General features: G+C 36.8%; 2 long non-coding RNA genes and 2 pseudogenes across 12 annotated transcripts; all 4 read right to left on the bottom strand.

The window, feature by feature from the left end:
• Nucleotides 1-9,010: 9,010 nt before the first annotated feature.
• Nucleotides 9,011-9,968, bottom strand: LOC145138958 (heat shock cognate 70 kDa protein-like; annotated as a pseudogene).
• Nucleotides 9,969-12,481: 2,513 nt separating this feature from the next.
• LOC145138767 (uncharacterized) lies at nt 12,482-13,883 on the bottom strand. 2 transcript variants are annotated; one of them, XR_013721714.1, is made up of 3 exons: nt 13,473-13,825; nt 13,021-13,397; nt 12,482-12,682 (listed from the first exon to the last, which is right to left on the bottom strand). It is a non-coding gene; the product is annotated as an uncharacterized LOC145138767 (long non-coding RNA). The 2 variants fall into 2 exon arrangements; XR_013721713.1 differs by lacking the exon at nt 12,482-12,682 and having other exon boundaries at nt 12,937-13,397; nt 13,473-13,883.
• A 2,527-nt stretch (nt 13,884-16,410) lies between these two features.
• On the bottom strand, nt 16,411-20,393 carry LOC145140763 (uncharacterized). Of its 4 annotated transcripts, none has more exons than XR_013722271.1 (4): nt 20,214-20,393; nt 18,231-18,846; nt 17,620-17,878; nt 16,411-16,579 (listed from the first exon to the last, which is right to left on the bottom strand). It is a non-coding gene; the product is annotated as an uncharacterized LOC145140763 (long non-coding RNA). The 4 variants fall into 4 exon arrangements; XR_013722270.1 differs by having other exon boundaries at nt 17,620-18,335; nt 18,697-18,846; XR_013722269.1 differs by having other exon boundaries at nt 17,620-18,846.
• Nucleotides 20,394-65,084: 44,691 nt separating this feature from the next.
• On the bottom strand, nt 65,085-68,111 carry LOC145137054 (U3 small nucleolar RNA-associated protein 18 homolog pseudogene; annotated as a pseudogene). 6 transcript variants are annotated; one of them, XR_013720841.1, is made up of 3 exons: nt 67,907-68,111; nt 67,512-67,781; nt 65,085-66,908 (listed from the first exon to the last, which is right to left on the bottom strand). The product of XR_013720841.1 is annotated as a U3 small nucleolar RNA-associated protein 18 homolog pseudogene, transcript variant X2 (transcript). The 6 variants fall into 6 exon arrangements; XR_013720840.1 differs by having other exon boundaries at nt 67,911-68,111; XR_013720842.1 differs by having other exon boundaries at nt 67,512-67,769; nt 67,911-68,111.
• Nucleotides 68,112-72,089: the final 3,978 nt, after the last annotated feature.

Raw genomic sequence — 72,089 nt, 5'->3', positions numbered from 1 at the left:
ATCATTCAATAGAATACAGATCCGATCGCAAGACGGATACCACCAAGAAGTGAGAGTAGATGCCACCAATCATTCCACCCGGCCAAACACCTCTGGCCCTTATCGCTCATCAGAAGACGGATGCCACCATTCCACCCTGCCAAACAGCCCGCCAAACACCTCCGGCCCTGATTACTCAACAGAAGATGTATTCCAGATGATGCTGGAAAATGAACCCCCGAATCAGCCGGGACATGAAGGTAGATGATGCCGGAAAATGACCCCCCGAATCACAGGAGACAAGATAGACATGTTAATGTAAATAACATTGTTCTTGGAAAACGCAAAGCTAAAATGTGCTCGACAAAAATTATGCGTAGGAAGGGGTGATTAGTACCTTGGGCGAGTTACAACAACAGGTGCAGCTCATGGCAGGTCTAATATCATACAAACAATGGGAGTGGTATATGATTTAGAGTTTTTCTAAAAATAAATTATAATCTCTTTCTTTTATTACATATAATAACGTTTCTTGAATGGTGATGTGGAATTAATTTAGGACTGTTTGGGAAATAAAGTAAAGGACATTGGTGGACATGGTTGTTGATCGTGGATGATACACTGACCAAAGTCAAAGCTTGAACATACATATGGCTCAACCAAACTTTGGCAAGCTTACTTTCCTTCATTTTCATGCATAGTCAAAGATTTTCCTTTTTTTTACTTATACTTTTTTTTATTATTCAAAGTATAATATAATATGTGTTGACATTGATGTTTGACTTTGACTTTTGACACAGGGGCTGAAAACAGGAATGTATTATCTAGGTCACATGCTGCAACTGATGCGATTAAGTTCATCTTTTTACAAGTTGTTCTCTAACTCATAAGCTTTTTACAAGTTAATTAGATATGAACTACTATATAGACTATAGTTCATATTTATGTCATTGTTTGTTTTTGTAGGGGTTCTGTGTTTTGTCCCCTTCTATACTAGTAAGGTTATGTTAAAAGGGGTTCTAGGTTTTGTCCCCTTCTATTCTTGTAGGGGTTCTGGTTTTTCTCTCCTTTTGAACTAGTAAGGGTTTTCTACTACTAAATCGATTGTTGGTGTTGTTTATGTTGATTGTAGATTTAATCTCGAATTTGTGTGGATGGTGAGTGATTGTTAATTTGTGATCTTATAGATCTCTTCTAATTTTGTTCTTTTTGATGTAATGGTTTAAGCACTTAATTTGGACAACTATAAATGTGTGTTTCATTTTGTTTTTATATTGACTAAATGATTTAATGGGATTACCCAAAAAGACACTAACCCGTTACCTATTTGTCTCTTTTTTCATCCCAACTCCTCTTACTTCAAATATTTGATGAATATTGCAAAATTTGTTTTTGGGATGTAAGGGTAATATGCTCATATAGACTCTTTTAGAAGGCTTATTTGATTTAGACCTAATGTACACAACAAGACCTAATGGGGAAAAGATAAATAGCTTCCACAATGTAGACTTGACTTAATAATATAGTTTAGCTACGAATTAAAATGGTGATACATGTGTTGACTATGACTGATTTTTCCTGATAATTCGAAAGCTATTAAAACCAATAGTTATGCTGAATACCATTGAGAACTAGCCAAATCCTCTAAGTATGTTGTTTGAGGCATGTTAGAAAATGGGCAAGTCTGTTGACATTAAGCACTAGAGAAAAGGTTAGAACATGCATCATTGCATTTGAGTAAAAAATGTTGTAATAATTTATTTGTATTGCCATCAGCGTTTTGGAGGTGACAAGTCATAGGCCTTTGTCCTTTAGAGGTGACAACTCTAGTAGGGCTTCTGTTTTTTTTGTCCCATTTTAAGGTTTATATATATATATATATATATATATATATATATATATATATATATATATATATATAGATCTGATGTATATATGATGTATATATGAGCTTGAGAACCTATTTTGTCCCCTTCTATGACGAGGGTAGGGAGAGACGAGGGTATACTATAACCTCATCTCTCCTTACCACCTTCACATGTGGTGGACTTAGTAAAATTTCAAAATCACGGTGGTAGGGAGAGACGAGGGATACTAGAATGGGTTCTAGATTTGTCCCCTTCTATTCTAGAAGTGGACATACCAGAGAACCCCTACTAGTATAAAAGGAAAAAAAAAACAGAATGCCTACTAGAATAGAAAGGGACAACTCATAGAACCCCTTCTAATACCGAACCCCTACTAGAATAGAAAGGAAAAAAATTGTAGAACCCCTTCTAGTAGGGGTTCCATACTAGAAGGGGTTCTAGTAGTTGTCCCCTTCTACTTTAGTAGGGTTCTTTTTTTTGTCCCCTTTTAAGGTTAAAATATATATTTAAAAATAGATATGATGTATATATGAGCTTGAGAACCTATTTTTCCCCTTTTGTGACAGGGGTAGGGAGAGACGAGGGTGTACTATACCCTTATGTCTCCTTACCACCTTCACACGTGGTGAACTTAGTAAAATTTCAAAATCACGATGATAGGGAGAGACGAGGGATACTAGAAAGGGTTCTAGGAATTTTCCCTTTCTATTCTAGTAGGGGTTCGGTACTAGAAGGAGTTCTATGAGTTGTCCCTTTCTATTCTAGTAGGTGTTCTGTCTTTTTCCCCTTTTATACTAGTAGGGGTTCTCTGGTATGTCCACTTCTAGACTAGTAGGGGTCTGTACTATGTCCCCTTCTACACTAGTGGGTGCTCATATGGAAAATGTACAATCTATAAAAAAACACCAAAAAGTTCAGCCGGATTAACGCGATACTCACCCGTTAAACAACCTCGTGAAGGAGAGTAAACCAATACTCGATTAGTAGCCTAATCATAATCGATTAGCAGCCCGATCACATAAAAAACCCCTAAAAGTACCGTTGAATTAACCCGATACCCGATTAGCGAAAATCAATGAGAATGTGGAGCTGATTATAAAATACACTCCGAAAAGTACCATCAGATTAACCCAATACCCGATTAGCTGATTTTGTCGAGGTTTTTTTAAGGAGAGTAAACTGATACTCTATTGTCCCCTTCTATTCTAGTAGCCGTTCTGTTTTTTCCCCTTTTATACTAGTAGGGTTCTCTGGTATGTCCACTTCTAGACTAGTAGGGGTTCTGTGTTATGTCCCCTTCTACACTTGTAAGGGTTTTATGTTTTGTCCCATTCTATTACTAATAAGGTTATGTTAGAAGGGGTTCTAGGTTTTGTCCCCTTCTATTCTATTCTTGTAGGGGTTCTGGTTTTTCTCCCCTTTTGAACTAGTAATGGTTTTCTACTGCTAAATCGATTGTTGGTGTCGTTTATATTAGCCCTATAAATATTATTTCAAAACCGTCTTACATACAAGCAAAGCATGAAAGCAAAATGACATAGCTTCGTGCATGCCAACCAAAGTCTTTAAAAACAAAGTAGACACCACCATAATTCAACATCAATCCAAAAACAGTAAAAAAAACAAAAATAAGTATTTAAATCTCATCAATATATGAAAACCTACAATAAACATTTGTTCTTAATGGACATTTTAAGATTGAAAACCTCCACAAATCCTTAATTACATAAAGATTTACCATCCATTCAACACACCGTCAATCGTAGAGAGCCTTCTCTCTAGATTAAATTGTAGAAAAACCATGGCAGTCATTTCATTCCCCAAGAGAAATTCCTCAACAACCTTAATGTCCTTGATGTGCAAATGCTTTTCTGTTGTCAACTCAAGAAGAGCATCACTTACTTTGGCCTTCAAATCTGGATCAAAATGTGGTTGATTAATACTTGCATGACTACGTCCACTTGCACCAGAAGAGCTACTAAGCCTAGTAGACATAGTAGTAGACTTTCTATGGGAAATTCCACTATGCTTGAATGACGGTTTACTAAACATTGTGGAAATTTTATTCCTTACTACCATTGGTTCCGTCATCAATGTTGAACTTTGAATTTGTTCCAACTTCTTAGAATTTTTCTGCAAACCACAAATTATATATGAGCTTAATGAATATCCTGCAAAATAGCTACTCAAATTCTAAAATCACTAGTTTCCGGTCAAAAACCAATCAACAACACGATCTGCTTAGAAATCAACTAACATTTATATCATAAAAACTATTCCAAGTCAAACTGAAATTCCAAAACCACAAAAACTTTATGGCATATTAAGCCCTAAAAGCAACAATCTTACTCACATTTAGGATTCATGAAATCAATTTTAGGGAATAATCACTTAAAAAGAAAAACATCTTAAAATATGAAGAAAAAAAAGTTAATATCACCTTAATATTCATGTGCAATTTCTCAAGGGATTGTCCAAATTCCATGCACCAAGTTGGTGCAGTTTCTTATGTTATTTCTAAGTTAAGGTTGTGCTCCCTTACAAGTTGGAAGCTGAAGATATTAGGGTTAGGTTATGAGATAATGGGTTTAAATAGGGTCCAGGACCCTAAAATAGGGTTTTGATCTGACTGGAGTATGCCCAACGTACTCCGAAGAACATTCGCGACCATCCTGGTCAGTATGCCCAACGTACTCCAAGGTACGCCCAGCGTACTACCTTCTTCACTAGTACGCCCCGCGTACTCTTTGTGTACACCCCGCGTACTCAGCTAAGCCTGAAAACCACGAAACTTCTGAAGGCCATAACTTCTTTGTTATAAACCCGATTCCGACGATCCTTATATCCACGGAAAGGTGACGAGAATCCCTACACTTCTATTAACGCATACCTTCCTTATGACCTTCCGAACAAAAGTCAATTTTCCACAAAAGCCCAAACTGCCACTTTACCAAAATACCCATAGGCCTCAAAACACGAACCGAACACCCGGATCACTTCTAATACATCACCCGTACCCAAATGGGCCTAGCTCTTACCTTCTCAAAAGCCCTAATTTTGATGATGACTGATCTTCGGGCCACAACCTCAGACTAGGAATTGATTCGGAACATAGCGTTACATAATTATTCTCTAAAATCTGCAATTTTCTTTTTTTAATTTATGTTAATTAACAAAAATACATTTATAATGAAATTAGATAGTATTTTTTGATTATCTTTAATTCAATAATATGTATTAATCATTTTCTTAAAATAACTAAAATGATTGGTCCACAATCAACCTTACATCCACACAATAGATAGTTAGAATACAATAACCTGAGCCTATATATATATATATATATATATATATATATATATATATATATATATATATATATATATACACACACACACACACACACGTAATATTTTCAATTTTACAAGACATTTAAAAACTTAATCCAGTTTCTTTTTTTATCTTTTTTTAAAGTTTTTGACTAATTTCAAATTTTTACAGATTTGTTCGAAATCTTTTTTATAAATTTCTACCACCTCTTTTACTAACTTTTTTTTGAACTTCTATAAAAATTAGTTATATAAGTTTTTCGTAGCACCTGGTTCATGTAATCCTTTTTTTATTAAGGCTTTAAGTTAAAAGAGTTGTTTTCAAGGCCACGACCTGGGGATGTAGTCTCGACGACGTGGCAAAGGCCATGGAAATCGCACATCATTAGTGGGTGTCACGGCGTGGCAGTATAGTGGTCACGACGTGGCAAGTTGTTTAATGAAAATTCCTAATTTCGGGGTTTGTGCCCCTATTTAAGAGATGTAATGGTTGTGGTTGCCCACCCTCAACCTCTATCACTCTCCCTCAGCCTCCAAAGCGAACCCTAGCCTCCATTGTTAACTTTTGAGCTTTTGTGGTGTTTGGTGGTGTCTTGAAGAAGAAGAAGGTGTCCCTTGAAACTTTGTTTCAACAAGCAACTCTCCTCATCCTCTTTGTGCATGTTTTATGCACTCTTGTAAGTCCTCAAGTTCCAAGCTTTATGACTCCATGTTCTTAGTTCTAGGTTTTCTTGTTTTATTCTTCATGATTAGTCTAGTAGGAATGTTTGGGTTCCATAAAGCTTCAAACTTTATGGATCTATAGAGTCCCTTTATGGTTTAGAGTGATGGGTCTGAATTTTGATAGAGTCTTGAATTCTTGCATGAGATCTTGGCCCCATTTTGCACCATTTTGACCTAGGTTGAGCTCAATACATGCATTATATATGCATGTCTATAAAGCTATGACTTTTATGATCTTTGGGGAGTATGGAAGCATTCTGGAAAGTTTAGATTAATGGAGAAAACAATTAAGGGCTTAATGGATTAAGTTGGTCTAGACAGTTTCCACGACGTGGAGAATTAGTCGCCACATTGTGACGATTGGCAGAATCTCGACTATTTTGTCCTATTATCCTCACGACGTGACATAAGCTCATCCATGTCGTGGCGACTGGTTAGAGTTGACCATTGACTTTGACCAATTTTGACTTTAGGTCAACTTTAGGGTTTGGGATGTAGTTTGAGGAATTGCCATTGTTTAGGGTAAGACGGAGGCATGATCGTACACATCCTCCTATGGTTTGATGTTTTGAGAGATTAACTTAATACTCTGATTTTTTTGGATATGATTTGAAAACATTGGTTGTTTATCTTTGGCTTCTAGTGGAAATGTTTTTATAAAAATGAAATTTTTTATCATAGTTTTTGGGATGTTACAAGTTGATATCAGAGCCCTAGTTTGAGAGAATTGGATGAAAATTCGTGTGATCCCAAACTCAAACTATGGAACTGCAAAATATTTTTCATAATTAAATCTAAAATAATCAAAATAGAGGATTGATTTTTACAATCAGCCGGAGCCAAGAAAAGTTATTCCCCAAGATACCACACTTGTTTTGTGTATTGATGATATGTTAGATATGCATGTTAGTTTGTAAGTTATGGATATTCAAGACAGGGCCGACCCATGGGTATGAGCAAGCTGGACGACCGCCCCGGGCCCCCAAATGCCAAAGGGCCCCCATTTTATCTTTGTTATTGGGTTATATTAATGACAACCCATTAAATTTAAGACTTATGGACTAGTTTTGGCCCAATGTTGTAAAGAGTATAGGCGGCAAACCAAAATGAAGAAGCGGGGGAGTTAGGAGTAGCAAATGACATGCCGTGTTTCCGACATCCTATGCGGCCTCTTCAATTTTCGATTCCATGGCCATGGAAAATCCAAACGACACCATCTCTCCCGAAGCTAAAGCCCTTACGTTTAATTCTCTTTCTTCTATTTCTAGCTGAAGATAATCGATTCTTCTCCTCTTTTCTGATTTTCTGAATTCGCCCAAGTCCAAAGACAAATAGGCAATACTCGATTCTTTCTCTTCTTATTTATGATTTCATTTTTCTGAAATACCAGCAATTGGAAGTTACCTGCTGTCGTTTTATTTCTGAATCAGATGTTTTTTAGTTGAGACTCGAGATTAAGTGCATCAGTTGGATTAATTTCTTTCTGAATCGTATTCAGTTGGAAGTTTGAAGTAGAACAATCTTTCACAATCGTCTGTGTTACGGTCTGAGTCGAATTTCTGAATCTATGAACTTGTTTTGTTAAGAATCTGCAAAATCGATCTTTAATTTTGATTTTGTATGAATCATTGTCCATTGAAATAGATTTTACTGATTTCAAATTTGTATGAATCATTGCTTAATTCGAATTTTCTGAATTTTAATGATGAATTTGTTTAACTCGATTTCTCTTTTTTCTAATCTAAACTTCAAATAATCAGATTTCTCATTTCTTATTTGAGCTCAGAGGATTATTAACATCCAGGATAGTAGTTGAGCATGTATTCTCTTTTCACTTTTTGTTAATCAATTTTTTTTTATTTTGATTAATTCGAATTTTCTAAATTTTAAAGATGATTTAGTTTAATTTGACTTCTCTATTTTCTAAACTTCAGATTTCTCATTTCTGTTTTGGTCTCGGAGGATATAAATGACAAGAGAACAGCTGACTAAGCAGATAGTATCTATTCACTTTTTTTGTTGATTTGTAAATCTATGTGATTGTTGATTTGTTAGAAAATATGTTTGGAAGTGAAAAAATGAACAATTTAATGAAGCTAAAAAGAATCTAAGAATAAGTTTGTAAAAAAATTAAATTCTTCTAATTTACAAGATAATGCCACACATGAAACTGTAATAAATGAGGTAGATAATATCTTTATTTTTTTTGTTATGTTTATGTATTAGGCTTCCGAGGATGACCTTTTTATTTGTTGTTTGTATTAATAATTACTTGGTTGTTTGGCATTAGCAGTCTGTTTCGAAGCTTTTTTTTCCATATGTTGGTTTTTCTTAATTAATAAAATTTTCAAAGTTTTCTGAGGTGCTGCGCCCCCTTTACCAAAAAAAATAAAAAATTATAAGGGCTCAATATTTTTATTTTGCTCCGGCCTCACATTGTCTAGGACCGGCCCTGATTCAAGAATTACATGATAGAACTGTTTGATTTATGACGTTTGATAGCTTAATTAAGAAAATTTCCTAAAAGTATAATGTTTAATCGGTCGGAAATTAGATACTTCTTTCACTTATTCACATTTTTAATTCCTCTTCAAAACAATTTACGAATGTGTAATTGAAACAAGGCTAGTAAACTTTTATTTATCTTAGTGGTTTGGTTTTTTTAATCTTTCATTGCAATTAAACTCTCCCAAAATCTTAGAGAGAATCAATCAACAACGGCATGTCGACACGTGTATCTCAGAGTCACTTCATCAACATAAAGCGTGGCTGTAGTGTTTAAACACTTTATGTCTCAATATCAACTAATGTGTCACTACATAAATATATGTTAATTTAAAAAAAATAACCTATGTATGAAAGTCAGAATATATCACTAAACAAGTACTTAACCCTAACAGTCTCGTCATGGGCGAGGGTAGATAAAACAAGCAAAAAATATTCATGTTTCACTAAACCAACAGGTCATGAAGCTTAATTGACAATAAAAATAGATTGAAAGCAAGTCCACCTGGTTACTAGCATATAATCTTTTGCAAAATGCAAACCATATTTTAAAATTTAAACACACGTGCTTCTTTTCCACTAATTAAGGGTAAGGGGATAAGAACTTCAGGTCTTAACGATTGTAATGGTTTTTCTCTTACCTGTGGATGTTTCCTCTGCAGAGACGTGAAGGATTCCATTAACATCTATAGTGAAACAAACATCTATTTGGGAAGTCTGATTGGGACCTAGAGTAAGGCCATAAAGGTTGAACTCCCCAAGTAATATGTTGTCCTTAACTTGGGTGCTCTCACCCTGATACACCCCAATACGTGCTGATGTTATATTGACTTGTGAACGACGATATATTTTTGTGATGGACGTGTTCCTCGGAATAATAAAACTCATTGCGTTTTTTCTATAGGGGGGTGTATCAATTGCTATTCCTAGTGAGAGAGGAGTGACATCCAGCAACACCGTATCATGCTCCTGTTTCACATCATCATCATAATTCCCACTTAACTTTGCAGCCAAGATTGCAGCACCAAATGCAACAGCCTCATCCCCATTCATGCTCTTGCAAAGTGCATGTCTTCCCATTAAAATATTCCTCCAACATTTGTTGCACCTTCGGAATCCTACTTGATCCACCAACCACCACCACCTCATCCACTTCTGTCTTTAGCATTTTCCCATCACTCAAACAGTCACCCACCAGCTGAATGCACTTGTCGAACAAAGTTGAATTCAGTTCCTCGAATTTCGCTCGGCTGATTTTAGTGGAGAAGTCAATGCCTTTATATAAGCAATCAATCTCGATTGAAGCTAAAGTTGTTGAGGTCAAATCCCTCTTTGCTTTTTCACAAGCAACTTTCAACCTGGCCAAGGCTCTAGGATTTCCGTTCATGCCATCCACCTTGTGTTTTTTATTAAATTCCATCATGCAGTGATTAACAAGTGCCCTATCAAAATCCTCACCACCTAGATGAGTGTCTCCCCCAACAGCTTTCACATCAATCACACCTGTTTTACCAACTTTCAAAAGAGACACATCAAAATCAAACACCAATACGTTCTTCTCCATATATATATATATATATATATATATATATATATATATATATATATATATATATATATATATATATATATATATATATATATATATATATATATATATAAGCCCCACCGAACCTGCTCCCAATCAGACGCTTAACATCTGGAAATTTAGATATACTTTCCTTAATATTTCAAATACTTTAAGCAACATGATTTTTATAGGAAAACAAAAAAACGGGAAATTTTGATTAAAAAAAAAAAAAAAGACTTGCCAAACACAGTGTTGGTAGGGTTCCTAGCGATTTGGTTTTTTGCACCCTCGCCTACCAACAACTCTGTATCAGTGAAGGCTATGAAAGAGGGAGTGGTCTTGTTTCCTTGTTCATTCGGAATTATCTCCACCCGGTTGTTTTGGTTAACCCAGACACCTACACATGAGTAGGTCGTTCCAAGATCAATGCCAATGGCTGCTCCTTTTACTCTTTCAGACATGTTTCCAACCACTAATGAAATTTTCTGCATGCATGGGCAAACTCAAAACATTATATATATATATATATATATATATATATATATATATATATATATATATATATATATATATATATATATACACACACACTAGCAGGATACCCGCGCGATGCAGCGGTAGAAAATAGATTTTTTAACGATTAGTTTTCTTTCGGTATGGTGTTTCGGGAATAGTTTCTTTGCTGCAAGTAGTCTACTTTTAGCAGGCGACGTATAATTCTTTTCGAGAAATAGTTTATTTTCGAAGATTAGTTTCCTTTTATGAAATGTGTCTCGACTTGTTGTATAGGTCGGTATAATAATCTAAAAACCAAAACAACACTTATTTAAATGAACCATTCTTAAAATAGGTGATGCGGTTGCTAATTTTTGTGAACCGAATAAATATGGTTCGGTTTCGGATATTATTTGGAAAACAAACCATTGTCCAAGGGACTGCACCTCCACAGATGCTATCAAAAATGATTTTTCTCACTCTCCACTGCTATTTTGGAGTAGCCTAATTTGTAACAAAGCATCAGACTCTGGCTTCTGCAAATGTGTTGGTACCTGGGCCATAAAAGGTAGAAAAAGCAACCAAAGCGGAGCCCTTATAGTCCCTAATAATGCCACCACCTGCTGCCATGCCATTCCTTGAAGAACCATCTATGTTCAACTTCAAAATACCAAAAGGAGGAGGAGCCCTTTTGATCCATTTTCCTTTAGGAATCTTTAGACCATTAACTAAACTGAACCATTTAAATATTCATCATTTCTTACCCTCGCGATGCGGCAGCGCCATATAGTTTCATTCGACACGGTTTTTCGATATACAAAAAGAAGTACATTAAAAAATACATAATAGTAAGCAAAAACATAATTCCATTCAAATATGTATATGAATAATGTTTGTATGCAAGTATATTTTATATATCACGTCATATTCTAAAAGAGAAAGTTGTCAAAGTTCTGCTATTCCATCAAAATGTATTATTTTGATCATCATGAATTCATGCGATCTCGAAAAAGTGCCAAAAAGAACATATTAATTTAAGGAATTGGTCATTAAACATGTAAATGAATACAAAAATGGAAATGTACTTTCATTTATTTTTTATTATATAATCTTACTTCAAAAGTATAATGTTATAATTGTATGTGTGGTGTCATTTCAGTTAATAGCAATTGCGATTCTTTAGGTTGACTATTATAAAAATACCCCAATTGTGATTCTTTAGGTTGACTATTACAAAAATACCCCTGGTTAAATAACAGATGAATTTATAAATAACATCTCACTTTTGAATTTTTTGACGTTTTTGGATATAACTTTCAAAGTAAAATGGTTTAATACGAAAATAATTAAAATAAGTTTCCAAAAAAGAAATAAATTTAACATGCTATATTGGGCAAAGAAATGAAAGTAAATTGCCATTTAATGTATTTAATGCACTTGATCACTCAATAATGTTTAAAAATTTTCGTAACAATATACAATTGAAAGTAGATGTTAAATAATGACTGTCATAACATTCATATATGTCAGTAGAATGCTACAAAATAAATAAATGACATTTAAATGAAAGAAAATTCCATAAAAATGACATTAAAAAGAAGTAAATTACTATAAATGTTATAGAGGTGATTTTGCTTCTTCGATCCGATCTAAAAGAAATAAATGACTATAAAAGGTGAGCAAATTGCAATAAATGATGTTAAAATGAATATAAGATGCAATATATGACATTAAAATAGGCGACAAATCTGAAAATATAATGGAAAACTACTTTTTGAAAGTATAATGCTATAAAACTGTTATTTTAGATTTTGTTATAAACCTGAAGACCTTACTTTGTAGTAATAGACGATAAAAATTACAAAATCATTGTTCAAAAGTATATTGATATTAAAATTGTAATTTTTGAGTCATATGCAAATTATACTACATCGTAGCTAAATATATTAGATTACACCATATTGTAGTCAAATATAAATCTTAATGCTAGATTAAGATCTTGATATAGCAAATTAAAAAAATCAGAATATATTATTGCAAAAGGTAAAAAAACTATTACAAATTCGACCATGTACACTTTTTTGAAGTTCTAGTCGCTCAATAGCATCTTTAGTTAGACTTGATCGCTAATTCTTGACTCTATCTTTACAAGTTTGAGCTTTTTAGCTTTGATTCAACAAATCTTTCCCAAACATTAAAAATATTCAGGATGCCTGCAAAACCATCAAAAACAAATATGCCTTGTGAGAATAAAGTATGCGAAATGGATAAAGTGATCTTCAAGTGAAGTTCCAAACCAAATCACTTATTTGAAACAACTTCCTTTTATTTTTTTATAACTTTCAAAAATACTGATAATATTGTTTAATGAATTGTTCTTCATGAAAATATTTTCAAAGATAATATTAGGATAAAAAATAATTTTCTTTTAGCACATAAAGATGGGAAATCTTCAAACAAACAAAAGGAACTTCCAATGTAAATTATTCCTTAAAAAACCTAATCATAAAATTACAATGTCCTGCTTAGCATTCTCAAATAAAGTTTGTACATATTGCTTTCTCTTAAAAATGAAATCCTTCCAACAATGTCGCAAGTCAACCACAACATGTTATCAATATTTGTTCATTTGCCTCTTACGCCATCTTCTAGATGTATCTGACAAGAAAGAAATGTTAATAGGCATGTCAATGGTGACAATAAAACAAATAACAAACAAAATCGGAAACGTTGCACCTCCATAATAATGTATCTAGTAAAAAAGATTTCAAATAAAAGTATAACAAAAATATTTGACAGTTGATAGAAAAGGAAATGGAAGATTGAGAGGTAAGAGTTGAAAACTTAACTTTATATGAGACATTTTGTCAAACATCTGGGGTGCGTGTTCCACTGACCCATAAGAAAAATTGATAGATTGTATGAAACCTGGAAAAAGAAATACCAAATCTAAGGTTTGTATACCTAGAAAATAACCAAAGGCAAAAAACTCGATGAACATACTTGAGAAATACAACAAATCCCAGAATAAAATGATGTAGAGGGAGGTCGGTAGATCATGGTAACGCAATAATGGCCCTGTCGTGCGATGGTGGTCCTATAAATCAATGATGTTCTGTTGGAGGTATGGTGGTGGCGATGGTGATCGAAGTAGGATATAGATCGAGAGACGGAAAATTGAAGGGGATAAAAGCATAGGAGGCGGGCATGGATTCTTTTAAACTTACGCCTTGTTGAGTTTTTTTGTAAATTCATTAAGGGAAAGGGAAGAAAAATTTTGACGGAAAGAAAGGGAGGTGAAGGAAAATATTCATTATTCCGTGTTCCCGAGTTCGAAGGAAATGAAAAGAAATGAAAGGAAAATTTTAAGTTTTTGTGTTCCCGAGTTAGGAGGAAAAAGAAAATAAAACTAAAAATTTTCCTTCCCCTCACTTTCTTCCCAAATCCGTCCAATTTGGGAGGAAAATTTGGAAGGAAAATATGACTCTAAAATCCTTCCCCTCCCCTCACTTTCCTTCCATTAATGAAACTCGGAAACACGATTTTCCTTCGACACCCCTCACTTTCCCTCCGTATCCTCCCATTTCTCTCCTTAAGTGGAACTCGGGAACAAGGCGTTAAGGAAAATGAAGGGTCGGGACACATTGGACTGGAGAACCCAAAGACATACATCAGAGAAGCAAACAATGTATCAAGGTGATTCTTTCGACAACAAATAAGAAGGACCATACATTGCCAAAGTTTCTCAAAGCATTAAAGAGTTGTACAACAGCAGTTTGTGGTCGAAGAGGTACATAACAAAGGTAACATCAAAGGTGGGTGTCGATTTTTAAAAAAATCGTTGAGGGCGCTGGTGGTTTTATGTTTATGATTAGGGTTGAGAGGAATACACGGATAAACTATGAGAGAAAAAAGTGGCGGCCGATGAAAATCGAAATTGAGCTTAGGGTTTTATGGAGTGGCTTTGCTTCATTTTGATTAGTCAGTTCACATAGATCATCATTTTATACCATTAGATGTATTTTATGTAAAATTAAAGATCAAGATTCAAGCTCCTTAGTTTTAAGACTTTGGTCTTAAAACTTTTAAACTTCCTATTATATATACTTTATAAAGTAATATATATATATATATATATATATATATATATATATATATATATACACACACACTAGCCGTTTACCCGCGCCAAACGACGGGTGCGAATAGTTTTTCAGAAATTAGTTTCTAGAGATGATTAGTTTTTTTGGGCAAATAGTTTACTACATCTAAATAATTATCAATAAGAGTTATGCTAGTAGAAACGAAATAAATAAGAATTAAAAATGAAAAGTTGGGAATCTTTACAAATATACATCAATAGATGATTGTGTGTGCTTATTAATCGTGCAACACTTTTTTATACACCACTTTTGATATATAGACTTCCCTGTCTTTGAATCTTTACAAATATACATCAACAGATGATTGTGCGTGCATTATTGACCGAATTAGATTTCAAAGCATACTATATATATATATATATATATATATATATATATATATATATATATATATATATAGTAGACGTTTACCCGCGCCAAGCGACGTGTGCAAATAGTTTATCAAAAATTGCTTTCTACACCCACTTACCTTACACCTGTAATCTATATAGTCTAATCTCTCGGCGCTTTTATTTCGGTGAATATTTTCATCTCAGTGATTACAGTTTGCGTGGGGGATTATGTGAACAATTTATATGCAATATCGTGATCCCCATGCAATACAGTGAACATACTCATGTGTTGGCTACCAAATCATTTTCTTGTTTCTTTTAGGATTGAAAAACCGAACCGAGAGAATTTTTTATGTATGTATTTTTAATTATTGGTTTTTTGTTAATCAATTTGATAAAACTAAAAACTATAAATGTTTGGAGATGAAATCAACAAAATACTGAATGAAGACATAATCATGTGGGAATGAAAAACGGATACTTTGTTGAAGTGAGTCTCCGAAAAAATCTAAGGTCAAATCTATAAAAACCAATATAACTTGGTTTAACTATTTTGGTTGTGTTTTTTTTTTTTTTGTGACAATGGCTACAATATGATTTTCAATTGCATTGAAGCATTCATTTGATGATACATGTCATGTTGAATAAAAAATACAACCATTCGTGGTTTTCTTTCAGCAACATTGCAATTAAGCGACGATGAATAATTTCTTTTTATTATGGGGAACAACATATCTATCTATCGATTTTGTGTTTGTTGGATACATGTTTAAATTTGTTGGTTACATTGTGTCAAATAAATTCTTTGGTCATAATTTGAAAATCTTAGTCTATATGGTATTTTTATCTCTCTTCGTTACCAACAAGTAAATTTAAAAATAAAATAAAATATTAAAATAATAAAATAAAAACTTTTTTCTAATGTACAAGAATTTTTCATTTTTATAAGAATTCAATTAAAAAGGTACACCACAATAAAAAAATTTGTTTTATAAAAAAAGGAAGGTAAAATATATTAAATATGGTTAAATTAAACAAAAGATAATATTTGCACATTTGACAATAAAAAATCGGTACTTTACTAATTAATCAAAAATAGCTACCCATTTTATTATTATTAAGTTTCAAATCCATTTATTTATCAATTGTTAATGTTTCAAAATATTTTCAATAACGGATATCCAATTTGCCACATCTTGATTTAATGTCTTTAAGGATTTTGAATGAGTTGATAAATGATAGCTTTAATGCGGGATGTGTTTTGATTTAATAGCTTTATAGATCTTAAATGACTTGATAATTGATGACTTTAATGAGGGATGCATTTTAACTCATCTGATACAATTAATCTATATGGTTTATAGGTGGGATTCATATGGTTTTATGTCGAGAAAAAATACAAATTAAAGAAGCCATGAATACTTTTACTCCCAAAAGCAACCCTTCAAAACTTGCGTTAAAATGAGACAGAAACTCGAAAAACTATGACATAATTAAAGCATAAGACCCATGAACTTTATCCACATATTAATTACAGCTTCAATGTTTACCATTTCTATCAGTTAAACTTCTACATAGCTTGAATAGCAAGGTCTCCAACTCCATCTTCAACTGTCTGTGAATAAAAAAAGTCAATAATAGTCCATAACATTGCTTATTGGCTTATGACCAAGAATAACCAAAGCATAAAAAGTAAAAAAAAAATCCAAAAGAAATGCAGCAATGTAAAGAAATGATCAAAACATAACCATAATAACATGAACACATGAAAACATAACCAAGTAACGAAATGATCAAAAGTGTTTCTTTTCTGTTACAACATTCAACTTTCAAAAACCTCCCTATTTATAACATTGTACTTTCATTTCTCATCAGCATTATTAAATAAACAAAAGTATAATGCTATAAATAGATATGTTTTTGAAAGTACAATGTTTTAATAGAACAATGAAATTGGTATCTAAACAATTAATCAAAAGTATGTCAAGTATTTCCAGCATTTAGCCCTTAAAGGTTTTTAAATGGCATGAAATAAAGAAATGACCATAGCACTAAAAAAATTAGTTAGCAACTTAGAAGTTTATTTTTCTTATAATAGCATTGTACTTTTACTGATTTCTTTGTTATAACATCTTTGTCTAACTTCTTTTTATTAGAGCATTACACTTTAAAAATGTATCTAAGTATAGTAATGTATAATTGAATATATTTTGTAGAGTATAATGCCCTACTGAAAAATGTATTGCAAATACAATGTTATATTTAGTTTTAATTCGTCAAAATATATTGCACTAATAAGAAAAAATAATGAAATGAAATTACAATTATGTGATAAAAAGAATGAAAGTAGGATGTTATAGGTTTAAGAGAACATACAGTAAGCCCTTCACAGTATGTTAACTCAAATAAGTTAATAAAAAAGATCCAATTGGGTATTTTTAGATGATTATGGAAATGAGTATTTACTCACTATGCCAAGGTCAAATGATGCTAATATTGAATTTCATCTATTGAACCTTATCAACTTGAAAGAACAATGATCCTTCTTTTTTCCACAAAACAGAAAACATACTTTCCCTTAATATATTATGGTATTCATAAAGTTAAAAATCGACAATATCACCAATTTGGCGTGGTTTCAGAAACATAATTCACCTTTGTAGTTTGGTGCCTTCGAGGAGGAAGAGCGCATGCGGATGTGTATGGTCACTATTTTGAAGTGGGTTTCAATGTTATGTTAACATGTTTGACTCCTCAATGACAGGGGTAATTTTGTCGTTTTGCTTTGGGTTCTCTTCATCCTTATCGGCAGTAGTAGGGATTAGAGAAACAACCTCTTTAGATGCCTTCTTGGAATTATGGCAACTTTTATACCAGGTTCAACTCCTTAGAAACAACTTCTAACCAAGTCTACCTATATTCAATCCCAAAACCCACATCATAATGTCTTAGTGTACAAAATAAAATAGCCAAGACTAAAAACTCATAAGGAAGAACCATAACTACCATTTTCTTGATCAACATCACTGAAACCAAATAACTCTTGACATTTGTTAAAAAAATATATGAACAGAAAATGAAACTTCTAATTATGCTCTGTTCATGTCCATTTGATCTACCATATAAAGGTAGATGTTCTTATGTTCTTTCATAATCTTTTGTTGTTAGCAAAGATACATGAGGAAACATGAAAATACATCTAACAAAGTTAGAATCAGTTTAATCTTCAAACATCATAACAAAACAACATAAAGGAATCCAATTACCTTTTTACCCTTGGGTAATATGATCCATATATTTTGGAATTGGGATGGTATTTGAGCTACACCTACCTTTGCCTCTGATATGTCTTATTGTTGGCTGCCCGGAGCCTGAATAGACATCCATAATTTTGGTTTTAGACTCATTTGCAACTCCGACGCAATATTAACTTGAAATTTTGACTACAACAACATAAGATTATATTAAATATCTATCTCCCATTTTACACAGACACACATACATAGGCATACATCATAACTTCACCATTTTCTAGATCTAAAGATACATGATTCTTACAGATCTGAAGATTGAGGAGGTGTCGAGAATGACCAGATAATGTGTGTTTCTTTTGGCTTTAAGAAATATATATATGATATATCTGTTAGGTTGCCAAAAATTTTGATTTAAAGAGGAATAAAAAGAGGGGGTTAAATAAGAAAAACAAAATGAATAAGAAGATAAGAGTCTTACCTTGGTCATAGATGTTCATGTAGGGAAGGAGAAACAAAAACGTTGTTGTGAAGAGATGGTGATGGTGGCGGTGGTGATATCATATGCATCCTTCTTATCGTCTTTAGCCCTCTTCAAGCTACCGAATTTAGCATTAGGAATGAAAATCATCTATTAAACACGCACACACATAGAGTTAATAGACACAAATAATCAAATACAGATACACAAAGAACACATAGACAAAACAATTTAGGAGGTACTTTCGGTAGTTTCAAGGAAAAAGGAGAAAACAAAAATAAATAATGAAGTAAAAATGATATTGACTAAATTTTTTGAGCAGAAATGAAAAAAATGAAATCGATTTTGCAGAATTCAAATTCTGTAATCGATTTGAAAGGGAAGAAAGCAGAAAATCATTTTTTTTTTGCAGAAAATAAAGTTATTTTTGTAGGAAAAAAAACCAGAAGCAAACCTAAAGTGAGCATATTTTGGTGAGAACAAAATCAGATAATGGGAAGCGTCGGGGGGAGCGTGCGCTGGATGTGCAGGGCAGGTAGTGGGCAACGACGTGGCTAGAGGACGGAGTCGGGGTCAATTTCTCAGCGTCTGAAGGTCTCCGGGTGGAGCAATGGTGAATGTCGTCGGTAGAGGTGGTGTTGGTAAGAGGAGTGGTTGTTTATGGCGGTGTGCGGATAAGGAGAGTAGATTCTTGTATATTGTTGCCTTCGAAGAAAAGGTGTCTCATATAGGGTCTTTGAGAGATGAGAGGCTATGAAACGTTGGACGAAGGTGAAGGATTACACGGTCAACTTTGACCGATTCTATTTACATATTACTCGCGGTTAGGTTGAGATATTTAAATGTTGTGTTATCTTTTTTATAACAGGAAAGATAAGACTCACGTTTTGAATGTTTCAATATTGGAGTGTGAGATTTATTGTGCATTAAAGATTTGTATTTTCTGCATTATATTTTAAAAAAATTAGATTAAAATATTATTTTAATCATGTTTGTTGTACTTTTAGTTTAAATACTTGAACGTCTTAAAAACTATTTTTAAAAATAGTAAGGTTTGTATAATAATATAGTAAGATAATATATATATATATATATATATATATATATATAAAATGTGGCTTTTTATATATATATATATATATATATATATATATATATATAAAATGTGGCTTTAAATTAGATTTTCTAATAACAAATTTATTCATGTCAAGTCTATGTGCACATAGATAGCCTAGTAAACTATGAACGATAACCAGCTAGTATGCATATGCATATTTATAGAAAAACAATTATCATGTATATAAATGGATTAAAAAAACCCTCATAAATAAGATTACTAAACAATTAACAAAGTATTAAACGATTATACCATATAAACATATAAACAGTTAAGTGTAAGATCAACAGGTTATGTCCACCATTTGTCCTCAACTATATATTTGTTCCTCGGGGGACGGAGAAAAGATAGGCCACTAGGCGAATGATGTGAGGAGAGAAGCGAGATTGCGAGAACTAACCGTCGGCAGATGAGGCGGAGAGTAGCTAAGGGCGGTGAGGGAGTCAAAGACGGGCGACGACAATAGTCCCGGCGAATACTACTTCCCTCGCTTCTCTGATTTTACTTTGGAGATTTAAACCCTATTCGTTTCTTCTTCTTTTTCTTCTTTTTTGGATTTTTCTGCAATTTTTTACTTTCCACCCAAAAGTTTCTACCGCCTCAGCATTCTGCTTTTTCTTCGCAATTTAAAGAAAAAAACTAGACAAATTTGCAAAAGTGGTCCCTGTGGTTATCAAAATTATGTGGTTTCGGTCCAAAACAATTTGATGGTGAATAAGTGGTTTATTTTCGGATACGGTGTGTGGTTTTGGTCCTTATGATTGGGATTTTTGTATGGTTTTGATCCACACCCAACCTAAAATGACTAATATGCCCCTTTAGTAATTCTTTTTCAATTTCTTTTGTTATTTTTTTAAGACATTTTAATTAAAATAATCAAAAAATAAAATTTTACCCACCATCCCCTTCTCTATTTGCGTATCTCTCCCAAAAAGAAGATCCCACCCATCGCTGAAACCATCAGAAACACCCTTGGAGCTTTAGTCGTTGCCGCTACTTCATCACCCACCATCATCGATCAACACAACCACAAGAAAAATTAGAGCACATCTATTTCAATTCGTCTCCTCCATCTGGGATCAAAGAGATCCAACAGCAGTGCCCATGGCTAGTGATTTTCTCCAAGAACACAAGAACACAAGGCATACACGATTTCAGATTCCATTTATGGGGTGATTTTATCTCCGTTTGATTCAGCGCCATCGTATACTTCTTTGAATCCATTAACCCTAAACCCAGAAATGATATGAGCGCATATATATGAAAATCGATTTGTAGAAATAGATTGTTCTTGAAAGCCCATAAGCTTTTTTCAGAGGGTTGTCGCAATGATGATGTTGTTTCTGGATAGAACAGGTGGTGATGTTCTTACCTTTCATCTTCTCCGGCTCTGGCGGATCTGAAAACCCTAGTTCCAACAAAAGATTAAAGATGATGGCGCTCCAGATCTGTAAAAGAGCGATGTCGAGGATGGGAAAAATGGTGATGTGTTCTTTCGTCGGTGACAAAGCAGAGGGGAAGAGGTGTATTTTTATAGGTGGCCAACAACGATGGAGAGAGGAGGCGGCATCTGGTGGAGAGGAAGACTTTTTAGGTGGTGGAGAACGATGGCGAGGTTAAGCGAAGTGTTGGCGTGTCCGTTCGTCGGTGACGGTGCAGAGAAGGGATGGTCAGTCGATTTTGTTTTGCCCAGATGTTCCGTTCTAGATATGTTCCGTTGGTGGAGCGAGAGAGGTTAGCCCAGGAGTACTTGGATTTGAGGTGGGGGACTGAGTCTGTGACGAAGACCACCAAGATGTTTACGGAGAGAGCCATGTTTTTCCCTGAGTTTGCTACTTCTGAGCAAGCTCATATGACCTGGTACTTGAGCATACTCAAGATGGACATCCGCCAGTTCGTATCTACTCAGCCCTATGGATCGCTCCTTGACTTGCAGGAGGCCGCGAGGCAGTGTGAGATTGAGATTGAGCTCTAGACTAAGGAGCAGAGGCAGGCCCCGGCACAATCGTAGCCTGCGCCGAAGCGATTCAAGGTCGCTGATGTTAGATCTGGGAGTCAGAGGGGCCACACTTATGGTAAGTGCAACAAGGTGCATGAGGGTTCTTGTGGACCTGCTTCTGGATGCCACAAGTGTGGCAAGGAGGGCCGCTATGCGAGGGATTGTTACCAGTCGACCCCAGTACCGAGTACCAGGATTTGCTACCACTATGATCAGGTTGGTCATATGAAGGTCAACTGTCCATTGCTCGTCGCCAAGCTGGCACAGGCCCCAGTGCCAGCCACTATTATGATCACCGATGGGCGTCCGAGGAGGGTGGAACCCCCGAGGACTCGAGCCGTGCTTTTCAGCTCAGTACCTAGGAGGCCAGAGCAACGTCGGACGTTGTGACCAATATGTTTCTATTTGTTATTTTGTTGATTATATTTTATGGTATGCTTATGCCATGCTTCTGATAGGTACGCTCTTAATGAACTCTTTGCCTGCTCTTGTGTTATTTGACTCGGGTGCGAGTCAGTCTTTTGTGTCTCGATCTTTCAGTAGGGATTTTGGTATGCCCCTTAGTGAGTTGGAGTGTCTGCTGCGAGTTTCTATCGCCAACGAACACGGGTTTTCTACATCCAGTGTGTATCGGGGTTGTGTATTGGAGATCTTCGGGGTGCCTTATCTGATTGATTTGATCCCTATCCCCATGGGGGATGTGTGCGTGATAGTGGGTATGGACTGGCTGAGCATGTTTGGTGTCATGATCGATTGCGAGGGCCAGCGAGTAGTAGTTCGAACCCCAAGTGCGGGAGAACTGGTTATCTATGGAGAGGGTACCAGGGTTGGTTCAGGGTTTTGTTCGACAGCTAGGGCTCGAGTGTGCGGGTTATTTGGCTTATGTGTTTGATACTCGAGTAGGGGATCAGACCTCAGTTTCTGATGTGCCAGTTGTCAGGGAGTTTGCTGATGTTTTCCCAGAGTTACCGGGTGTGCCTTCCGAGAGGCAGGTTGAGTTTAGGATTGATCTAGTGCCAGGTACGGCTCCGATTTCCAAGGCGTCGTACCGTTTGACACCTCCTGCGATGCAAGAGTTGTCCTCTCAGCTTCAGGAGCTGTTAGGAAAACAATCCATCAGACCGAACAGTTCTTCGTGGGGAGCGCTGATACTGTTCGTCAAGAAGAAGGATGGTTCACACCGGGTGTGCATTGATTACCGGGAGTTGAAAAAGTTAACGGTGAAGAACTGTTATCCCCTTCTGCAGATTGATGTCCTCTTTGATCAGTTGCAGGGTGCATATTGGCTCTCCAAGGTCGATCTGAGATCTGGGTATCATCAAGTGAGATTGAGAGAGGAGGACGTGGAAAAGACCACGTTTCAGACTCGTTATGTGTGACAACCGTCAAATTTCGCTCAAGTCAAAGTCAAACAAAGTCAACAAGTCAAACCGGTCAACTCCATTAACCCTTGTATGTTAGGGTTTACATTATACAATTCGCTATTTCAATGAGAAAACATCATTTGAAAAATTCATGTGTTTGATTTTCCTTAGCCTTAACAGTGCTAAACAACAAACCAAAGCGATAAAACACTATTGCACAATCATCGGGATTGTGTAAGACACTAAATCATGGCTTAACGGGGTTTATGGACCTTTCGTTGCGAAGCCGGACACTAAAAAAAATCACAAACGAAACCTCTCACAATCTCTTTCACTCAACCTCTCTCTATTAAAATCTCTCCCAAATCTCTCCCGAATCTCTCCCAAATCTCTCTCAAAAGTTCCTTTAATTTTTTTGTAATCATTCGGGCCATCCCGACCCTTAACTGGGTCAAAAACCACTTGAAACGGGGTAAAAACGGGTAAAATAGGTTTAAGGACCCAAAACTGAAGCTTCAGGACCGAAGTCCCTGTCATAAAGGAAGACGACACACATTTGTCTGTCGTAACCTTACGACTCGCGTGTTGATGACACGCAATGAGTATCAAGGAAGCCCCTGTCATAAAAGAAGACGACATGCATGTTTGCGTGTCATAATTTTTCCGGTTTTTCAACTACGACTTCGTTTTAACTCCGTTTTTCATTATTTTAACGTGAGATTTTCACCCAAAACTTTATTTTATAAACTAAGGCCCCACAATATATAAATCTCCAGGGTTTTTATAAAAATGTATTAAAAGAATTGGTGGTTGGACTAATTATTGAGGGAATATTTGCTTTTCCTTATTTTATGACAAAAGCAAGCCACCACCACCTCACTCTATGATCATCCACTCTTTCCCACTACTCCTTGTCACCTTAGTGGACCTTTACACCCAATCTCCAGCTCTTCCCATGTTCTAAGAGCTGGAGGATTGATCCTCTCTCCTCATTCTCCATAAAGTTCTTTCATTCTACACTTAGCAACCAAATGACACTCTCCAAAATTCTCTCATCTTTTCTCTCAATTTCAAGAACTTCAAGGCTTTCTCCAGGGATTTCTTCCTTCAATTAGTAAGTATCTTCATCATTCACATAATTATTAAACTCCATTCTACTCAAATCATTGATATCTTACACAAATTCCATCTTATTCGGTGTTAGATTCTCCAATCATCAAGACATCTTCTTAGTGTTCTTGGGTTGAACACTTCCTCTATCTCACTTTCATCTACTGAAATCACATAAGGTGAGTTCATACCCCTACATTTACATGTTTTTCTTAAGTTTTAAGGGGGGAATACAAGTAAAATCATCAAGAACACAATTAAACTTTTTCTAACAGATTACATCAGAAAAGATGGACGTTAATCACGGACTGTTTTGGTCAACTTAAATATTTTAGTTTTCAAAACTGTTCCAGGTGCAAGTAGGTAAAACTCTTAGCTTTAAAATGGCTACTTGCACATCTCCATATGATTTTTCTACAATTTATGGTGATTTTTACAAAACTGCCTGTCATTTCAGAGGCAAACCCGGACCAGTCTGTGATTATGAACATTTTCACCTCTGTTAGAGATCACTAAAAATCATGGTAAAATTTACGAACAAACTAGACTCATATTCCAAACTCTCAAAATTTGCGGATTTGGATTTAGAGCTTTGATGATTTGTTTATAAATTTTCTAAGAACAGTAACAGAAACTGTTTTTCAACGAAAAGTTGCTGTTAATTTCATTTCACCTTGTAACATGTTGAGCAAGGTGTATATCTTTATGTGATTATATGTTATTGCAATATATGACATTTTATCTTAATATTTAGACACACATCAGTTTACAAATGGATTTGGTCATATAAAATATAAAAAATAACAAGTGATTATAATCAAAGTACAATCGATACATTCAAACATTTAATAAACTATTTTGAATATATAGTTTGCATACATTACCATGTACTACCCTTGGTTGATAAACTATAATAGGTATAGTTTATGATACATTACATAACAAATACATTTAAAAAGGGTACATTTATACAAAGGATATTTTCATTAAGCAAAGTACGGCCATACGGTACCAAGTTTTCATAACACGTAATTCCGTTAATGACTTTGTGAGACATTTACTTCAAATTACCATTAAGTCCTGTATTGTAACCAGAGTCTCCTTGAGGGAGAGCGTGATACTTGTGTATAGATCTATATTGGGTTTGACAAACCCACACCTAAGCTGCATGCAACAGCTAGACCGGCAGGTCTGGGGTGACAAATGTCATAACATTTCCGACGCCTGAAGAACGTCGTTTCAGGCCAACTAGGTCATAGCATGGTTATAATAACTCACATAAAGTATTAATAAACATTGGAATTTACGGGAACTTCATTAAAATTTAACGAGTTTATGTCGATTTAAACTTGCATTGTTTTACTATAAATATGACAAATTATTTGTACATTTCGGTCTTTGGGTTTTAAGACTACATTTACACATTAAGGAAAATATTGGATTTTCTAACACAATTACTACTTTCACAAACGAAAGGCTTTTAATAATACCAAACAAAAGCTTATGAACTCACCAACCTTTGTGTTGACACTTTTTCAAACAACTTGTATTCTCAGGAAATCATTAAACAGGTAATCAAGTGCTTTTGAGGATGGGACGCTAAGGCGTCTACTATTTCATATTTTGTCAACATATTGTAATTGATTCGTAAACATGTAATTCATACAATGATGTAACTTTTTCAATTATATATATGTTGGTTGTGTTTGCTTGAATTACTATTACAATTGTTGTTATGATACTATACATGAAGTCCTCCACCCCCGGACGCTTCCGCCATCCTTGGTTTGGGGGTATGACAGATTGGTATCAGAGCACAGTTTATAGTGAATTAAGTATATCAAACCACATAAGATATACAAACTATAAACACAATTGGGACTAATAGTCTCTGATTTGTGCATTTTTCAAATAAATATACTTTTAGAAAATAAATGATTTTTTATTAAAAGTATAAATACATGCATACATGCTCATATAGTGTCATAACTAGAAGAACATAAAATAAAAGAAGAGGAGTTGTACATTATGGGTATGCCTTGGTATATGTAAATCAAGTCTGGGAAGGATATAGCCTGATCAACTATATCTGTCCGAGGAGTGACTTGCATATACTGGGGGATAGTCATAATGGGCAACAAATCTATCAACCTAACTACACCCTACAGAGAATACTTTAAGAATCAAATCTAAACAGCTAAAAATACTATAGGAGTATTTGGTGATACTATAACCAACTTATGTGAAAACTAAAGACCTCTATTAGTAGGCCTATGATAACTGAGTGCATACGCCAAGGTTATACATAATTAAAGATATTATAGACTCAGAATCTATGACTATTGCTCTACTTCTTGTTCCTTGTTTGGTTGTGGACTTAGAGTAGAGTCATTTATTTGAAAGTCTATTCTATCTCAAATTATGTATAACTGATATGCACTACGTGATTATAGACGTAACTAATAAGGATCACCCCTATAAGTAATTATAGGATTAGGCGTCTATTAATTATCTCTTCTACCCCTATTCTCGCAGGAGCAACATGATGTGTAAATTTTAACGCCCGTACAAAACCTACTTCTACCCACTACCATAACTCCATCTCCAAGACGTTAACAGAAACACCAAGAATAGTTCACTAAAGTGCGAAAATATACATGTGTATATAAATGGTAAGGATATTTACTAAAAGGTTTATCAATGAAATAGGCATGCATTTTATTTCATTGAATCTCACTACTTGGTATTACAAACAATTTACAACTGGTAACTCTAAGATTCTTTAGGTGTACCTCGAAGTTATGTGTAATTAAGGAATGATTGACCTAGAAATGGTGAGTCCGCCTTAGGACCTGTTCCTTGTTTGGTTGTGGACTTAGGGTAGACTCATTAGGATCAACAGTCTAATAAAATTTTAATTACACATAACTGGGGGCATGTCAAGAGAATCTTAGGAGTGGATCAGACATGGAACAAATCACAAGATTATAATCAAGTTATTCATACTAAATTCATAAGTCTATTTATATAGACCTCTGGTATAGAGTCGTCGGCGTAGTCGTGTCGGCAATCTAAAATATGGCTAAATACATAATACAAACTATAATACCCAAATTATACAAAATTTTCTGCATTAAAAATCAATAGACAAATACATAAAATGAAACTAAAAAAAAAAAAAAAGAGTATCAAACTATCAAGAGAAAAACACATACAATGTAGATTAAAATCCACTAATGATAACAAAATGGCTAAAAGAAAAGGTAAGGACTAAGGATTGTTAAGTCCTCTCTTCTTATAAATAGCTTTGAAGCAAGCTAGCCTAAGCTTCTTTGTTCTTTCTGTCAGTTCCATACCTGGCAATTTCTCCATCATCTTCTTGTGCCCTGCTAACGTCTCTACCTCCTCCTTTAATCCCAACTCCTAGTTTTTTTAGGTAGATGCAATATATTTTTCGTGTGAGTTCATAAAATTTACAATGAGTTAAGTTTATGTAAATATAAATCAGAAATCGTAGTAAAACAATTGATTCGATGTGGCATATGCCTAGGGCCTATGTTTATGTTATAAAGAAACTAATAATTAAAATTTTAGAAAATACCAAAACTACTTTGGTTACCAAGTGCATGCATACATGCATGAGTAATGTATAGAAGGTTATTATCGTAGTTTACCTTGGCATTTTGAATGAGGGATTGAAGGCTCTTAAGTTTTCTATGAGGCCATTTGTTTATGTTTAGCTCTCTGCATCTTTTCTTCAACAATGTTAACCCTATCCCTAGTTCCTTTGCTGCCATGATTATCGGCATCTCAAAGTACTTCGCTATCTCTTCAAACTCCAATGGTCTCAATCTATTTGCCACCTTCCGGCCACCGTGATCAGTGGTGGCAGCACTAGAACTACCTGTAGCCTCACCACCGGATTTACAGTCTTCACTGAAACTAACCAATGGTAAATTACCATCCTCCCAACAATCCCATAAGCTTATGTCTTCAAGGGGATCAAGATCATGAAACTCATTTCTAGAAATGATGTTTTGATCTTTGTTAAGTACTGTGGAAACATTCTGATCGAGCACTTCATGCGATTTTTCCGACAACTCGAAATCCTGATGGTTGAGCAGGTCACCACTGCAAAAATCAAACCATGTTTTGATCAATATAAACAAAATCACTTTTCTGTGCGAAAGATGGTGTAATGAGTGACATTTATATATACCTGAACAGATCCTGATGATCAAAGTACTGAAACCGATCGAGGTCATCTATGGGGTTTTGATGATCTGCAGGCGGATCCATTTGTGAGGGAGAAGTTAAAGAGTCGCAGTAAGAATGTGCTGATTTATATAAGGGAAGTGGGAGAAGTAACGAATAACAAATAAAGAGGAAATGAATGGTCTTTGAGCCTTAACCTTCTTCTGTGATGATTTATATAAGGTAAGTGGGAGGAGTAATAAATAAAAAATAAAGAGGAAATGAATGGTCTTTGAGCCGTAACCTTCTTCTTCAATTCACACACATATACGTATATGTTGCTGCAAATTAGGACTTTTGTGCCTCATGCATTTAATGCATCACATGCCTACTGCATATTCTTGACTTTGAAGCTACGTACCAGTTTCGAATTTCCCCAGTAGCACACTTTTCATTAGAAAGTACTCCAAGTCTTCTCACATGCAAATTATGACTTGAGTGTCGCTATAGGTAACTAATAAAACTTTATTTTTTTTAACCCCTTAAATATCAGTACAAGCATCTAACATCGACATTTAAATTCTAAATTTCTTTTTATTACTAAAACTAGCATCTATTCAAGTCTATAAACCATGAATCTTGGGAACACGGCAAAACCCAAATAAGTCTTATCATCTATGTAAAAAAACTCAGGGTTTTTACCAGTGAATCTATCAGTAGCAGAGCTTGAACAATTAACTTGGGGGAGGGGGGCCGAAAATATTATAAACTGAAATTAACAAAAAAAAAATATCAAAATCAAAATTTGAACAATAACCAATAACTCATTTAACAATAACCAAATCTATAAGTTCATAACTTGTAAATCAAATTGGAAAATCGCCAAATCACAAATGACAGCCAAATTAAAAAGAAACTCAGTAAGACAGTAGTAACGCATAAATAGGCAACGGATTGACTGAAAACAGCAGCAGTGCAATACGCCAACACCAACAATCAACAATCTTACAATCAGAAAGGAAAGAACAGCTGAACAGGATATGGGTCTCGGGATTACATACCTGATTTATGTGAAGTGTGAATAGGGATTTGGGCATTAGGCGATGGCGATTGGCGAGAGTGAGACCAGGCGACTGACTTAGCGAGACAGCGAGAAACGAACAGCAGGCGAGATAGGCAGCGAATTGGGCAAATAGGGATGAATCGATTTTGATTTCTTGATATCGGGCTTGGTAACACTTGCCTATAACCCAAGTGGGGTAACAAAGTGGATGTTCATTTGAGTTGGCCCAGTAGGAAATGTGGGCCTAAAGAGCCGAGGCATGTTATATATCCACTGTCGAGAGAGAAGAGTTTTTGCAGCTCTGTGAAGCCAGCCTGACGCATTGCCTCTTTCTCTAAGACCCAAGCCTAAGCTCAAGCCACATGAATCAACTCTCGACTTGGATCGGGCAAGAGTATTGGACCATTCTGATTAGGAATCGGGAGGGGCCAAAGCCCAAGTTTGAAGATAGCAGGCTTATAACAATTTTATTTTGAACTACAATTCCTACTCCTGGCCCCAATAATACTACGCCCCTGGAATCTATGATGGCTAGTGTAAACGTTATGGTCATATATCATTAAGATTCTATGGACTTAGAATGTGTGATTCCGCCTCATTCCCTGTTCCTTGTTTGGTTGTGGGCTTAAGGCGGGGTCACCCATCCAAAATGCCCTTGCAATCTTAATGATATACGACTAGTTTACGCCAATCGACTATAAAAGAACTAGTAGGACTTATAATGCAAATTTCGTCAAAATTTGTTGAAACATTCGTAATGATGGAACTCGCTAACTACGTTATAAAATATTCATAGTGGTAATACCAAGGATAAAACAGGGAGTATAAAAGCACACATAGAATACTCTATCATCCTAAAACAATAAACTCCTTTTAAATTGACTCAGCTCAAGTTACAATAAGAAATTTCCAAGGTCGTCATGTGACATCAGGCAGGTTGTTCCTCGCCATAATCAATTTCTTGTACTACGAGAAGTTTTCCACATCTTTTTCCAAACTCTTGAAGTCCCAGTCAAAATGCAAATTTCGGGACGAAATTCCCTCTAACGGGGGGATGATGTGACAACCGTCAAATTTCGCTCAAGTCAAAGTCAAACAAAGTCAACAAGTCAAACCGGTCAACTCCATTAACCCTTGTATGTTAGGGTTTACATTATACAATTCGCTATTTCAATGAGAAAACATCATTTGAAAAATTCATGTGTTTGATTTTCCTTAGCCTTAACAGTGCTAAACAACAAACCAAAGCGATAAAACACTATTGCACAATCATCGGGATTGTGTAAGACACTAAATCATGGCTTAACGGGGTTTATGGACCTTTCGTTGCGAAGCCGGACACTAAAAAAAATCACAAACGAAACCTCTCACAATCTCTTTCACTCAACCTCTCTCTATTAAAATCTCTCCCAAATCTCTCCCGAATCTCTCCCAAATCTCTCTCAAAAGTTCCTTTAATTTTTTTGTAATCATTCGGGCCATCCCGACCCTTAACTGGGTCAAAAACCACTTGAAACGGGGTAAAAACGGGTAAAATAGGTTTAAGGACCCAAAACTGAAGCTTCAGGACCGAAGTCCCTGTCATAAAGGAAGACGACACACATTTGTCTGTCGTAACCTTACGACTCGCGTGTTGATGACACGCAATGAGTATCAAGGAAGCCCCTGTCATAAAAGAAGACGACATGCATATTTGGGTGTCATAATTTTTCCGGTTTTTCAACTACGACTTCGTTTTAACTCCGTTTTTCATTATTTTAACGTGGGATTTTCACCAAAAACTTTATTTTATAAACTAAGGCCCCAAAATATATAAATCTCCAGGGTTTTTATAAAAATGTATTAAAAGAATTGGTGGTTGGACTAATTATTGAGGGAATATTTGCTTTTCCTTATTTTATGACAAAAGCAAGCCACCACCACCTCACTCTATGATCATCCACTCTTTCCCACTACTCCTTGTCACCTTAGTGGACCTTTACACCCAATCTCCAGCTCTTCCCATGTTCTTAGAGCTGGAGGATTGATCCTCTCTCCTCATTCTCCATAAAGTTCTTTCATTCTACACTTAGCAACCAAAGGACACTCTCCAAAATTCTCTCATCTTTTCTCTCAATTTCAAGAACTTCAAGGCTTTCTCCAGGGATTTCTTCCTTCAATTAGTAAGTATCTTCATCATTCACATAATTATTAAACTCCATTCTACTCAAATCATTGATATCTTACACAAATTCCATCTTATTCGGTGTTGGATTCTCCAATCATCAAGACATCTTCTTAGTGTTCTTGGGTTGAACACTTCCTCTATCTCACTTTCATCTACTGAAATCACATAAGGTGAGTTCATACCCCTACATTTACATGTTTTTCTTAAGTTTTAAGGGGGGAATACAAGTAAAATCATCAAGAACACAATTAAACTTTTTCTAACAGATTACATCAGAAAAGATGGACGTTAATCACGGACTGTTTTGGTCAACTTAAATATTTTAGTTTTCAAAACTGTTCCAGGTGCAAGTAGCTAAAACTCTTAGCTTTAAAATGGCTACTTGCACATCTCCATATGATTTTTCTACAATTTATGGTGATTTTTACAAAACTGCCTGTCATTTCAGAGGCAAACCCGGACCAGTTTGTGATTATGAACATTTTCACCTCTGTTAGAGATCACTAAAAATCATGGTAAAATTTACGAACAAACTAGACTCATATTCCAAACTCTCAAAATTTGCGGATTTGGATTTAGAGCTTTGATGATTTTTTTATAAATTTTCTAAGAACAGTAACAGAAACTGTTTTTCAACGAAAAGTTGCTGTTAATTTCATTTCACCTTGTAACATGTTGAGCAATGTGTATATCTTTATGTGATTATATGTTATTGCAATATATGACATTTTATCTTAATATTTAGACACACATCAGTTTACAAATGGATTTGGTCATATAAAATATAAAGAATAACAAGTGATTATAATCAAAGTACAATCGATACATTCAAACATTTAATAAACTATTTTGAATATATAGTTTGCATACATTACCACGTACTACCCTTGGTTGATAAACTATAATAGGTATAGTTTATGATACATTACATAACAAATACATTTAAAAAGGGTACATTTATACAAAGGATATTTTCATTAAGCAAAGTACGGCCATACGGTACCAAGTTTTCATAACACGTAATTCCGTTAATGACTTTGTGAGACATTTACTTCAAATTACCATTAAGTCCTGTATTGTAACCAGAGTCTCCTTGAGGGAGAGCGTGATACTTGTGTATAGATCTATATTGGGTTTGACAAACCCACACCTAAGCTGCATGCAATAGCTAGACCGGCAGGTCTGGGGTGACAAATGTCATAACATTTCCGACGCCTGAAGAACGTCGTTTCAGGCCAACTAGGTCATAGCATGGTTATAATAACTCACATAAAGTATTAATAAACATTGGAATTTACGGGAACTTCATTAAAATTTAACGAGTTTATGTCGATTTAAACTTGCATTGTTTTACTATAAATATGACAAATTATTTGTACATTTCGGTCTTTGGGTTTTAAGACTACATTTACACATTAAGGAAAATATTGGATTTTCTAACACAATTACTACTTTCACAAACGAAAGGCTTTTAATAATACCAAACAAAAGCTTATGAACTCACCAACCTTTGTGTTGACACTTTTTCAAACAACTTGTATTCTCAGGAAATCATTAAACAGGTAATCAAGTGCTTTTGAGGATGGGACGCTAAGGCGTCTACTATTTCATATTTTGTCAACATATTGTAATTGATTCGTAAACATGTAATTCATACAATGATGTAACTTTTTCAATTATATATATGTTGGTTGTGTTTGCTTGAATTACTATTACAATTGTTGTTATGATACTATACATGAAGTCCTCCACCCCCGGACGTTTCCGCCATCCTTGGTTTGGGGGTATGACATTATGGGCATTATGAGTTTATGGTGATGCCATTTGGGCTCACCAATGCGTCTGCTGTGTTTATGGATTTGATGAATCGGGTGTGCAGACCGATGCTCGACCGATCTGTCATTGTGTTTATTGATGATGAGCACCTTCGAGAGCTTCTGCGAGTTTGAGGCGGGAACGGATTTATGCCAAGTTATTGAAGTGCGAGTTTTGGTTACGAGAGGCCTAGTTCCTGGGACACCTCGTTAACCAGGATGGGATTTTGGTTGATCCGACCAAGGTCGAGACTGTGATGCAGTGGGAGGTTCCGAAATCGCCCTCAGTGATCAGGAGTTTCTTGGGTTTGGCAGGATACTATCGGAGATTTATTCGGGATCTCTCCAAGACTGCGTACCCCTCACTCGTCTGACGAGGAAGGGAGTGGATTTATGATGGGGCTCTGAGAAGCAGTCAGCGTTTGAGACTATTCGGCAGAGGTTATGTGCGGACCCGGAATTGAACCTTCCGGAGGGAGTCGAGGATTTTGTGGTGATTCGTGATGCATCCATCACTGGATTGGGGGCAGTACTCATGCAACTTGGGAGAGTTATTGTAACACCCCGACTCCCAGGTACAAGTTTTAAAGCATTATATACATATTTATGGACCTACTCGACGAGTTGGTTGCCCCCAACTCGTTGTGTAGAGGCGTGATAACCCGCATGGATTACTGGATCTGCTCGACGAGTCAGAGGACCTGGATTCGACGAGTAGGAGTTGGGAAATGAAATCCTAATTTTTAGGGTTTGCACCTATTTAAAGGACCTTAAGTCATTTCCTCCAGTCCCTTATCACCCCCTTGATGGCTAGAAGAAACCCTAATCGCTATTAACCTTGTTCTTGAGTGCTGTGAGGCTTAAAGAGTGATTTATGGTGCATTTTGTGAAGAAGGTGGGAAGTATAAGAAGCTTGGAGCAGAGAGGAGCTCGTGGATATGATTTTACTGCATCTTGACATCATTTTGAAGGTAACAAGTCGTTACCTTGGCTTATCTTTAGCTATATCTCTTTATGTTTGGGTTTAGGGCCATCTTTAGCACATTTGGGAGTCATTTCGGGTATTGGGGCAGGATCTGAAGTTGCAACTTTAGATCTGGACTCCGCTTGGTCCCTTTAGCCATAAAGTTATGAGATTTGGCAAGCTTGGGTCCTTCCCTTTGAGTTAACCTTTCCCTTAGCCTAGTTTTGGCATTTAGGACCATGCATACACGTAAAGTTTGCAACTTTACGTGGAAAACATGCCCTAGGAGGTTGGATATGCAATATGGAGCTTTGGGTGGCTTAAAAACATTTGTATAAGAAATGGACTGCATGAACTCGACGAGTCGCATAGACGACTCGACGATTTCGATGAAGATTTACCGTGTTTGGGTTCTGCATGGACTCGGCGAGTCAGTAAGGGGACTCGACGAGTCAGTAAGGGTTTTCCCCGATCTGGACACGCATGGACTCGATGAGTTGGTTGGAAACTCGGCGAGTCAGTGAGGGTTTTTTTGACTTTATGAGTTATTAAAGAATTCAACGAGTTGCTAGCTGCACTCGACGAGTTGGGTCAACATGGGCTGTTGACTTTGACTGTTGACTTTGACTTTGACCAAGGGTTGACCAGTTTGACTTCTGGGAGTATTTTGGTAATTTGGGAATTTATGGGAGAGGATCATCGGTGGATGTAGGTGTTGGACTTGGAGCTGCATTTGGTGGAGTTTGACTTTATCACTTCGAGCTACTTTTGAGGTGAGTTCTCCTCACTATATCAACAGGGTCTAAGGCACCAATGACGACCCTTTATCGGATTTGTATTCGGGTTTATTGTATGACATGCTTATTGATTTACATCCTGGTAGTTAGGATGGTGATATGCTTAGTGACCTGGTAGGTCGGTATCCTGGTTATAGGATGGCTGTTATGTTAGAGATCTGTTAGATCGGTATCCTGGTTATAGGATGGTTGCTATGTTATTCATCGGTTAGATCGGTATCCTGGTTATAGGATGGTTGCCATGTTAGTGATCCGTTAGATCTATATGAATATCTGTACTTGCATGCTAACGTATGATATTATGTGCACATGTTTGTTAGTTTGGGGGATTGGGTTGAGGCAGGTCCTGCTTTGTGTTGTAGGCCAAGATACCCAGGGCGGACCAGATAGACTGCAGACCCGGGAGGGCATATAGTCAGGCCGAAGGCCCGGCGATCGGTCCGGTTAGGCTGAAGGCCCTAAGAGGCGGCCCATATAAACTGACGGCCCGGTGCGGGCAGTCCAGTCAGACTGATGGCTCATTATGCATGTTGTGTTTGTTTATATGTTATGATTGGGATCGTATGGCGTTGGTGTTGGAGATAGTGTCTAAGTCCATAACTATATTTGGTATGTACTTGACCCGACCCGGCATGGTCCATTTGGGTTGCACTTCACCCAAACAATTTACGGATAATCTTTTGAGAATAGTATAAGTTATGATTTATTAATATATTATAAGTTCTAATATATTAATATAAAATCATATTATTTAATTAGTGTTGATCTATAATTAATTTAGAATTAATTTAGAGATCAAAAGTATGACTAATTAAATATGGGCTCTTGTATTTATATAGTGTGGGCTAATGCTTATTTGGAATGGGCTAGGCTTGCATGGAAAGTCCATGGATACTCCATGGAGCTTTAACCCATGGATATCATGGAAATGAAAAGACATGGGTATTAGGGTTTACATGGATGTAACCCTAATCCACAACACTATATAAAGGAGGCTTTGGTTCTTGAAATTACACTAGTTGATGTGTGTAAACTAAGAGGGCCGATTTCAAGAAGTTTGTGACTATTCTCTCAAGTTTCCAAGTTTGTGGTGATTTGTGACTTCCATTTGAGGCATCCACATTATTGGTGCTAGGCTCTCAAACTCCAAGCAATCAACTACTACTACAAGGTAAGTAATTCTACTAGTTTTATTTGATTCAAGTACTCCATGCCATGCTAGTTAGGATAAGAACCTTGGAAAAATAATTATTTGCATGTATCTTAGTCAAACATAGATCCAAGGTTTCTAGGGTTGCATGTACACCATAGGAGTGTTAGAATGATTAAAACCCATCAGTGGTATCAGAGCCTGGTTTGTTTATTTGATACTTGATGCAAAAAAAAAACTTGAAAATCGAAGTTTTGTTCAAAAGCTCGTATCAAAATTTCAGGTTTTGTATATGTACTTACGATTCTTGAAATTTTTGATATGAACATTCATAAACATATGAGTTTAGAAGATCATAGAAATTATGTGCTAATAATTGATTAGATTAATTCTTGATATTTATGTGTTTTAATGGAGTCCATAACTAGTTCTTAAGTTATGGATAACCAAAAGTCACATTTATAAATAACCATTAAAAGAACACATAGGTTACAAAAAATGAAGAGTCTTCATTTTTAATAACCATTAACTCATAAGTTATGAGAAATGAAAAGTTTTGAAAGTTTACAAAACTTGCCCTCAAGTTTTGGAACATGTAAAGTCATATTAAAAACTTTAGTTCCAACCCCTAGAATTTTAAAAGTTAAAATTCAACCCTTATACTTTATAATATTATAAGTTTAATAATATTTATATATGTATAAGATCAAGTCGTCTTACCGCTAGTACGCCTCATTCACGAAGCCGGTCTATAAGGGGGGTATAAGGTTGTTGCCTATAAAATGACAACTTAATGGGTGTCCACTCTCACCCACCGCTTCCTTGATCGGTGGAGGGTCGTTAGCCGAATGGGTAGGACAAGGACTTATAAATTCTCATTAAAAGTATAATGATAATACTAAAGTAACTAAACTTTATTGAATTCCCAATCTTAGTTATTTTAGGAAAATGTGAATAAGGTGCTAATCCATGAAATTACACTTTACACTTTGTTTAAGTCGTTAGTGGAGTGATGTGTTAAATTCACTCTAGTCTTAAATTTATAGGGTTGAAATTACCGATGCTAGAATTTACTACACGACTTAGGCAAGTGTACCTAATTGAGTTGTAATATAGCAATGGTAAGAACGGATGTCGAACACTTGGGGAAACGAGTATGATTTACGTTTAGACTATTTGTCGCTAATTAACTTAAAAGATAAGTAACTTGGGGGAATTTTTAGTAACAAGACAAATAATAAGAATTTTAACGATTAAAGTGTAAAAATAAATATAGAACAAGAATTGGTTTTTAAGAATCAAGAATGATAAGGATGCTTTCACTTAGATTTAATTCCACATTTTAGTAATGAATGATTTATATTAAGTGCAATGGATATTATTAGTTATTTACCGATTTCTAAAATTGGTTAAAAATCATGATCTAATTTTTTACCGTTTTGATAATAAAAATAATTAAAAACAATGGTCATGCAATTAACAATTTTATTAACAATAATTAATTCGTATAATGCAAACATTTGATCAAACTATTAATTTTAGTGGTCGTAAAACTAATAAGAATCGTAAGTTGGTCATACGATACAAAAGATACATGTTAAATTTTTAGTATTTTATTTTACCTAATCCTAGGATTTTGTCCATCACTAGTCACAAATATCAATGGTCATGAAAAATTTATGATTCAAGATAATATATTTAAATTGATCCTTTAAAAATATTAACTTAGTTATAGGAAAATTAATTACAAAAATTCAACGTATAAAAATAAATGATCAAATATGCATGATAAAATAAATAACAATTAATATCCGAATAATATAAATCAAATCATATTTTCAAGGTTTCATTATCCAAGTGAAAGCAAAAGGAATTTTAGCCCATAATTAAAGTTACAACATACATAGAAAATATATTGAGAATGTTAAACATTTCGATAAAACAAACCCGATGTAGTCCCTAATGCCACTGCAATCTTCAATTCCTTAGCTCGTTGACTCTTGAATCCCCAATTGTAGAAAATTGGTTCAAAGGTTGGAAGAAATTTGTGTATCAAAATGCATAATTGCAATGTCTTCTCTTTTCTTTTCTCTTCTTTGTGGTGAAAAATGGTGGTATTTATAGTAAAAATTGGGAGAATTAAATACCAAAAAGAAATAAATTGAGATTGGATCTAAGATCCAATCTAAATCTTATGAAAAAGAATTCAAAAGAAATAAAAAGATGGGAATAAAAGGTTGGAAAGTTTAAAGGTGGTAAATTATTGAGTATTAGTTGGAAAGGAATGAGTTTAAAATAGGAAAAAGTGGAGAAAAAATGGTTAAAAATGAAATGGAATCGGAATTGGCAAATCTGGAGCATAAAACGACGTCGTTTTAAGCTGTGAATAGTACCGGATCGGACTTGGGTCGTCAACCGGGTTTTCCGGATCTGGGTCGCGAGAATGGATCAGGGCCTCGGGTTTGGGCTCCTGGTTTGGGCTCCGGGTTTTGGGCTAAATCCGAATTTTTTTTGTTTCTTTTTTTTTTTTTTTTTTTTTTTTTGCAAATTAAATTAAATTAAATTAAACTAATTAATATAAATTATTTAGAAATTAAATAATTAATTCCCAATAATTTATTTTAATTAAACCTCATTAATTAATTTAAATTCTTTTTTTTATATTTTTATTTTGTTTTCTCGTCTTTCCAACGCGGCTATTTTTTGAATTCTTTGACTTTTTGATCTCGTTTTTCTTCGTGTAATTTCTTTCACTTCTTTTTGCGGATTTTTGCACATTTTCTTCTCCTTTTTCTTCAGAAATGATTTTTAGCTGTAAAATGGAATTTCAAACTTTATAAGTACCTTTTATCTTAAATCATACCAAAATATAGCTAAAAATACATAAATATCGCTCGAAATATATGTATAATTATTGCGATATCAAAATACCCCACACTTGAACTTTGTTTGTCCTCAAGCAAAACTGACTTTAGCATGTCATCAAAACTTTCATCACCAACATCGCACAAGACAATCCGTCTTGAACCCAGCCATTACATCGAAACCTCAATGCATACATTTGTGTCTAATGATTCCTAAAACTTCCCCAATCCTAAATACTCACAATCTTCAAAAACACTTGCGCACTTCTTTTGAACAACATTCATTTTATGCATCCCTCCGAATATATCCTCAGAAATCTTTCTTAACCTCAATGTAATTTTTGACTAAGTCTCCAAGCATACATATGGAAAAATAACCTAGAAATAAAAATTACAATAACTAATAACTTGGCAAATTGTCTTTATTCTTGAGTCTTCATTGATTTTTTTTTTGAACTTTTCTTCATGATATTTCTTGATCTTCATAGCTTTGTAGACTCTTATTCTCAAACTTTGTAACTTTTTTTTTTTTTTTTTTTTAATCTAAAAATCCTAAAAATAAAAACATATGCTTAAGCAAGGGAACTTAACTTCAACTCTTATTGGTTAGAGATATTAGTCTAGAGTGCAATGACCACATAAGCTCTCCTAGATATATTTCTGGTACACGATGCTAAACATATTATGGCCCTCAAACTAAGCAAGGTTGTGTTTTTGTTCCATGATTTCACTAGGATAGGGAAGCCACAAATGTACTATAACATACTATTGGTTCAATTAAACATTTGAGTTCGCATTGAATCATCCCATACAACGTTAACAACTTAAGTTTCAACACAATAAAACTTTTTAATTTTTATCAAAAAATGCTTGGTTTCCTTATTCGACCCCCTACCCCACACTTAAATCATACAATGTCCTCATTGTATGTAAAATTAAAGACATAAAAGTAAAAAAGGGAGAAAAAGGAACAGACTCCCCTGGGGTATTGCAGTGGCGAGGTCGGAATTCTGATTTGCGTGGGACAAGTGTTGAGTGTACTTTTTTTGTTTGTGATGTTGAAGTGCATGAAAATCTTTTTTTTTTTTTAACCCGTTGGAGATTTAGGTAAGTGTGACATCTGAATCTTTTTCTGCACAATTTCTCTGAACATGTGCATTTACGTGTCCCGTATAAGATTTGGACACGTCGCGTAATGCAATTATTGGGATTCTCTTCGCGATTCTTGAATTTAACGCTTTGTATACTGGCCAAGTACACATTGCGTTATTAGATCAATTTCTCCTTTTCGCTGAGTGAATTGGATTTGGCTTGTGTCGGCCGAACACTTGCTTCATCCTTCGAATAATGCTCTCCCGTTAGTCAGTATCAGCTTCAGTTCTCCATCCTGCTCTTTGTGGGGAACCACACTTATGTGATGCCATTGCTCCAATTGTAATTTGTACTTCAGAAATTTACTTTACACCGTTCTCACCATCACCTGTTTCTAAGCTGAAAAGTAACTTTCACAGAAAAATAAAACCATTAAAAAGCACTTTTATTGAAAACACAAACTAAAAAGAAAATTCACACCAAACATATAGAAAATAAACACACCAAATTTAAAAATCAAAACAAACATCGGGTTGCCTCCCGCAAGCGCTTCTTTTTAAATGAGTCATGAGCCAGACTCTACCCCTCACTTAATTGTTTTCAGTGAGTTGGAGGGCTATATCCTCTTTCCCTTTTTCTTCTAAAGGTGGAACGACAGTGAAATTTGAACTTCGGGTCATATATTAGGGAAATTCTATCTTAAATTGAATTGATTATATTGCATAAATTATTTATTTAATTTTTGTGTAATACTTTGACTATCAAATAGAGAACAGACAGAGAGAGGCAGCCGGGAGGCAGGATCATTTCGGTGTATATTATAAATATAACTTTTCTGAGATCCAGCAACCAAAACCAACGTACCAATTCCAAACTCTGTTCTGGTAAGTAGAATTACTCGTATTACACGCGAATTAAATAAGGTTATTAATGCAATATAAACATGGCTCTGATACCACTTTTTTTTATTTTTTTTTATTTAAAAAAAAAAAATTTTAAATATTTTTAAATATATATATATTATTTTTTTTATAATATTTTAAATTTTTTTTAATAAGTAAATTTAACAATCTATAATTAACTAAGGAAATTTAACAACCTATAATTAACTTACAACTAAGGAAATTTATGCAATACTAAATTAAAAAAAAAATAATAAATTTTTTTTTGTCTATAAAAAAAAAATTAAAATTTTTTTTTAAAAAATTTTTAATAAGTAAACTTAATATTTTAAATCAATTTCGTCTTTTTTTTTTATTAATTTTGTTTTTAATATTTTTTTTTTAAAAAAAAAAAATTTTAAAAATTTTTTTTTTTAAAATTTTTTTTTACGTTAACTAACAAACAATAAGACTAAACCAAATAAAACCGTTTCCCCGGCAACGGCGCCAAAAACTTGATGTGTTAAATTCACTCTAGTCTTAAATTTATAGGGTTGAAATTACCGATGCTAGAATTTACTACACGACTTAGGCAAGTGTACCTAATTGAGTTGTAATATAGCAATGGTAAGAACGGATGTCGAACACTTGGGGAAACGAGTATGATTTACGTTTAGACTATTTGTCGCTAATTAACTTAAAAGATAAGTAACTTGGGGGAATTTTTAGTAACAAGACAAATAATAAGAATTTTAACGATTAAAGTGTAAAAATAAATATAGAACAAGAATTGGTTTTTAAGAATCAAGAATGATAAGGATGCTTTCACTTAGATTTAATTCCACATTTTAGTAATGAATGATTTATATTAAGTGCAATGGATATTATTAGTTATTTACCGATTTCTAAAATTGGTTAAAAATCATGATCTAATTTTTTACCGTTTTGATAATAAAAATAATTAAAAACAATGGTCATGCAATTAACAATTTTATTAACAATAATTAATTCGTATAATGCAAACATTTGATCAAACTATTAATTTTAGTGGTCGTAAAACTAATAAGAATCGTAAGTTGGTCATACGATACAAAAGATACATGTTAAATTTTTAGTATTTTATTTTACCTAATCCTAGGATTTTGTCCATCACTAGTCACAAATATCAATGGTCATGAAAAATTTATGATTCAAGATAATATATTTAAATTGATCCTTTAAAAATATTAACTTAGTTATAGGAAAATTAATTACAAAAATTCAACGTATAAAAATAAATGATCAAATATGCATGATAAAATAAATAACAATTAATATCCGAATAATATAAATCAAATCATATTTTCAAGGTTTCATTATCCAAGTGAAAGCAAAAGGAATTTTAGCCCATAATTAAAGTTACAACATACATAGAAAACATATTGAGAATGTTAAACATTTCGATAAAACAAACCCGATGTAGTCCCTAATGCCACTGCAATCTTCAATTCCTTAGCTCGTTGACTCTTGAATCCCCAATTGTAGAAAATTGGTTCAAAGGTTGGAAGAAATTTGTGTATCAAAATGCATAATTGCAATGTCTTCTCTTTTCTTTTCTCTTCTTTGTGGTGAAAAATGGTGGTATTTATAGTAAAAATTGGGAGAATTAAATACCAAAAAGAAATAAATTGAGATTGGATCTAAGATCCAATCTAAATCTTATGAAAAAGAATTCAAAAGAAATAAAAAGATGGGAATAAAAGATTGGAAAGTTTAAAGGTGGTGAATTATTGAGTATTGGTTGGAAAGGAATGGGTTTAAAATAGGAAAAAATGGAGAAAAAATGGTTAAAAATGGAATGGAATCGGAATTGGCAAATCTGGAGCATAAAACGACGTCGTTTTAAGCTGTGAATAGTACCGGATCGGACTTGGGTCGTCAACCGGGTTTTCCGGATCTGGGTCGCGAGAATGGATCAGGGCCTCGGGTTTGGGCTCCTGGTTTGGGCTCCGGGTTTTGGGCTAAATCCGAATTTTTTTTGTTTCTTTTTTTTATTATTTTTTTTTTATTTTTTTTGCAAATTAAATTAAATTAAATTAAACTAATTAATATAAATTATTTAGAAATTAAATAATTAATTCCCAATAATTTATTTTAATTAAACCTCATTAATTAATTTAATTTTTTTTTTTATTTTGTTTTCTCGTCTTTCCAACGCGGCTATTTTTTGAATTCTTTGACTTTTTGATCTCGTTTTTATTCGTGTAATTTCTTTCACTTCTTTTTGCGGATTTTTGCACATTTTCTTCTCCTTTTTCTTCAGAAATGATTTTTAGCTGTAAAATGGAATTTCAAACTTTATAAGTACCTTTTATCTTAAATCATACCAAAATATAGCTAAAAATACATAAATATCGCTCGAAATATATGTATAATTATTGCGATATCATGGAGCATGTGTGGTTAACCGGCACACTAACTTGAACTTAACAAGGTAGGTAAAGGGTGACTTAATGTTTATCATAGTATCGATGGAGCGTGTGTGGTTAACCGGCACATCGATTGAGGGGTAATACATTAAGGGTACCAAGTAATTTGCATGGTTACTTCACACCTTGTTTTGTGATCCTCGGCATCACAGTCACAAAACTTGAAGGGCACAATCGAGATTGAAACATGCCATTGAAGAAAGTTCAATGAATCTCAAAGAATCTAGGAGTTTCTAAACCAATTAAAACTTAATTAAATATTTCATTTTTCATGGTGGAAATTGGTGAATCGTCATTCACCTACCTTCAAATATCGTATAGCTTAGATTACGGCATCCCTCTTCTAAGTTATAAAATATTGTGTTGGGTCCTAGCCTTAATATTACATTTGGGTGTTTTGTTAAGGACTATCTCTATATCTAATCTAATCTATTCCCTCTTCTTTTCAGATGTCTTCCAATAACAATGCTTCTGGCTCAAACCCTACTAGCTCCTTCTCTCTCATGAATCTTTGTGGGAGAGTCATCTTTGATGGGTCCAACTTTACAGATTGGATCAGAAACATCAGGATGGTCACTAGGTATGAGAACAAAGAATATGTTCTCGACAAGGAGCTGAAGGTACCCGAGCCAACTGCTACTCCTGAAGAGCTTGCTGATTATGAGGTACATGAAAGAGATGCTACAAAAGTGGCATGTATCATGATGGCCACCATGACAGCCGAGCTCCAAAAGTCCTATGAGGACTATTATCCTTTTGAGATGCACCAGGACTTGATGGACCGCTACCATCAAAGTGCTCGTCAAGAGCGATATGAAATAATCTCCTCCATGATAACAACCCGAATGAAGGATGGTGAACCCATCACGGGCCACATGCAGAAAATGCAAAGGTATGTGGACCGTTTACTGAAGCTGAATGTGAACTTCCCTGAGGAGTTATCAATAGACATCATTTTGCACTCCTTGCCATCGTGTTATGATCAATTCCGCATGACATATCACATGAACAAGGAAGAAGTCACCCTCAGCAAACTTCAAAGACTCTTGAAGACCGCCGAAAGTGGTCTAAAGGGTAAGTCGGTTGTTACTACTCCTACTCCTACTCCAACTGCGGCCAATGTCTTGGCAATCGGGCATGGCAAAGGGAAGAAGAGAAAGAACCCTTCTAAGGGTACCAAGGGTAAGACCCTTGAAGGCTCCTCTTCAAGCAAAACCAAGAAAGGTTTTGTCACTCCTTCTGCTAACCCTAATGAGGCTGAATGCTTCTATTACCATGAAAAGTCGCACTGGAAGCGAAACTGCCCAAAGTACCAGCAAGATTTGAAGGATGGGAAAGTAAAACCCAACCATGCAGGTATATACACTATATTGTCTAATAACTCACCTCATTCTAAGTCTTGGGTCCTTGATACAGGTTGTGGTATTCACATATGTTGTGATTTGCAGGGACTAAAAAGAAGTGAGAATGTGGAGCAGGGAAAGATAAACTTGATCATGGGAAACAGGAAAGCTTCACCTGTCACCAAGATAGGAGTTTATTCCTTAGTGCTAGATAGTGGGTTTACATCAGATTTGAATAAATGTTATTATTCACCAGAAATGGCAAGAAATGTTATTTCCTTTCATGCATTGTATAAACAAGGTTTTACCTTTTATTTTGATAATAATAATGGTAGTATTGATGCTTTCTTTAATAATGTTCTTTATTTTAAAGCATTACCTTGTGATGGCGTGTATGAAACTGTATCTGTTGTACATAGTCTAGGAAATAATGTATTGTGTATTAACTCTTCCACTAGCTTAGATAAAGCATCCTTATGGCATTGTCGTCTTGGACATGTAAGCAAGAAACGCATAGGCCAACTCCAAAAGGATGGAGTCATGGAGTCATTTGACCTAAAGTCAGATGATAGTTGTGAATCTTGTTTGCTTGGTAAAATGACAAAGTCACCTTTTACTGGCACTTGTGCTAGGGGTGAAGGTTTGTTGGACCTCATACATACGGATGTGTGTGGACCCTTCAGAACCGCCACAAGAGATGCTAATCGGTTCTATGTGACTTTTACTGATGATTTTAGTAGATATGGATATGTCTACCTAATCAAGCATAAGTCAGAAACCTGTGAGAAATTCAAAGAGTTTAAGCAAGAAGTGGAGAATCAGTTGGACAGGAACATTAAGATGCTTCGATCCGATCGTGGTGGTGAGTATCTTAGTACTGAGTTCCTTGACTATCTTAAGGAATGTGGGATTGTCTCACAATTGACACCTCCTAGGACACCACAGTTGAATGGTGTAGCTGAGAGGCGCAATCGGACCTTGTTGGACATGGTTCGTTCCATGATGAGTCGAGCTTCGCTACCAATCTCATTTTGGGGGTATGCCTTAGAGACTGCCGCCTATATCCTTAATCCAGTCCCTACAAAGAAGGTTGCCAAAACACCTCACGAGTTGTGGACTGGAAAAGTTCCCAATCTAGACCACATCAAGATTTGGGGTTGCGAGGCTTTCGTGAGACGCGATACTCACGATAAGCTCGAACCCCGAAGCGAAAGGTGTATTTTCATCGGCTACCCACAGAAATCCTTTGGTTACATCTTCTACAGACCCAGTGATAATGTGGTCTTTGTAGCAAGAAGAGGACTCTTTCGAGAGAGAGAATTCATGAGCCAAGGAGACAGTGGGAGGCAAATTGACCTTGAGGAAATTTAAGAGTCAAGTGGTGAAGGAACCTCAAACCCTAGCACTCAACCTGAGGAGGAAACTCCTGTTGAGCAGACTGAAGAATCTATACCTCTGAGGCGTTCCACCAGAGTTAGGACTGCACCTGAGCATTATTATGGTTTCCATATTACTGCAGAAGGTGAGACACTAATCAATGATAACACACTGGCAAATCTGGATGAGCCTAACAGCTACACAGAAGCCATGGCAGGCCCTGAGGCTGCTAAATGGAAAGAGACTATGGAGAGCGAGATACAGTCCATGTATGACAATCAAGTTTGGAACTTGGTTGACAATGTACCAGATCGTAAGATAGTTGGGTGCAAATGGATCTTCAAGAAGAAGACTGACATGGATGGTAATGTACACACTTATAAGGCACGACTGGTTGCAAAGGGTTATTCTTAAACTCCGGGAGTTGATTATGATGAGACCTTTTCACCAGTGGCCAAGATTAAGTCTATTAGGGTTCTGTTAGCCATTGCTGCATTTCATGACTATGAAATATAGCAAATGGATGTCAAAACCGTTTTCCTTAATGGAAAGTTGACTGAAGATGTTTACATGGTTTAGCCAGAGGGTTTTGTCAGTACAGAGTACCCCAATAGAGTGTGTAAGCTCGAGAAATCCATTTATGGATTGAAACAGGCACCCCGCAGATGGAATCTTTGCTTTGATGAGAAAGTCAAAGAATTTGGCTTTTCAAGAAGTGAAGATGAATCTTGTGTCTATATCAAGGCTAGTGGGAGTATAGTAAGCTTCTTGGTACTGTATGTGGATGACATACTACTCATAGGAAATGACATCCCAACCCTGCACGAAGTAAAGTCCTGGCTTGGGAAGTGTTTCGCTATGAAGGACCTTGGGGAAGCTGCCTATATCCTAGGGATAAGGATCTTGAGAAACAGGAGTAAAAGACTAATTGGACTTAGTCAAAGCACCTATGTGGACAAAGTGTTGAAAAGGTTCAACATGCATAATTCCAAGAAAGGAGAGTTACCCATCCAGAGTAACGCCAGATTGAGTAAGACACAAAGCCCTAGTTATGAGGCTGAGATAGCAGAAATGAGTCGAATACCTTATGCTTCAGTTGTAGGATCGATCATGTATGCTATGACGTGTACTCGACCTGATGTAGCCTTTGCTTTGAGCATGGTTAGCAGGTATCAGGGGAACCCTGGCAAGGCACACTGGACTGCGGTAAAGAATATCCTCAAGTACCTACGGAGGGCTAAGGACTGGGTCCTTACCCTCGGTGGCAGTGAGGACTTGAGAGTTGTAGGGTACAATGATGCTAGCTTTCAGACTGACAGGGATAATTTCCGCTCTCAGTCGGGCTGGGTCTTTACTCTAAACGGAGGAGCAATTACTTGGAAAAGTTCCAAGCATGAGACAGTGGCTGATTCCACTTGTGAATCAGAGTATATAGCAGCAAGCGACGCAGCAAAGGAGGCTATATGGCTAAAGAACTTCATCGGAGACCTTGGAGTTGTACCAGCTATAAAGGAGCCAATGGAGATTTTCTGTGATAGCAATAGTGCGGTTGCCTTAGCCAAGGAACCAAGAGATCATGGGAGATCCAGACACATTGACATAAAATATCACTTCATCAGACATCGAATAGAAGAAGGAATCCTCATGGCAAAGAGGGTATCATCGGATGAGAACCCAGCAGATCCCCTCACGAAGGGACTGACTCGGGCTAAGCATCTCCAGCATGCTCGAAGCATAGGGGTGAAGGATGATATTAGTTTTAGTAGTTAGATAATCTTGAAATTTGTAAAATGTAATTAACATTTGATGATAAATAAAAGTTGTTATTTATGAGTAAAGTGTTGCTATCTCTTGTCAATCGTTTACTATTATTTCTTTTTGCATGTTTTGACTTCCAGAATAATTATGTTATGGTTTATATCATATTATTCAAACTCTCCACAGTCGGTCATATGTTGGAAGTAGATATGAATCAAGACTGTCATGGGTTGGCTTGTAGAGGTCTAAGATGTTAGACAAAGCGGGGCTACATCACTCATGAGTGCTCATAAGTTCTGAGTATTGGATTCAACCCACGCTCACTTGTATCACTTCATGGAATTTATCTCGAGTGATCGTGAGACGGTAATATCATATAAGTCTTCAAACCTAGAGATATGATTTGTTGCCTATGAGTTGGTTATGCATTGATTACATGAAAACGCATTGGTAACTCGATGTTATAAACCGTGCTTTTGTGTGTAATTCAACAAGTAGTAGAGCAAACATATGAGTCGAAGTTTATCTGTTCCTTCTTGGATTAGAAGCGATATCTGGGCCCCTCGATGATTTTGTTTTGACCTATGTACCGGGCCCGGTCAGAACTAAATTGATGTGTTCAGTTAAGTTCTATGTCAAACAAATCGGAAATCGAGAAACAAATGCTGGACAATAAGCAAGACCTTGTTCCATGTATTTGTCCGGCTGATATCTAGAACAGAGGATTGTATGATCACTTATCTAAAATGGCGCTTCATAGTTCAACAGAGTTTTAAGAGCTACGATTGTTGATCGGTTCCTGAAGTCATACTTGCAACTATAGTTATTAGACTTATCCAAGTGGGAGACTGTTGGAGATAGTGTCTAAGTCCATAACTATATTTGGTATGTACTTGACCCGACCCGGCATGGTCCATTTGGATTGCACTTCACCCAAACAATTTACGGATAATCTTTTGAGAATAGTATAAGTTATGATTTATTAATATATTATAAGTTCTAATATATTAATATAAAATCATATTATTTAATTAGTGTTGATCTATAATTAAGTTAGAATTAATTTAGAGATCAAAAGTATGACTAATTAAATATGGGCTCTTGTATTTATATAGTGTGGGCTAATGCTTATTTGGAATGGGCTAGGCTTGCATGGAAAGTCCATGGATACTCCATGGAGCTTTAACCCATGGATCTCATGGAAATGAAAAGACATGGGTATTAGGGTTTACATGGATGTAACCCTAATCCACCACACTATATAAAGGAGGCTTTGGTTCTTGAAATTACACTAGTTGATGTGTGTAAACTAAGAGGGCCGATTTCAAGAAGTTTGTGACTATTCTCTCAAGTTTCCAAGTTTGTGGTGATTTGTGACTTCCATTTGAGGCATCCACATTATTGGTGCTAGGCTCTCAAACTCCAAGCAATCAACTACTACTACAAGGTAAGTAATTCTACTAGTTTTATTTGATTCAAGTACCCCATGCCATGCTAGTTAGGATAAGAACCTTGGAAAAATAATTATTTGCATGTATCTTAGTCAAACATAGATCCAAGGTTTCTAGGGTTGCATGTACACCATAGGAGTGTTAGAATGATCAAAACCCATCAGTTGGTATTTTGGGGGTAACTCACTAAGCCTTCGAGCTTACATTTATCGATTATTGTTTCAGGTACTTCTGATGATCGCGGGAAGGCGAAGGCGTGATCGTGAACCTCCTTATGTTTTATGATTTGATTATAGGAAACTCTGACATTGAATTATTTGAAAACAAGTTTTGTAAGAATCATTGGTTTTGAAATGTTTTAAAAAGTTTAAATTTGGCATGATTTCTATGGATGTTACAGTTATTGCTAATGTTTCACGACAACTGAAGCCGCATGAGGCCCGATACCCTACACATGATTTGGAGTTGGGAGTGGTGGTGTTTGCCCTCAAGATTTGGAGGCGATATGTTTATGGGGTCCGATGTACTGTCTACGCGGATCAAAAGAGTTTGAGATATCTTATGGATCAGCCAAACCTGAACATGAGGCAGCGCAGGTGGCTGGACGTGGTCAATGATTATGACTGCGAGATCATTTACCATCCGGGTAAAGCGAATGTGGTAGCGGATTCTTTGAGCCGCAATTCGGCTGGGTCTTCAGTTGGGGAGATGTGTATGAGGATATCCATTGATTTTCAGTTGTTGTGTTTGATCAGAGAGGCCCAGGCATAGGGAGTTTGGAAAGAGAACTGGAAACAGAAGAGGATCAGGGGTGATATCGATAGGTTTGTCACTGATAGTCGAGGGTTATAGACCCGGTGTCGTCAGGTTTGGGTCCTAGTTTCTGCTGGGATCAAGCAGACAATGTTGGAGGAGGCTCATAATTCTCACTTTTCTATACACTCGGGGTCCACCAATATGTATCGGGATTTGAGATTGATTTACTGGTGGTCGTGTATGAAAAGGGAGATAGCATGGTATGTCGAGAGGTGCTTGACTTGCAGGATGATCAAGGTCGAGCATCAGAGGCCGCATGGCAAGCTGAAACCTCTGGAGGTTCCTATGTAGAAGTGGGAACAGATCACCATTGATTTTATCACCAAGTTTTCGAAGATGGCCAAAGGTTTTGATGCTATATGGGTCATCGTGGATCAATTGACCAAGAGTGCCCACTTTTTGGCCATCCGGGAGAGCTCTTTGGCTGAAAAAGTTGGCCGATGTGTATGTCCAGGAGATCGTTGCTCGTCATGGGGTTCCGGTCTCCATTGCTTCAGACTGAAATGTTCTGTTCACTTCCCGTTTCTGGCAGAAGTTCCACGAGGAACTGGGCACGAGGTTACATTTCAACACTGTATATCATCCGCAGACTGACGACCAGAGTGAGCGGACTATTCAGACCTTGAGGATATGTTGCGGGCATGTGTTATTGATTTCGGTGGGAGTTGGGATTCCTACCTACCTCTTGCATAGTTCTCCTACAACAACAATATCACTCCAGCATTGGTTCCCCACCATTTGAGCTCTTGTATAGTCAGAGATGTCGTACGTCGATTTGTTGAGGAGAGGTTGGTCATAGGGTCATGTGAAGGACCTAAGTAGTCCTAACGACCACGAAAGTTATTCTGCAGATCAGGCAGAGACTACAGACCGCTCAGAGTCAGCAAAAGAGCTATGTCGATTGGTGTCAGTCTGAGTTGGAGTTTCAGGTCGGCGATATGGTATTACTGAAGGTCTCACCTTGGAAAGGTGTGATACGCTTCGGGAAGAGGGAAAAATTGGGCTCCCAGTATATTGGGCCTTTTTGGGTGATTTCCAGGGTTGGCAAGTTAGCTTACAGATTGGATTTCCCGAGCGAGCTCAGTCAGATCCACAACACTTTCCATGTCTCTCGGTTGTGAAAGTGTGTGTTGGACAGCGAGGCAGTGGTTCCGTTGGATGATATTCAGGTCGATCAGCGTCTGAACTATGTTGAGAGACCAGTGGCTATTCTGTAAAGAAAGATGAAGGTCTTGTACAACAAGGAAATACCTTTGGTAAAGGTTTAGGGGCAGCATCGGAGAGGCTCCGAGTGGACCTGGGAGCCGGATGTTGAGATGAGGGAGCATTATCCTGAGCTGTTTTCCGTGACCGACTTCGAGGACGAAGTCTGATTCATGTGGGGGAGATTTGTAACATCACGGATTCCAAGTATTTACACTTTTGACCTCGTTATAATGATTTTTGACAATTTGGTCCAAACATCGGGCGTTTGGCATAGAACGTTAGGCGTTCAAATGCCATGCATTCTATGATGGACGCCAGGTGTTTGCACACAGAGACCAAACCATAATTTTTAGGGTTTGCACCATATTTAAGCATCCTTATGGCCCCAAACTCTTTCTCTCATTAGCCTCCATCTTTAGAACGACCCCTCTTGCAAACCCTAGCCCTATTTTTGTGTTTTGAAGCTTTAGTGTGTGTTCCAAAAGAAAAAGAAAGTGGTGGTGAAGCTTGGAAGCTTGTAGAAGCTTTAGATCTGGAATCATCATCATCCTAGCAACCTCCAATAGGTATACAATTATGAACTTGATCATCATATCTCTAGATCTTGCTTATGTTAGAAGTTTATGCTTATTAGCCCCATTTTCTTGGTCTTTTGGGTAGGAGCTACCTTAGACCAAAGGAGTTGTCCTTTTGGACGTTTTAGGGTAGATTAACTGATAAAAATGTGATCTTGGACCTTCCTTTCACTCCATGCAAGTTTTGAGGTGTCTTAATGGGTTAAGGGGTTGGATTTTTAGCTTTTAGGCTCATTGTAGCCATGCATGGCCACAAAGTAAGCAACTTTTTTGCTTTAGACGTTCTATTAGTTATGGATCTGAAGTTTGGACTTGATATCTTAAGCCATTAAGTCATTGGTTTGGAAGTTGGTGAACTGCGAGAAAACGCCAGACGTTTGCATGTGAACGCTCGGCGTTCGGACGTAGGCGTCGTAGGGAAGAATGTCAGGCGTTCTGTGCAGAAGCCCAATGGGTCGATTTTGGGCCTTGGGCCATTAGGGGTCTTGGGCTTAGTTTAGTTGGGCTTGTATATAAAGGGCAAAATGGTATTTTGCCCTCGTCATGATGAGGGATGGACTAGACCATGGGTCTGGGTTAAGTCCTAATTATTGATTGGGTTTGTTTCTGGTTTAATTTAGCGTGAGGAGCAGTGTCCGTCGCGGATCGAGTGTTGTTTAAGTTATTATCAGTACAGGTGAGTTGTCATCACTGTACTTCGGGTCGAAGGCACCAAGGTTGGCCCTTTGGATTGATATTCTATTTTATCGTATATTGTTATGTTGTAGTGATCTGTTAGATCGGTATCCTGGTATATGGAATGTTTGCATGCGTAGTGATCTGAAAATATGTATGTTGTCTGATGCATGGTTATATATTTATATGTTATGTGTATGTTGACATGTTGTGGTTGGTCGGGTTGAGGCGGTCCTACTTTGTGCTAAAGGCCAAAATACCCAAGGCAGTCCGGATAGACTTTACGCCTGCGAGGCGGTCCAGTCAGGCCGAAGGCCCAATGAGCAGTCCGAATAGTCTGTAGGTCCTACGACGCGGTCCAGTCATGTCGAAGGCTCGGGAGTAGTCCAGATAGGTTGAAGGGCCCTATGAGGCGGTCCATTCAGGCCTACATGTTGTGTTTAATATGTTGTATGTGGTGGTACTTATGGGGAACTCACTAAGTGTTGGCTTACAGTTTTGGGTTATGGTTTCAGGTACTTCGGATGATCGCGGGAATGCGAAGGCATGACCGTACACATCCTCTTGTTTATGGCTTATGATTTTAGGAGACTCTGATGTTTGGAAAATATTTTCAAAACCATTATTTGCAAACAATTTATGATTTTGGGTTGATATTAAAAGTTTAAATTTGTTGTGATTTTTATGGATGTTACATAGACCTCAGAACCTCCCATCTCATCACGACCTCGACCTTGGCCGGATCGACCAGAATATTGTTCTGGTTGACAAGGTGCCCCAGAAACTGCACCTCGCACAACCAGAACTCACACTTACAGAACTTCTCATATAACCTCTCCTCCTCAGAGTCTACAATACCTCCTTCAAGTGCTCCTCATGCAGCTCCTGGGTCTTGTAATAAATCAAGATGTCATTAATGAATACAATCACAGACTGATCCAACATTGGTCAGAATACACGGTTCATGAGGTCCATGAACGCGACTGGAGTATTGGTGAGACCAAAGGGCATCACCACGAACTCGTAATGACCATAACGAGTATGAAAGGCAATCTTCTGCACATCGTCCTCTCTGACCCTCATGTGATGATAACCCGAATGTAGATCAATCTTGGAAAACCAAGATGCACCCTGAAGCTGGTCAAACAAATCATCAATCCTCGGAAGTGGATAACGGTTCTTCACCGTTAGCTTATTCAGCTTCCGGTAGTCAATACACATCCGATGCGACCCATCCTTCTTCTTCACAAATAGGATCGACGCTCCCCATGGAGAACTGCTCGGTCGAATGAACCCCTTGTCTAACAGCTCCTGCAGCTATGTAGACAACTCCTGCATCTCTGGAGGAGCTAACCGATACGGTGCTTTGGATATCGGAGCCGCACCAGGAACCAAGTCAATCCTAAAGTCCACCTGCCTCTCCGGAGGTACTCTAGGCAAGTCCTTCGGAAATACATCCGGGTATTCCCGAACAACCAGGATATTATCCACAGTTGCCTTCCCCTATTCTCGGGTATCCATAACATAGGCAACATATCCGGAACAACCCTGCTGAAGATATCGTCTGACCATAGTTGTTGAATATAAAACCGGCCCATGCTGAACACCTCTCCCTGAACCACTAACTCTCCCCCACTTGGGGTCCGAATGTGTACCATCTGATGCTCTCAATCAATCACTGACCATTGGGCCTCAACTAGTCCATCCCTACAATAACCCTATTCCCGCGCAAAGGGATATGAACAAAATCAATCGGATACTGCTCGCTGAACATCTCTAGAATACAACCCCGATGAACCCTCGATACCCAGACAGATCGATCATCCGCAATCTCAACCTCTAATGGACAATTCAACTCCCCCGGAGCACCTACAATCCTCTTGCTGAGCATAAGAGATACAAAAGATCGGGTAGCCACCAAATCAAACAATACCAAGGCATAAATACCGCTCACGAGGAACGATCGTAAAACAAAACACACAAATATAAGCAGGAAAATGAACATCAATAAAGATATAAGGAGAAGATACATACCCGTCACCACATCAGGTGTTGCGCGAACCTCCTCGACTGTCAGCTAAAAAGCCCTGCTCCTCACAACAGGCGCATCCGCCTTGCCTTGGCGGCCATCGGTAATCCGTAGAGTCATTGGGGTGGGTGCAACCACTGGTCCCGCTTCTGCTAAGCTCGGGAAATTGGCCTTCTTCTGGACCCTCTGATTGCAATGGAAGCAAATCAGGTCAGATGTCTAGGTGGTGGTGGTGGTGTTGGCAGTGTAATCCTTGCTAATATGACCCGTCCTGCCACACTTGAAGCAGCCAGAACCACCCATCCTGCACGCCCCATCGTGCGCCTTGCCGCACTTGCCACAGCGGCCCCGACCTTTCTGGCCTCTTAATCTCGAGTCAAAAACCTTGGGCCTCTTGCATGAACCCTCTAAACCCTGAACCTGATCCGGTTTCCTCTTCCTCTCCATCTCCAAGTCAATCTCTCTCTCTCTCTCTCTCTCTAGCCCTCACTATCATATCATCCAATGTACAGCAACTGGATCGGCTCACAAACTGTCGGATATCGCTCCTCAACATCTGATGGTATCTCACCTTCTTCATCTCCTCATCCACTACATACTGCGGAACCAACAACGCCCTCTTGCGGAACATAGCGGTGATCTCAGCCACTGTCTCAATAGTCTGTCGAAGGTCCTGGAACTCCCTTTCCAATTGTTGGACCTCAATCACAGGTGCGAAATCGGCCCGAAATCTCGTCATAAAATCCTTCCAAGTCATGGACTTAATCTCCTCACCTCCCAAGGCATGTCCTACCTCCTCCCACCAGTCTCGAGCTCTATCTTTTAGAATACAGGAAGCAAGTCTGACCTTTCCCCCATCGGGACAACTGCTAATGCGGAATGCATTAGCGACATCCGCTAACCAACGTCTGCTCATGATCGGGTCGTTCTTCCCGAAGAACTCCGGGGCTCCACATGCCCGGAACTCACGGAAAGTCAAAGCGCGAGCTCCCATCATCGCTACCATCTCAGAATGGAATGAGCCCAAGCGCTCCTCTAAAACCTCCATGATACACTCCTTGATCGTACAAAATATCACAGGAGTCTGCTCGAGAATATTGTGGGTAATCTCTGACAAAATGAACTCCCGCATCTGATCATCCAACTGTCCGGATCCAGCACCCGAACTTGAACCCTCACCAGCACCAGAACCTCTACCAGGTCTTCCTCGAGTGACCACCATACTGAAAATAGACCATTCAAACCATCAGAACACATGCAAATATTAACATCGAGGAATCCCACACTCTACAAGCTTCCTGGCATCATCACAACTTTACTTGACTCGAGTATGGATCATTTGCTTTCAGTAGTATGGACCCATACTAAATTCCTCATCTATCCTTACTTTCCTCCAGGATCGCTTCGAATCCTCCAAGTCACCCTCTTATCTATACATACAACCCTCAACGAGACAAGGCTCCTAACACTAAATCTATTCCTAGGTTTTCCTAAGGCAATCACCACACCACTCTCCGCCATCAGTTGCAGAATGAACACCCTCCAACACCCTCTAACTAGCTCACGAATACAGTTACATACCACCGACACTATTTAATTCTTCGAATGAAAGGTCTCACACTACAACGGTTGGACTCAAACAAGAGTTGTGCAATAGAGTTAAAACCTAACCTTCTAAAATTATTTAGTCTCAATAATATGTAACTTAGCATATTCGCTTACTAGTTAGTTGAAGTTAGTGAGAACTCCTAAAAAGCACAAAGCAAGCAACATTCGAGTATTGAGTAACCGAAATCAAGCATAACCTAAACATGTCATCCTGTCACTGACTAATCAGTACTAGCATGCAAGTCTACAAGCTCATACAGCAGGAAAACAAAGGCATCTCTCCTAGCATTCTATCATGTAATTCTGAGCAGATCATTAGCCCTAATCTAGCATGTGATTCACATATTCACAAATTAAAGCATATCATAAAACATGTATGGGTATTTTGGGAAAACTTACTTGAGCTCAGTCGATTGCATGCACCACACCCCTTTCTTTTACTAGAATTTTTTTTAAAACATTTCCTTTTTGAAAATTTTATCAAATCCTCTGTTTGAGTTCAGACACACACGAGAATATGCCTGAATACCTCAAACCAAGGCTCGGATACCAATTTGTAACGTTCCAAAAATTAAGATCAAAATTTTCAATTTTTAAAATAATAAAACCATCTTTCACAACTTGTTCATAAAACCATAATAGAATCAAAGTACAACCCAAAACATCCAATTACATCATAGTCAAATAAAATGTGGAACAATATGTTGTGTGCGATGCGATCACCCTGAGCTCTTCCCCTTGGATCCGGAAGTACCTGAAACATAAATTGAAAATCGTAAGCATGAAGCTTAGTGAGTTCCCCAAAACACCACATACCATACATATCAAACATATAACGGACCCCGCCCGACATCGAGCCCCGCTCGGAACAGATCTGTCAGAAATATGAAATGGGCCCCGCCTAATTACATTCATCAGGCCCCGCATGGCATCGGGCCATGCCTGGCATCCGGCCCCGTCCAGTATACATATAAACACATAAACACATGCAAGAATCACAAAGATAAATAACATACAATATACTCATCAGGCCCCTTCTGGCATCGGGCCCCGCCCGGTATACATATCAAATATCATACATGCAAGAGTCACGCAGACAACTAGCATCCTAATCATAATAAACCATGGGCCAACATTGGTGCCTTCGACCCGCCAAGCACGGTGAGGAAACTCACCTAAAGCTGTTGAATATCTCAGATAAAGTTCGGACTGCTGATCTGGAAAAATCCTCGCGCTAGCATCATCAAATGATACCCAATTAATAGTTGGTCCACATACCATAGCTGGAATCCTAGTCTGATTGTCCAACATTCATGGTAAAAGTCCATTTTACCCTTTCCTCACTTGGCCCAAAATCTGAGGCCCAATCTAATAGCACCAAAAAGCCCAATATGGCCCAACTTCCTAATTGGGCCCAAAACCTTCCATGGACCTAATTCCAAGAAGGACCAAGGCCTGGAAATGGCCCAAAAATCAGAAGGCTAATGGCCTAATAGGGCCCAAAACTCTTCTAGACCAAAAGTGCCCCAAACCGAGAAAGTCAACTGAAGTCAAGGTTGCTGAGTACGCCCGGTGTACTCAGGCTTACGCCCCACGTTCTACCTCGGTGGCCAGTACGTGCAGCGTACGAGCTGGGTACGCCCAGCGTATGACGCAGTTGACCACCTTCACCATTAATTGCTTAAACGATTAAGCCACTACGTCCAAGTCTCAGATCTGGTCCCTAATGATGTCTTAACACATAAAGTTGGCAACTTTACTCCCATGCATGACTTAATGGGACCCAAAACTCAAAGAGAACCATAATAAGGATCCTAACACATGCATGGACCAACATAACTCATAAAGATTGCATTTGTATGGTCAAGGGACCTCAAAGGTGTTAAGTCTACCATCTGTGGCTTCTGTAGTAGACCATACTCTCAAATATGGCTAAAAGGACCCAAAATGCACAAATAAAGCCCTAAATTGGATCTAGCATAAGGAACCATCAAGTTGAGAGCTTTATACCTCAAATAGTTTGCAAAGTTGATGATGATTGTGGATCTACAAGCTCAAGCCACACCAAGGCAACCTCCAAGTGTTCTTCTTCCTTCAAATCACCAAAAACACCACCAAATCTCACTTCCAATCTCAAATCCCACAAATGGCAATTTGGGTTTCGTTCTTAGAGTTTAGAGAGGTGGAGGTTGATCATAAGGAAGTCCAAAGGTGTCATAAGTTGCTTAAATAGGGCACAATACCTAAAAATTAGGGTTTGCCCCTGCATAGTGTACGCCCAACGTACTCCTACGTACGCCTAGCATATGTGGGTGCCTCCGCGTCCAACCCTCGAGCCAGTACACCCAGTGTACTCGGCTACGTACCAAATTGCAAAGATTTCTAAAACGAAGTGATTAAAGGGAAAAACCTGAAATGCAGTGTTACATGCATATAGTTTGAGTGGGTCAGGTTTGCGAAAGCCTGGTGAGACATATAGGGTTTTCAATCTCACAATGTTATTATGATAATAATCCATAATTAATAAACCTGCATAACCAATTGTTACTGACAATATATCATATAACATAGATATCCATAAGACAATGTACCCCATCCTGTCGATTCTCACATATTTATCGTATAACATTGATCCTTGAGATCTAACCTGATGGATCACTGTAAGGAATGACTAGACTTTCCTGCTTTGGGGATTACGTGGCAGAAGAAGTCAATAAAGGCAACCATGAGGGGATAAAGTATAAACACCTATGGGAATGGACACTCATTATCTTACACAATACGTCTGTGGGTTATAAATCCACATTAACAAGAGGAAGATATGGACCCACAGTAAGTATAACTCAACTTACAGGTTTTCTAGCAAACAATCAGAAATTGGTTGCCTAATATACACTTAAAGCACAGTAAGTATAACTCAACTTACAGGTTTTCTAGCGATAAATAGGAAACTGCGCGGGAAAAACTCTAAAACTGAAAGCTCTTTTTATCGGGTCTTCTATTGCTCCAAAGCTTCGCTACTAACACTTGAAAACTCCTAATTCGGGCCTCAGAATTGCGGGGAATTTTAAGAGAGTTTAGGAAGGAATTGTGAGGAAAAATGAGCCAACATCGCACCTATTAATAGAATTTTTCAAAAGACGTGTCGCGCCCTGTACACGTTTCACTCCCTGGTTCGTCCACGTCGACAACAGGAAGGGTGATCCCTACTTGCAACACGTGCTGCGCGTCCATTGGTGCCACGTTTTCTCGGTGGTGTCACGTGTCACTCGTCGGGTAACTTTTCGCGATCTTCGAAAAATCATAACTTTCGTATACGAGCTCTGTTTTTGACGTTTTTATAGTTTTGGTTTCGTATCGATGAGTACTATAGCTTTTATTTAGACTTCATCGTCTAATGATCATTCTATTTTTAGTTTTGCAGACAATAAGGAATACAATGAAAAAGACCTTGCGAAATTCATAACTCCTTCATAAGAACTATGTTCTCAATGTTCTTTATATCGACAAATTTGTATTTACGTAGACACCAACTTTCCTTTAGATTGTTTTGTCTAAAGAGCAACCAATCTCCATTTCACTTTTTAGGACACACACGTTGTATCGTGTCGAACATGAAACTTCGAAAAATCATAACTTGTTCATACGAAGTTAAATTTTGGCGTTCTTTATACTCACGACTTCGTAATTACGATTACTACGACTTTCTTTTAGATTATTTATTCAAAATAATCTTCTATCAATAATATTATTTTATTTTTCAATGATAAATTTATATGATTTTCTACAAATATTATATACTCATAATATTTGTCCACATAACGTGTATACATTTAAATAAATATTTATATAGTCTGTAACGTGTACGACAAATTCTTATTTATTTATTAGAAATTATCCTATTTGAATAATTTAGATTTATTCAATAAAATGAATAATATCTTAAATGTCTGGCATGAATTCGCGGGCGTTACAGTTACCTCCCACATAAGATGATTACGTCTCGAAATCATACAACAAGAAAACAACTCTGGATGGTGATTCTTTAAATCGCATCTCGGTACCTAAGTAAGGATTAGCCTCAATATTGTGCTCACACGGTACTAAATCAAATGTCCTCATTATTTTATACTCGAAACAACATTTTAGGTTCTTTTTTGACAGCTTATCAGCCTACCGACCTAACTCTATAGTTGAAACATCAACTCTGTTGATTAAAGTTTCACTATAAATAAGCGTCTTTATTAAGCTGAATTCCCCACACAACCATTTCTCTTATCCTAATAAGGATTTAAATGACAAAGTTCACAAGCTCTACTGTTTCGAGCTCCTCTCGGGTCTCGAATTTGTCGAGCTACAACTGTTTTCACATTATCACTAACATAAGTATTTTCAAGAAATTTAGAGGATTATCTTAAATCGAAATTTTTAACTTATTCATGATAACGAATCTATGAAAACATTCTCTATAGACAAATTTTTCTACATATGTGATACCTAGAACGATATACTTCTATTACTTAGTCAATCATGACCCATAACACATCGTGGTTCTACACCATCCTGAGACACTTGATGATAAGATCTAAGATAAGATCTTCATATTCACATATAGGCACAGGTAATGGTCTCAAGTTCCCTCACGATATTTGATGTCGTTTTCGCACTTTCCAACCAAAACACCCATTTTATCATTTACATAATAACAACCGAAGCTAAAAACTTCTCTTGGATTCTTGTGTTACAAATCTTTTGTACCTAGACGTCGAATCTGAAGTTGAGCTGTCTTTCACATTTTTACATTAATGGTTGGTTCTCCCCCACTTAGGTTCGAACCCTCACCTGCTGCTACTCACAACCGATCAATGCATAAGTTGGCTCTACTTATGTGATTTGTAGCTCATTTTCTTCTTGGAAGAAACTCCTCATTGTCATATCAATGACTTTAAAATCCTCACGTAGCATCATTCTTGTGCCCACAGTGAGTGATCTTCTCATATAACACAATCACAGACCGATCCAAATCCCAAGCACGAAGTCGTCCACCAACGTATGCGTATACAAAATGGTATAGGAGGGCATTACTAACATAATGAAAATACTAGCAACAATGACGGTTGTTGAACTCAATATTATACTTTCCTTTTCTTTGGGACGATCGACCTTTTCGCGCTTCAACTGATTCTCTTGTAATGATCACTTCGGTCATATCTGAAGCACTTGGGTGAAAACGCGCAAAAGACACTTGAATGAATCTTTATATGCTTGATAATAGATACAACGTTTGTTGCACTCTTAGCCTCCTTAACGATAATCGATAGGTTTGAACCTATTTACTGATAGTGGTGCTTAAACCTGCACTTGTTCTTTCATCCACTGATGGACCTTCAGTCCTAATTCCGGAGTTACAAACTCGTTATTTTTTTATCGGAGACTCCGGCTCCTTCCTAAACTAGGTCGTAAACTCAACCCAAGATAAGGTGTTTACTTCGTCTATAGCAACAGACCAAATGGTCACACTCTAATGACCTTCCATTGCACAACGCAATAGTTACATAACGAACTAAACTCTTGTCTCTATGGGTCACACACTAACACGGAAAACACCTTCTATTTTGTGTTAACAAGTCGATCCTTCCTCTTTAAACATGGGAGTACGACCTACAACCAGATCACAGCAGACAACAGCTCTAGCTACTGGTTGATCACCCTTAACGAAGGCTGTAATCCTTCTATCGATCACTTCGATCACCTCTTTCTTAATTCTCCCGACTAAAATCGGTTACTACATCGAACAAGGCTCTCAGAACCAATCAACTCATTAACACATATCTATATTACTCGGACTCGATTATTCATGGCCACTAGGGCCTGAACCAAAACCACTCTCTTAGTCACCACCATACCGCAGGTAATGACGGAAACAAACAAAACGGATTTGTAGTGTTAACCACATTATCTACTCAACTACTAGTGTCTTAGTAACCTTGTGACTCTTCCTGATCCAAGTATGAATCTTGTGCTTCAAATAGTACAGGTATATACTACCTTTCATACTTATTCATACTCGTCCCAAGAATTGTCCTGCAGTTTCCAAGTGACTACACATGAAAACCACAAAGCAATTCAATATATATTTATGTGTCCAAACGAGCACATACAACAAATCTTCCTAGACTCCACTAGGATTTTCGCATCTTTATAAGGCGCCTTAACAATAACTATGTGCTTTACCAAGCACATTCTAAATTTTCTAGACTCCTCTTCTGGGAATCTTCTCGCGCGTATGTTTGATCTAGCATATTCTAACACCTTTCCTAGGTCACTAGAAATTTCACTTCCAAGTTCTTCATATTCCTTCCTGTATAATGCCCAGTCTATATGGCACACTACATCTGAATTTCTCTGGTGGTATGGAGACAAATACCCTTTAACTATTTGTACCACATGTTAACATATGCAAGTCACCATGCATATCATCGTATCTCTTCACTTCATCATCATTTACTTTATAGGAGTCAATCCTAGACATTCAGCCTCTCAACCACATCTCTTTTCACATTTACTTCATATGAGTCAATCCTAGGAAGTCTGCATTTCAGTTACATCTCAGCATGTTCCACTACCTTCGACTTGGTTCTTTGTCATCCCTGACATCAGCAACCTACTTCATGCAACAAGGTAGATGTATTGCTACTCTAACTAAGTACTCTAACTAACTAACCAAGTTAGTTACTTCGTACTTCACAACCCAATGACTATTTTCACCATCTGATTCCCATATGTTAAATTCGGCTTAACATATTAAGGAATTCACGTACGGATGTGATAAAAGTCAGACCAATACCCTAGAAACCCTAGGAATGAATTAGGAGAGAGGAATAAGAGAGGAAAATTTGAAATTATTGCTTGTCAAAGGCGCGGTTTCGAATTTCTCATGCAAAGGCCCCTATTTATAGTTGGTGAATATCTAGGGTTTACCATGATTTGAATAATTAAATAATATTTAATCTATTTAAGGCAGCTACCATATTAGTTACTAAGAGGCTTCCAGAAACCTTGGAAACACTCCCAAAACCGTTCAACCCTATTAAGGGTTCTAGAATTATCTGCATTGCTTAATTATGAACAATTATAATTCAACCCTTGCATCTTTAATTAATTTCAATTAATCCCGAGTTAATTCCAGATTAATTATGATTAATAATTAATTAATTTCAATTATTTCTAATTAATTTATTAATCATATAATAAATTAACAAATCATTTTATCTTTCTTTTAGTATCATTTCCAACTATTTCTAGTTATTGAGGGTAATCAAAAAGAACTTTGTTTTTATTCACTCAAACCTTTTTAAGGGTTTGCAGTGTGTATGGACTTTGTAAGTTTTTATTCACTCAAACCTTTTTAAGGGTTTGTAGTGTGTATGGACTTTGCAAGTTTCTATGCACACAAACAATGTTTTAACTCCTGCAATGTTCACTAGGCTTCTGAAGTATAACCTACCGATTTTAACATGTGTTCATATTATGAAGTTTAGATTTGGACATTTAACAGACATCTAGTTGATGTTAAAATAGTCACTCTTTAACTATTGTCGTTTGATATTTTGTTACCCCCACATATATCTCGACACTTGTTTCTTATAGATGTCATATTTGAAACCTTGTCTGCAATTTGTTTATCCAAAAATGATCATTGTTCTACAAAATGCCTTGGAACTATTATTTTAAATGACCATTACAAATTGTCTGTCCGAGGGTGTTTCACATTAGTTAGGTGGCATTACGCAGCTATCATTCGCTTCCTCGACTATAACTACTCAAGAGATCAAAAACTGGAAATCGAAGGACATCTTCATCATCAACATATTTTATGGACAAAAGAACAAAACATATCGACATAAAATATGTAAATATATTAGCTTTATTAATAAGACATTTTAGTTATTTGGTGTATATCTTTTATTTCTAGCATATGTTTGTAGATAGGTTCGATATGTAACTGATTGTTGTATATGTATGTGTCTTAATGGATTGTTGTATATGTGTGTGTCTTAATGGAATGAGACGTATCAATGAGTTTAACCGACTTTTTTGGTATCAAAGTCCAACACGTCTCTACCTTCTCCCTCTAGCTTCCGCAATGCATCGTTTATAGATTTTATGGAGAACGGAACACTAAGGGTGCGTTTAGTTGCGGAAAAATTGACCGTTTTCTGGAAAAAATTTCCAAGAAAAATAAGAATTTTGAAAACGCGTTTAGTTCGTTGATTTTCTAAATGTTCCAATGAAAAATGAAAACCGAAAACGAAAACTGAAAAGGGAAAACGAAAAAAGAAAACTGTTTTTCCGTAACTAAATGCAACCTAAAATACTCAGTTTATAGATTATAAACAAACGAAAGTAAATAAGATTAATCAGGTCTGTCTAATCTGATTATCACATTCTTTGTGAAATTGCAACATAAGCTAAAAACAGAAGTAAATAATAGTAAAATAAAAAATACAAAGTGAAACCAAAACAGTTTATAGCCAAAAATATCTGCAAACAGATAGATGTCGCTGTAACTTAATACTATCAAGTAAAAACAAACATGCTTCAATAAGGTAAAAACCAGACAGATGGGGTTTTGCTTGCTTTATGGCTTATGCATGTTGATAATGATTTAACTTGTAAAGCAACACATGACCCGCAGCATTCCCCATAGCCATCATCCCTCCACCCGGACTAAAATCCAAACACCGAGGAAACTGCAACGCCTTATTTGCTGGTGGCCAGTTTGAAAATACAGTAAACGAAGGCACATGCACCAACTTCATACTGTTCTTCTTCATACTCGAACAAATCGCCAAAATCTGCGCATCACTATTAAACTTTATAAAATCAACTTTTGTTGTCAGATTCTCGATCCTTTTCATCGGTTTTCTGTTCCCCCCCAAAAAATCCTCCTTATTGTAAACATTCACAATCCCACTATCGGACCCCGCTGCAAATATGTTCCCGTTTGGTGACATGCCAAGAGCTGTACCCGTTAAGCACCCTTCATCAACACCTTTATGGAAACAACTCATGCTTCTCATATCAAAATGGTAGATCTGCCCGTCCCCGCCCGTGGCTACCAACTCCTGCCCGTGATTCCCGAAAGTTAAAGCCCGGGCAGTTCCGTTCATTTTTAGAGTTCCTATTAATTCTTTTGCTTTGGATGACACCAATAGAATATACCCTTCGTTACCAATAAACGCGATTGTTTTCGAATCCGGGGAGATTTCAAATGTTTCTAAGCTTTTTTCCTCACGCCCCACTAACGGACCGATTTTATCCATCGTTGCTTTGACCAAGTCAAAGCTGTAAAAAAACTTTCGCCTTCCGGAAAGGATAACCTGTGAGCCATCTGGGGTGAAAGCCGCCTTTCTGATTGGACAATCATCAACAAAAATGGATTGAATTTTCGTGTTTCGTTTTCCATCGATCTGAAAAAACCGCAGCTTTTTGTCTAGTCCACCAGTTAGAAGTAACTGACCGTTTCTATGGAACTGAACCGAATTAATCGGACCGCTGGACGGGTCCTGTGCGTTTGCATCGACTAATCTTGAATACTCGAGTAACCCGGGCAGCAGCTTTGAGCTGCCCGAAACAACGAGATCTTCAGTGGTTTGAAGGATACCATCAAAATCTCCATTTTCTTGATCGCTGTCATCGGAGTTGTAAATCCGTTCGCGTGAATCGGGCCGGGCCCAGTCTGTGCTCGGGTTGAGCTTCATGTGGTGGGCCCGCAATCTTGAAACATACTCGGATCCCGATATTAGTTTCTCGTCTTCGTCTTTCCGGATCTTTCTTAAACGGTTGACTTTTGAAATGTTTATGTTGGTTTTTTCTTCCTCTTCGTCTACCCAAACGGGTTTTCGTGGGGCGTGATCCTCTGTTGCAACAATTTCTATTTCTCCTGTTTTTGCATCCTCTTCATATACAGACAACACACTGTTGGCAGAGCGATCAGTGAAGAACAAAGCAGTTTCTCCTTCTTCTTCTTCTTCTTCTTCTTCAATGTTCTTCCCAAATTCCACTGGATACAAAGACCCAAACAAGACGTTTTCGAGTTTCTTCATCTCAATTGCTTGCTCGGTTTCAGCTTGTTTGTCCTCTTTTCGTTCTTTCTTTTTCTTCTTAGGCTTCACTGTGGTCATGTTTTCTGAATTTTTTGTTTCTTGTAACACGTCTAATGTTAAAGGCTCATCAAGATCAGGATTCTTTCTTTTGATCTTCTCACCTCTGTCTTTAGAAACCGCATTTTGAGAAATCAAAGTAGCCATTGTTGAGACAGCTGTCACTGCAAAATTAAGCAGAGCATGTGTAAACGACAGAAACAAACACATCTGCATGATCGTTAAGATAAAATTCCAAAAGCAAATCATGGTAAAAACACTGAGGTACAAGGTTTAAAGGTAATAATCTTTGTATATAAGATTATATTGTTTGTGTGAAATTTAAGTTGTAAAAAGAGGGAGCAGAAGGCTCGTACGTATTGTTGAAAGCATGACAAACAACCGTTTTCCAACATCTATCCTAAGGATTCCACGACAAAATTTAACTTTTAAGAAACTAATCCACCAAGTTTAAAGAAAGGCAAGAATGTTTTGATCTTTTGCTTCTCGGTTTTATTAAATAGCGAGTGGAGAATGTGATCAGATTCTTGATAAGAACTACAAAACAGCTTAACTTTCAATTTTGAAATAGATGTACAATAACCACTAACCAGATATGGATTATACAGAATGACAGTTGCTCCAGTATTTTAAATCAAACAAATACAATTGACATATAGCAACGTAGAAAAAAGACCGAGTTCTACATGGTTGGAGCTGTATATGTTAAGCCTTAATACTCATATTCGTTAGCATAGAAAGACTAGACAGTTAGAGGGACCTGTCACCTGAGTAGCAGTAGACTAAATGTGGTCATGGATATTCCTGCAAGCACTGTTTAAGGCACAATCTCCATAGAGTTCATAGGTTTCAGTTGTAACATCAGAACATCGAAGGCTATTGCCAGTAGTACAAAATACAGGTAGAGCATCCGCAGCTTTTCATAACATAGAGGAATTTTCCATTCAAGCTAACACGCTTCGTTCTAGGTTACAATTGTTAGTGGAATTTACGCAAGAACATGATGTCCTAATTGAAACATAAAACTGAAAAACGCACTTAAAACAAACAAAAATTCAATCATTTATTAATGAACAAACAAGTGAATGTGATTGTTGTTTATAATTGATAAATTGAACGCGAAATGTGAAACTAACTTTAAAGGATGTGTTTTGACAGTTACCTACCAGACAACGGAGAGACCTGAAGCAGCGAGGAGAGATGACGAACCGACGGAGAAGACACCGAAAAGGACGACGTGTGGAGACGAGTGATGGACTGATGGTGCGGCTGTAAGTCGGCGGGAAAAAAAGTCGGCCCTGGAGAATAGACGAGAACGGCAGGGTTTTCTTTTGCCGACAGAGGGCTTAGAGTTTCACTTCTTTTTAATTTATTTTTTCTTATTTTATCAATCAAGTTGTTTAGGAGTAAATTACAAGAACGGTCCTTCGGTTTCATAAACTTTTGTTACTTAGCACTCTCGGTTTTATAGTTTTGGTCTAATTTTAGGTTTTCAAAAGACAACATTGCAAAAGTAGTTATTTTCCTTTGTCGTACTTTTTGTACAGTCGTTTTTTTTTTCTTTCCAAAACTGAAGATATGGTCTACTCGTGGATTTCGGGCATATTTGGCACCTAGTTTTCGGAAGCTTGCTTTTAAAAAAATAAAAACTTGAAAAAAAAAAAAAATTCGTTCGACAGCAGCTACCTTTTGGATTAAACAAAAAACTTCAAATCCAAAAGCTATTTCAACGATTGTTTAACAAATGGCTAATGTCATAAAAACCCTTAAGTTTTCAGGGTTTTGTCGGTTTTGCCTAAAGTTGAATTTTATGTCCGTTTTATCCTAACATTTTCCAAAAATGTTCGGTTTTACCCTTTTACCGATGATAATAGGTTACCATTATATTAACTTCGCAAAAAAACCCTTAAGTTTACAGTTTTTTTTTTACGTTTTTACCCTTAAGTTTATAATTTTTTAACACTTTTATCCTATGTATTTTTTTTTCATATTAAACGTATTCAAGCAGAAAAAGTATATTTATAAATGAAAAAAATTTAGTTAAATATTGTATTTATATTTTTTAATGTTAATTCTATATATATATATATATATATATATATATATATATATATATGTGTGTGTGTGTGTGTGTATGCGCGTGTGTGTGTATGGGTTTTTTTTGGATAAACCATTTAAGATGTAAAAAAACAAATTAATATGTTTTTAGAACTACAAATAAGTATTTTTATATATTTAAAAATATACGTATCAATAAAAAAACTTGTTCATTCATAAACATGTTTATATAAGTATATACATATATTTTTAGAAGTGTAAATATGTATTTTGATATATGTTTTTTTTTAAGTATAAATATATTTTTAGAACTATAGATACATATTAATATATAAAAATGTAAAAATATGTATTTATAATTCTAAAAACTATATCTATAAAACACATATTCATAATTGTAAAAATATTATTTATCTTTTTATATGGTATAACCATGCAAAAATAGAAACACACACAAACAAACAAATATATATATATATATATATATATATATATATATATATATATATATAACTTCAAAAAAAATATAAATACAATATTTAATTAAATATTTTTTCGTATATAAATACGATTTTTCTGCATGAATATGTATATTATGAAAAAAACATACTTAGGATAAAAGTGTAAAAAAAATTATAAGCTTAAGGGTAAAAACGCAAAAAAAATGGTAAACTTAAGGGTTTTTTTTGCGAATTTAATATAATGGTAACCTGGAAAACCTGTTATCACCGGTAAAAGGGTAAAACCGAACATTTTTTCGAAAATGTTTGGGTAAAAACAGACATAAATTTCAACTTTGGGCAAAACCGACAAAACCCTGAAAACTTGAGGGTTTTTATGACATTAACCCTTTAACAAAAAGCAATTTTATTTTTTCACAAATCGACTAAAATACTCATTAAACTAAATCAATCATGTCTTTAAAATAAATAAATCAAATCCATACTTTTAGTAATTAACTTATACGATTAAATGTACATATATTTTAAAAATTATAATGTCTTTATTGGAAACATGGTAAGTATATGTGTAACAACGTAAATTTCAAAAACAATTTTTCATTTTTAAACCACACTTTTAATCATCAAAAACAATATTAAAACATAATGTATTCAATGTCATTATAACAAAACAATTCCCAGAATCTCAAAACGTAAACTCTAGGATTGTGTACGAATCATGTCGGTGCCTTCCCGCGATCCTCACTGGTACCTGAAACACATAACACAACAACTGTAAGCATAACAGCTTAGTGAGTTTCCCAAAATACCACATACAACACATACGCCTTTCCAGGCCATAACTCTGTGGGACCTTCCGGTCCAAGTGTCTCAGGGGACTTCTGTCCCAAATCCCGGTAGACCTTCTGGTCCTACTCGTATCGACATTCCGGTCCGTAACCTCTTGACCTTCCGGTCCATATCATCTTGACCTTCTGGTCCTTATCATACATAACATACATAACACATACATATCACATAACAGCATACAACACATACATCTCATAGCATATAAGACCTTCCGGTCACATATAGGTACCCTTCCAAGTATAGTATAGTGAGAAGACTTACCTCGAATGAAGTCGGATAAACTTTCGTGCTCAATGTCCCGACCTAGCCTCCTCCTATCATTCAAATAACATTCCCGATCAATACTATCTCATAGTCTCATCCCTAAGGATTGGGTAGAAGACCATTCCACCCCTCCCTGAATTCCCTTGAATCAGTCTTGACCAAAACCCTAAGGTCAACGGAAGTCAACGGTCAAACTTTGACCCGACTCGTCGAGTACACATGGGCGACTCGGCGAGTCCATGCGGGTCCTCTGAATCCTTCTAGCCTCATTTGGCATGTCGAGTCATCCCCTTCACTCGACGAGTTACGCCTGTCATGAATCGCGGGGCAACCCCGACTCGACTCGTCGAGTCCACTTAAGAACTCGGCGAGTTGCTTCCATGATCATACTCAAATGACCTTCTGAGGTCAGATCGGCTTCTCTAACCTATAGATCTGACATTCCCAAGCATGATAATCATGTAAAGGTCGAATCTTGGTATACATGCAACACACCCAAGGCTTCTTTTGGTGAAATAACCTCTAAAATGGCCTCCTAGGCTCATAACTCAAAAGGTATAGCATAAAACAGAGTGGTAAGGACTCTCTGGTCCTCTTAAGGTCCAGATCTATGAACCATTTCGCCTTGGGACCTCACATACTCCAAATTCAAACTAACAGAGGCATAAAGAAACCCTAGATTTCACTAGAATCATTATAAACACGAGAATGGCACAGATTGTTACCTCTAACAGCTTCCTCTGATCAAATAGAAGTGGATCCAAGCTCCTCAACCCGCTTAGCTTGTCCTACCTCATTCTTTCTTGCTAAAACACACAAGAAATGGTGAACAATAAGGCTCTTCTCTCACTCTCAAGGCTCACAGATGCTCTGGTGCTCTCTAGGACGAAGGTAGCCGCAACTAAGGGCCATAAGGTCCTTTAAATAGGGTACAAGCCCGGGGATTTAGGGTTTCAGCTTACAGCGCGGACTCGTCGAGTCCATCCTTTCCGACTCGTCAAGTCCGTTCATTAATCCAGTCAGCAAACACGATCCTACTCGATGAGTCTAAGCGTCAACTCGTCGAGTCCATCTCTTAAGCCCAAAATAAATGAATAATATAAAATACCTGGAAATCCGGATGTTACAATTCTCCCCCACTAGAATCAGACTTCGCCCTCGAAGTCTTGCCCTACAAACAACTTTGGATGCTGCTCCCGCATCTCCAACTCCGGCTCCCAAGTCAGCTCGAACCCTCTCTGATGTTGCCACTGGACCTGAACCAGAGGCACCTCCTTGTTCCTCAGAACCTTGATCTTCTGATCCAGGATCGTGATCGGTTTCTCAACATAATTCAGGCTCGCATCCACCTGAATATCCTCCAGCGGCACAACCGTCGACTCATCGGCTATACACTTCCTCAACTGAGACATGTGGAAGGTATTATGAATCTGGCTCAACTCCGCAGGTAGCTCCAATCGATACGCTACCCTGCCCACCCTCGCGGTCACCCTGAACGGCCCAATGTACCGGGGCCCCATCTTGCCCCTCTTTCTGAATCGAATCAATTCCTTCCAAGGAGACACCTTCAGGAGTACGAAGTCTCCTACCTGGAACTCAAGCTCGGGTCGCCGCCTATCCGCATAACTCTTCTGGCGACTCTGAGATGTCAACAACCTCTGTCTAACCTGCTGTATCTGCTCGGTCGTCTGAAGCACTATCTCAATGCTGCCC

This window comes from Lactuca virosa, chromosome 9 (genome assembly GCF_052849685.1).
Source record: "Lactuca virosa cultivar CGN04683 chromosome 9, Lactuca_virosa_CGN04683_v6, whole genome shotgun sequence".
Classification (NCBI taxonomy): Eukaryota; Viridiplantae; Streptophyta; class Magnoliopsida; order Asterales; family Asteraceae; genus Lactuca; species Lactuca virosa.
Note: the sequence above shows the minus strand (reverse complement) of the source record. Positions and strands in the feature narration are given on the sequence as shown.